At 44.1% G+C, this 72,089-nt stretch overlaps 2 protein-coding genes across 2 annotated transcripts in view; both read left to right on the top strand.

Moving 5' to 3' along the window:
- LOC124118175 (centrosome-associated protein CEP250-like) overlaps positions 1 to 25,532 on the top strand; it is a 33,492-nt gene extending 7,960 nt beyond the window's left edge. Inside the window, exons 4-17 of the mRNA XM_046480285.2 lie at positions 3,539 to 3,637; positions 5,848 to 6,023; positions 6,815 to 6,979; positions 8,062 to 8,143; positions 8,983 to 9,060; positions 10,872 to 11,005; positions 12,186 to 12,255; positions 13,438 to 13,531; positions 14,669 to 14,755; positions 14,996 to 15,073; positions 15,830 to 16,016; positions 16,740 to 16,873; positions 22,471 to 22,579; positions 24,175 to 25,532. Of these exons, the coding sequence (XP_046336241.2) occupies positions 3,539 to 3,637; positions 5,848 to 6,023; positions 6,815 to 6,979; positions 8,062 to 8,143; positions 8,983 to 9,060; positions 10,872 to 11,005; positions 12,186 to 12,255; positions 13,438 to 13,531; positions 14,669 to 14,755; positions 14,996 to 15,073; positions 15,830 to 16,016; positions 16,740 to 16,873; positions 22,471 to 22,579; positions 24,175 to 24,434 (1,753 nt within the window). The 3' untranslated portion in view covers positions 24,435 to 25,532. The remainder of the gene's footprint in view (positions 1 to 3,538; positions 3,638 to 5,847; positions 6,024 to 6,814; positions 6,980 to 8,061; positions 8,144 to 8,982; positions 9,061 to 10,871; positions 11,006 to 12,185; positions 12,256 to 13,437; positions 13,532 to 14,668; positions 14,756 to 14,995; positions 15,074 to 15,829; positions 16,017 to 16,739; positions 16,874 to 22,470; positions 22,580 to 24,174) is intronic.
- Positions 25,533 to 29,394: 3,862 nt separating this feature from the next.
- LOC124118172 (serine-rich adhesin for platelets-like) lies at positions 29,395 to 55,466 on the top strand. The gene is made up of 14 exons (XM_046480282.2): positions 29,395 to 29,641; positions 36,348 to 36,544; positions 38,155 to 38,231; positions 38,706 to 38,762; positions 39,388 to 39,533; positions 40,342 to 40,445; positions 41,220 to 41,355; positions 42,968 to 43,062; positions 46,272 to 46,424; positions 47,317 to 47,449; positions 50,083 to 50,139; positions 52,212 to 52,448; positions 53,757 to 53,932; positions 54,848 to 55,466. The coding sequence occupies exons 1-14, from the start codon at positions 29,572 to 29,574 to the stop codon at positions 55,112 to 55,114; spliced, it is 1,905 nt and encodes a 634-aa protein (XP_046336238.2). The 5' UTR covers positions 29,395 to 29,571; the 3' UTR covers positions 55,115 to 55,466.
- The last annotated feature ends 16,623 nt before the right edge of the window (positions 55,467 to 72,089 follow it).

Here is a 72,089-nt window from a genome sequence, read left to right as displayed (position 1 = left end):
AAGCCTTTACAATGAACCTACTTAATTGCTACAAACAGGACATCATGTCAGCAGCCTTGAACGTCCACACAGTTTTCTGTAAAGACGGCAAGTCCCAGCTAGCCTCGACAGCCTCGACCGTCTACCTTCCTATCACTCGCGGACCATCAGCTGCCAGTCGCTTATCATTCTCTTCTCCTCCATGCGATGTTGCCGGACAAGGTTGCTTCCAAGTCAACGGATGTAAGACCACTTCTTTCAAAGTATATTTATATCTTCCACTTTTTAATCGTAGCATATATGTTCTTTTAATGTTTGGCTAAATTATGTCAGTCGTCGCTAACAACTGGAGGGATGATGTAAATCCGACTGAGGTCCATGCAGGTAGCAAAAGTACTGTAAGTCCCCATGGTCCCCAGCGCGGTGATCAACCTTCAGTTGGTGGCGATCTATAGCCCGTTTTTATAATGAGTTGTCAAATGATTCTGTTAGTTATCTCTTTTAACATATTCAAACTAGTTTTACGACAATCTGTGATATGCTAGTTTTTATACTGCCCCTCGTCGGCAGAATTTTGTACTACTTAATATATATTGTTAATGTCAATTTTGTTTCGTCACGATATGGCTGAAATATTGCCGATGTGACGTCAAGCTTTAACTCACTCACTCCAAGTCAACGGCGCAGTTTTCGACATCCCCCAACTTCTTCCTCTTATTCTACTAATAATGGACCAAGCTGGATTTGATCTCACGACAAGGATTGCTTCATCGCAGACTCACCGTTCAAGGGATCGACAATCAAGGGATCACCGCTCTGAGAATCGGAGGATCAATTTCCAGATCTAAGGATCACTATCCAGATCACTATCGTGATCGACGCCTGGGGGATCGACCTTCTTTAGATCGATGCTCTACAGATTGACATTGCAATGGAGCTACAGTGTTGTCACGGACTACTCCTGTCCGACAGGATGCGTCTGCAAGAGACTCTTCCTCCCCATTTCGCTGGCCACCCAGAAGTCTCCTGTACTACAGTCTCCTTTTGGCTTTGTTCGACTATCCTCCAGACCTACACCTTTGCTGGATTGTCTCTGCCTTTGCCATCCAAATCACATGAGACTAGAGCCTCTACCATGGCCTTACTCAGCAATTGCACCCTGTCCGGCAGTTTGGGGAAGTCTGATACTGTCTTCGCCTCCCACTATCTCGGTGACATCTCCATCACCGATGTTCAGGGCCATCACCAGTTTGGTCCCTTGGTCCTGGCGCAGCAATTGACATCTCCACACCGGCAACTGCTCTAAGGTGCTCCGTATCCTGTATATTCAGAATAAATATTTGAATTGTCACTCCTGTGGATATTATCTTTATAATTCGGGTTCCCAGACTGAGTACCCAGTGGAGGGTGAGCTACCTTGTCTGTAGAGACTCCGGTCTTCAATATCAAAGTCCCTGCAAGGCGCGTCTGTTTCGGTGGTGTCTCGATCCCTTACCTGCTCACCTCTGCTTTAGGCATGTGATGTCTTAATGGTATTAGTTCAATGATCCTATTGTAGATGTTGTCTATTGTTACTCTTCTCGTTTTTGCATGTTTCAATCCAATTGATGGGGTAGCAACCATCCTGATGCTGGTATGTGTTCGGGCAAAATGTTTTTAGAAGCTGGAAACTTTGTTCAAGCATGTTTCCACATAAGGATCGAAAGAAGAAGGAACAAATGCATAGTGTGAGATAGGATAAGTATATTTATCATTTAACTAAAGCATTTATCCATGACATAAGCTTATGACATAAAAACATGTATGTTATACCCCAATGACATAAGTATGCAAATTAGCCAAGGAATATGCCATAAAGGAGTTAAGAGGTTGTATATTTTGGTTTACACGGCTATGGAAAACATGTATCACTACGCACGATCTATACGTAAGATTTCGACAAGTTGCTGATGAAAATGTAAATGCAATTATTCCTTAAAAGGGAAGCAAAAATGTGAAAATGATAAATAGAATTCATCACTCGTGTTTTTTAATATGGGAAATATCAACCTCGTCCCGTTAATCGGTATTTGCCGAGCCTTTGGCAAGGCAAATACCGATTAGCTAAGACTCAGTTGATATTTCCCATATCAAAAAACACTCGTGATGAATCCTCTATATAAATATACAATTTTATATATAACATACAAGACTAAGTTTACATATAATAATTAGATACACAGCAAGTGATCATAAAAGTTATCATGGTGTAACATTTGTACAAATTTTCAAACAATTATAGATCCAAAGCAAGTGATATATTGGGATTCAGGGAAAATGCAGATATAAAATACTAGTTTCAGGAACAGCTTATAGACCAATACTTGCCCAAAGTTAACATTAGCCTGAAATAACTTGAACCCATCTCCCAAACAAACTATTCAATCAGACAAGAGTTATGTCCCCATTGTTTAATATATTGCCTTATGACTTGAACTATTTTATATAAATATACCTGTCATCACCTATATTAGAATAACAGTCTGGCAATACTTCCATTTAGGGTTTAGCCCTCATACAAGCTCATCTAATGTGATGTTGTATTCTTTGTCCAAGCATCCAGTAAATATGTCAACAAGATTTGCGCAAGTCCAAATAACAAGATTTATATTCCCCTCAGTCTAGCCATTTATTAAATGTAGGGCACACCACATTATATATCAATAGCGAATCATATTCTTTGTGACCTGTGAAGATCCAGAGTAGAATAGGTCTTCAGCAACCCTTGCTTGCAGTAAAAGGCGACTATGCTTGTCGTAAAAGGCGACTAACGGGATCGGGTGGTCAGGCTTGCTGACTTGGTTGATGCATGTCATTGATCCCAATAACGTGGATCGATGCTCATGATGTCAATCACTGGATTTTCTGGTCCAGACTCGATTATTTACAGACCGCCGTCATATAGCTGGAATATTGCTGAGTGCCGCGTTAAACAACAAACGAACAAACAAAAACATATTCTTTGTATTGTTTACACTTTAGATAAATAGACAGAGAATGAAGATGTGAGACAGTAGGGGTTTGACTCACTAAACAAAGATGTAGCTCTCACCCACAGCCCAGAGGATTGTACTGACTCTCTGTTGCACCCTCAGCTACATTTAAGATATTGTTCATTCTGTTCTTGTGAATACAATTGGCTCTTTGCTAGCTAATTCCTCAAGAAATCCAGCACATCAGTTAGAAGGTTCTAAGGTTTTGAATATAAGAACAACACAGCGTAATGGCTGAAAGATACGGAAGCCTTTTAGGGCCATTTTTTTTTTTTTTTTTTTTTTGATACTATCTTGAAATTTCAAGATACAGAAGTTGAAATTTCAAGATACAGAAAGTGAAATTTCAAGATACAGAAAGTGAAATTTCAAGATATTACGTTGAAGTTTCAAGTTACAGAAGTTTAAATTTCAAGATACAGAAGTTGAAATTGATAGCATCTTGAAATTTCAACTTATTATCTTGAAATCACTCACTCACTCATGTGATATAATGGTGTTAAACACACTCAGTGTCTGTCTTGTAGCATCTCAGGTCTACAGAACGTGATTCAGTCGAGTGAGGAGAAGCTCAATGCCATCCAGCAGGGTCAGAATGACATCAGTCAGACTGCGGAGAAACTCAGGTATGTTGTGTCACTCGGTATGTACACTACTATAAGGGTAACGCTACTTTTCAGGGCATTTTCATCAATCATTTGCAGAAGCCTGAGGTCTTCCATTGACTGCCTGATGAAAGAGGGCAGTTGAAAAGAACATGGGCTTCTGCGGGGCAGATGGGTAGCCTAGTGGTTAAAGCATTCGCTCGTCATGCCGAAGACCCGGGTTCGATTCCCCACATGGGTACAATGTGTGAAGCCCATTTCTGGTGTCCCCAGCCATGATATGGCCAGAATATTGCTAAAAGCGGCGTAAAATCAAACTCACTCACTCACTCACTCGGGCTTCTGCAGTGCGGATGGGTAGCCTAGTGGTTAAAGCATTCGCTCGCCATGCAGAAGACCTGGGTTCGATTCCCAACTTGAGTACAATGTGTGAAGCCCATTTCTGGTGTCTCCAGCTCTGATATTGCCGGAATATTGCTAAAAGCGGAGTAAAAACAAACTCACTCACTCACTCACTCACTCACTCGGGCTTCTGCAAATGATAATGCCCTGTAAAATAGCATTACTGTTCTTATAGCTAAAATGGATATATTTTGTTATCAAATAAAAATAAACAACAATAATGGTTTTGAAACATTTACTGCAATCAACACAAATTTCACTCACTCACTTTTACAAATATGGAAACATCATAGAACAAACCACATGACTTCACTATTGAACGTGACGTCACCTATCACTACCCTATGACGTCACCTAACAACGGGCGCGATAATGGCCCGTCGTCAAGCAATATGAGGGCATTATCAAGTTACAGTGGCCCGCTCATTTCTGATAACATGCGGGCGGTTTAATGATAATTCTATCCATTTTAGCTATAATGAACATTGCATCACTACTGAGATGGTGTAGCTTCAGTATTTGCCTCACTTAGCAAATGCTTATACCTACAATACCTACAAGTAATCGGACTATTCTTATCTGTAAAACAAACATAAAAATAAAATTTATTGGGTTGTGTTTTATCCAAGATGGCGGGTGTTTCTGAGAGAAAGGTGAGGTGAGGTGAAATGGGGTTTAAAGTCGCATCCAAGGTTATTGCACTTATATAGTGACGTGCATGTACGTGTGTGTGTTTGTGTGGCTGCTTGTACTAGTCCAGACTGATGCTGATTTATAGTGCTAGCCCACTGAGATACCATGCCGCAGTTTAACATGAATACCCCACTCAGACACAGTATACTGACTCCGGGCCGACCAGTCCTTGTTTTAGCCCCTTAATGCCGAGCGCCAGACAGGGTAACAACAAGTACCATCTTTTCACGTCTTTTGGTATGACGCGGCCGGGGATTGAACCCCGGACCTTTCGCTCTCCGGGCGGACGCTCTACTACTAGATCACGGAGGGGTCTTCTGAGAGAAAACGTATATAATGAACAATGTATATTATAAACTGTTTTCTCTCGTCCCTTTTATCCATATTCTAGTGTGTACTAGTGAATCTGACTAATCAACTATTTTCACTTGCTAATCTTTAACACCTAGTACCAATGTATTCCCGTATCAGAATATTCTGTATCTACTAAACCTTTTGTAAGCTCACTTTTAAAAACACTTTTAGAAACTTGCCACTGAAATCAACAGAAAAAGAACCCAAAAGAATTTGGGGGCTCTGGTTGTGTGACCATGGTCTGATGGACATGGTAGAGATGGAAAGTGACATGTTAAAACCCAGGAGAAGAGAAACCCAGGGATATTATTTTGTATTTCATACGAAGTGGCTGTGACAAGTAAATTTAGAAAAACCATGTTTTGCTACGACGAGCACCCAACATCTTCTTCTGATATGACTCTCTTCCATCTGTACCAAACACGAACAAAGCTCTAGCTTGAACCCATTTCAACTCGGAACAATGAAGTCATATCAGCTGTGGAGAACTTTTGGGACAGCCAAGAGAAGGACTTCTACAAAAGTGGTTAAAATCCCTCCAATGCCATTGGCAAAAGTGTATCAATGTTGAAGTGGATTATGTTAAGAAATAAATCCTTGAAGTGTCTCTGGGTCATGTATTGCTATGTGAGGCTCAGAACTCATCGATGAAACCTCACAACAATGTCACTGAATGTTTATTGGGTCAGAATTATTATGTTATCATCTACTTTTGAACATGTTAAGTTTTTGGTAAACAACACAATGATGAGCTAAATGTCACCTTTGGTAATTATCTTCAGGAAGCATAATGTAGATCTGTGTGATCAGCTGCGGAGAACGTCCTCATCTCTAAAACAGCATCGAACAGAGATAACATCTCTCAAGGAACAGATGAACCAACAGAAGACTGACAGCAGCGAACTCATCAAGACAATATCCACACAGATCCTGCAGGCATGGCAAGCCTATGCTAAAAGTAGGTCCCGAAAGCCAGGTGTCAGCGAGTCCTGTCATTGTCTATATAGCTGCCGGGCACAGGTGGCCCAGTCGTCTGAGGGGCCGCAATTTGTTGCGCCCCTTGGGCACGCCAGAAACCTATCATTGTGGGTTCGAATCCTGGTTCGCCTGGATTATGTTTCTAGGTTTGTCAGCACCATACTTGTGCTTGTGGGTTTCATCGAAGTGGTAAACGTCTGAGACCTGCATCACATCGGGCTTTCCTCCCTTTAAGCTCCCTTTAACATTAAGCTGACACGCCGCGATATAACTGGAATACTGTTAAAAGCGGTGTTAAACCCAACTCACTCACTCACTATATAGCTGCCACATTTTGTTTCAAATATATTTCTTCTGAGGCCATTATAAGTTGATTATTGATTCCTCCCACACCACTACCAACACCCCTCCCCCATCACATGATGTTTTTGTCACCCCCAAGTTCCTGAATGATGAAGAAGATCTCTGTGTGTTTCTTCCTGTATTTGATGAGATGCTACATGTACATGGTCCAACCACCACACATTCACATAGTCGGATCCAGAGGGGTGGTCCAAGGGGTCTGGACCCCGCTTTTGAAAACCTAATGTAGTATGTTGTAGATTTCTCCAACGACCACCCACTCCCCTCCCCTAACGTGACATTTTGAGACATCTGCTGAGACCTACAGTGGGTACTCGGGTAGGTTAGGGTAATAGGGGGGCGGGTACCCGGGTAGTTAATTTGGACTCGTCCCAGCCCTAATGTATAATGTTGAATGTGTGTGAGCAGGTGGGGAGGAGATGGAGTCTCGGATGGGCGTCCTGCAGATGGAGAACAATGTGCTCACCCAATCCTCCAAGACACTGAAGACGGAGCTGGCCGAACACAAGGTCAAGGTCGACAGACTGAACACAGTCCAGGCACAGTGTGACAAGCTGACAGATTCGGTGTCAAGTACGTAGTCCTCATGGAATCACTAGGAACAGCTTGTCTGATTCATCATCAATCCGTCCGGGGTAGAATAGGTCTTCAGCAACCCATGCTTGCCTTAAGGCAACTATGCTTGTCGTAAGTCGTGACTAATGGGATCGGGTGGTCAGGCTCACTGATTTGGTTGATGCATGTCATTGAATCCCAATTGCGTGGATCGATGCTCATGATATCAATCACTGGATTGTCTGGCCCAGATTCAATTATTTACAGACCGCCGTCATATAGCTGGAATATTGCTAAGTGCGGCGTAAAACAACCAACCAACCAATACACTGACTCATCTACACCGTTATACATAGCAATGTGGGGCCTGCTCATTCATCTCACGAGCCTGACCTGACCAAGGGTTCATTCGTCAATTACTCTGACCTGCTCCACTTCAGTATTTCCCCTTACATTTACCATACAATAAGTGGTATCACTGAAAAGCCTTTGATAGTGGTGTTAACCTTCTCACTTATTGTAAGACAAAATGCTGAAACATTATGTTGTGCAGGTCAGATATTTTCTGTTTCTCCTTGGGCACTAGTGGCCCTGTCATCTAAGGCGCCGCAATTCGCTATGCAGAGTTGCGTCCCTTGGGCGCACCAGAAACCTATGATCGAGGGTTCGAATCCCGGTTCGCCCTGATTATGCTTCTAGATTTGTCAGCGCCATACCTGTGCTCGTGGGTTTCACCGAAGTGGTAAACGTTTGAGACCTGCATCACTTCAGGCCTCCCTCCAACATTAACCTGACACGCCGTGATATAACTTGAATACTGTTAAAAGCGGCGCTTGGCCCAACTCACTACTGTTTCTCCTTTTCTTGACTCGAATGTTTGAGGACATTTTGACAGGGCAAAAAGCTGCTGTACTCATCAGGCCCCCGTTCCACAAAGCCATATTAGCGCTAAGACGGTCATAACTCCCATACTTTAACATGAACTTACGACAGTCGTAGCTGTATCATCGCTTTGTGGAATACTGTTAAAAATGGCGTTAAACCCAACTCACTCACTCACTCTGGTCTGCGTGTCATGTAGTACCTGTGTCCACCTGCAGAGTTGACCAGTGAGGTGTCCAGTCTGACGTCCACCAACAGGCAGCTCAGTATGGAGGCTCAGCAGTTCCAGGAGCAGCTCAGGTGAGTCGCTCAGAACCCCAGAACTGACACCCAAATCAAGGGATGCATCACTTAGGCTAAAACACCATAATTGTCTTGGTTCTCAGGCACCGCCTGCATCATCATAAAGTTCATCCCACGTTTTGTTTTTATTTCCATTTTGATAAAAAATATTAAAAATACCTTTAAAAATACCTTTAATATTCCAAGTCCAACGGTAGTCAAATACTGTATTCCAGCATTTTACTCATCAAGGAACACATTTATGTAAAGAGGCCCTTTCCCAGGTCGATTGTACACATTGTTTATTTGGTTGCATACCAGTATGGATTTTTGTGGAGAAACTGTTCTGTCCTGTCTGTCAATGTTTTACTCTCAACATCTGCTTGTATAAGGGAGGTAACTCTGGCATTGTTGCTCAGTGGAACTAAATATTTTGAGTGTGGTTTAACTTAAGTGAAAACTAATCTAAATTTGAATGACTTACCTTTTATTGTGTGGATCGATGCTCATGATATCAATCACTGGATTGTCTGGTCCAGACCTGATTATTTACAGACTGCCGTCATATAGCTGGAATATTGCTGAGTGCGGCATTAAAAAACAAACAACAGTATACCATGAACTTATACAAGCCACTTTAACATGGTTATTTCACTTAATGATCTCAGTATTTAAGTCATGCATGTCATCGATCCCAGTTGCGTGGGTCGATGCTCATGCTATCAATCACTGGATTGTCTGGTCCAGACTCGATTACTTACAGACCTCCGTCATATAGCTGAAATATTGCTGAGTGCGGCATTAAAACAACAAACAAAACAAAACACATTATTTGAGTCTGCATTGCCGTGTTTTAGACTGAAGACGAAGGAGTCAGAAGACCATCTGACTCAGAGTCGGAGGCGGGACCAGCATCTGGAGACAGCTCTCAGTCAGTGAGTCCAACACGCCAAGTATGGCACGGTCACCCATATCACTTGTTTATACAGTGTTTCCCACGAGACAGCTGTCACACGTCACACGTAACACGTCTATCACATATCTAGTATTTTAATGAATCATTCAGAAATATTGACTCATTCCTTCCAGACACATATTTTTCAGATTGTCACATATCTGTCACATGTTTTAGACTTTCTGTCACATATGCCTGTTTATTTTGTACTTTCACAATTGAGATTTACTTATCTGTCAGACATATGTCATGACTTCCCATCTGTCACACACTGAGTTCTGCCTGTCACATGTCTGTCTCACACACAGACACATTTAAGTTTTCGGTCCCACTCACAGATGTTTCATATCCAAATCCCATGTGTTTCATATCTTTACCCCCCCCCCCCTTGTTTCATGACCCAGCCTCCATCTATCAAAGGGCTGGTTGGGTAGCCTTGTGGTTAAATCGTTCACCCGTCACGCCGAAGACCCGTGTTCGATTTCCGCCAGGGAAATGTGTGAAGCCCATTTCTGGTGTCCCAGGTCATGATATTGCAGGAATATTGCTAAAAGCGGCGTAAATCCGTACTCTCATCTTGTTCCTCCATGTTTCACAGCTTGTTCCTCCATGTTTCACATCTTGTTCCTCCATGTTTCACATCTTGTTCCTCCATGTTTCCCATCTTGTTCCCATGTTTCACATCATGTTCGCCATGTTTCACATCATGTTCCTCCATGTTTCCCATCTTGTTCCTCCATGTTTCCCATCTTGTTCCCATGTTTCACATCATGTTCGCCATGTTTCACATCATGTTCCTCCATGTTTCACATCTTGTTCCTCCATGTTTCCCATCTTGTTCCTCCATGTTTCCCATCTTGTTCCCATGTTTCACATCTTGTTCGCCATGTTTCACATCATGTTCCTCCATGTTTCCCATCTTGTTCCTCCATGTTTCCCATCTTGTTCCTCCATGTTTCCCATCTTGTTCTCCCATGTTTCACATCTTATTCGCCATGTTTCACATCATGTTCCTCCATGTTTCACATCTTGTTCCTCCATGTTTCCCATCTTGTTCCTCCATGTTTCCCATCTTGTTCCCATGTTTCACATCATGTTCCTCCATGTTTCCCTACTTGTTCCCCATGTTTCACATCATGTTCCTCCATGTTTCCCATCTTGTTCCTTCATGTTTCATATCTTGTTCTCCCATGTTTCACATCTTGTTCCCATGTTTCACATCTGGTTCTCATGTTTCCCATCTTGTTCCTCCATGTTTCACATCTTGTTCTCCCATGTTTCACATCTTGTTCCCCCATGTTTCACATCATGTTCCTCCTCCATGTTTCACATCTTGTTCTCCTATGTTTCACATCTTGTTCCCCCATGTTTCACATCTTGTTCCTCCATGTCTCCCATCTTGTTCCTCCATGTTTCACATCATGTTCCTCCTCCATGTTTCACATCTTGTTCTCCTATGTTTCACATCTTGTTCCCCCATGTTTCACATCTTGTTCCTCCATGTCTCCCATCTTGTTCCTCCATGTTTCCCATCTTGTTCCCCCATGTTTCACATCTTGTTCTCCTATGTTTCACAATCCAGCCCCCATGTTTCACATCTTGTTCTCCTATGTTTCACATCTTGTTCCCCCATGTTTCACATCTTGTTCCTCCATGTCTCCCATCTTGTTCCTCCATGTTTCCCATCTTGTTCCCCCATGTTTCACATCTTGTTCTCCTATGTTTCACAATCCAGCCCCCATGTTTCACTACCCAGTCCCCATGTTCTAGACCGTGTTCCCCATGTTTCAGAGTGACCCAGGAGCTGCAGGAGAAGATCGCGGACCTGGCGGCCTGCAAGAAGAAGCTGAAGGACATGGAGAACAGATTTGTGGAGCATCATCGCAAGGAGGAAGAGTTCAACTCCCGGACCGCTGCAACCATCAGTATGTCCTGTTCATTGTGTGTCACTCTCCCCACACAGGAGCCACTGAAGATCCGGGATAGAATACGTCTTCAACAAACCATGCTTGTTGTAAAAAGCGACTATGCTTGTCGTAAGAGGCGACTATGCTTGTCGTAAGAGTCGACTAACGGGATCGGGTGTTTCTGCTCGCTGACTGTGTTGATGCATGTCATTGTATTCCAATTGCCTTGATGCTCACAGGATGTCGGTCATCACTCGTTAATCAAGATCTATATTGTATTAAAATGGGCCTTATCTTGTGAAGTGCATCAAATCACTTGAGCACCTTCATTAAAAACATGAAAATATTTACAAAATATGTCAATGCCCAGTTTACAGTACACATGCTATGCAAATCCTTCAGTCGACTGAAATCTGCACGTTGAAATCCATGTTGTTAACAAAACAGGTGTCTAGTTTGTTATGAGATTTTGATTGGGCTATCTGCAATTTGACACCGGAATTCCAGCCGAGTTCGGCAAGAGTGGAAACTGGACTTTTAGAGTCAGTTAACTCCCTTGCCTCGGGAAGATGCATCAATTACTGTTTCCATGACTAGGCTGCATTGTATTCATTAAGAGATAAACATTAGCTATTTTCAGATCTGCGGTAGTTGAGTATTTGATAGATGGAAGTTTTAACGCCATTGTTTCCAAATGTAATAGCTAGTACCAAATACATAACACCTGTAAGTCCAAGTATTTGCATGCCACCTGCCACGTGTTCGACAATGAATATACATTGTTTACTTCCCGGGTACACAACCCCCTATTACCTGAACCTACCTGGGTACCCACTGTAAGTCTCAAGAGAGGTCTACAAACTGCCCGATTAGGAGAAGTTTAACCGCCCTGGCAAAATGTATTTAGATACAGGTTTAAAATGATCTGGTCACTGATGTTTACTGCATGTAGTTTTATCTTTTTTTCAAACATATAAATGTCAGAAGGAATGCGAACATTAGTGACTTGTTGTGTGGCCATAGATTTTTTTATACGTTTTGTCATTAAAAATTATGTCACGTGAATAACCACGGGTCGGGGTTGTCCTGGGTGAACCTGGGTCCTTCTTAGTACACATCCGACCCATGTACCCTGTTACCCATCCTAGCCCTAATAGATTGAGTCCAGAAATACATCTCATGTGTTTATCTATGTCAGATGAGAGTAAAGAACTGAAGGAGGCATTGACTCGACTACGTGGGGACATGGAGGCGCTTAAAGACGAGAGGTCAGTAACTTCACACACTAAACAGGCTCATTTGTTATGATATTGAAGTAAAACATAGTCTTGTGACCTATTTTATTTATGAATGTATTTACAATGAGATGCTGCTTTAAAACCTGAACACTCTGTTAAACAAGAAAACAGCGTTATCATTATCCCCCGCCATGGGGCACATCAGAATTTTGTTTGTTCGTATAGTAGTGAATATAAACTATTAAAAGAGACCTATAAGGCTAAAAAAAATACTAGTCTTGTGAGTTGGGTTTAACGCAGCTTTTAACAGTATTCTAGTTATATTGCGGCATGTCAGCTTTATATGGGAGGAAAGCCCAAAGTGATGCAGGTCTCAGACGTTTACCACTTCGGTGAAACCTACGAGCACGGGTATGGTGCTGACAAACCTTAAAACGTAATCGGGGCGAACCGAGATTCGAACACACACTCATAGGTTTCTGGCATGCCCAAAGGAGGCAATTCTGCACAGCCAATCGCGGCGCCTTACACGACTGGGCCACCCATTCCCCCCCCCCCCAGTGTGTTGGAAGACCAATACAGGTCTGATGGCCGGTGTGTACTGTGTACAGACAGCATCATGTTTAGTGTGATGTCACTTGCAGGATGTAGACTCACTGTGTGAAAGACTTTCAGCTGGTATAATCCCATACACCCCACGACTGACACGTGTAACACATCAAGCTGAAGGGGAGGTGGGGTAGCCTAGCGGTTTAGCGTTCCCTCGTCATGCCTCAGACCCGGGTTCGATTCCCCACATGGTTACAAAGTGTGAAGCCCATGTCTGGTGTCCCCCGCCGTGGAATATTGATAAAAACTGTGTAAAAACATCATTTTTCATTCTCTGTATGTACACTGCATATAAAACTGAACATGTTGATGTCTGTTGCCTTGCTTGTCGTAAAAGGCGACAAACGGGATCGGGTGGTCAGGCTCGCTGACTTGGTTGATACATGTCATTGATCCCAATTGCGTGGATCGATGCTGATGATGTCAATCACTGGATTGTCCGGTTCAGACTCGATTATTTTACAGACCGCCGTCATATAGCTAGAATATTGCTGAGTGCCTCGTTAAACAACAAACAAACAAAACCTTACATTTGACACTAGCGTAAAATGCAACATTTTGTGGTAAGAAGCTGATGTTGTTGTTGTTGTTTTCGCTGTACAGGGAGTTGATGATCACAGCCCATCACAACCGTATTGAACAACTAAGGGAGAGCTTCAAGAACAAGCTGGCAGAAACAGAACACTGGCCAGAGAGAGTGAGACTTTTCATCATTTGGCAAAATATGGATGACACATTTGGGTGTAATTTTACTCAAGTGATCCTGGGTTATTAAAAGTTAAAATGCTGAATGATCAGAAAATAAGGCTGGTATCAACTATGCAGAGCAAAACAAGTTAGGGGTTATGAATCTTTTTTTTGATATATGTTTGCAGTGAAGACGTAACACACACTTTGATACTAATAGCCCTAAAAAGATTCCTGATGCTGAACATGTTTTGTTAAGTATGTAAAGTATATCCCTCATCCATTCATTCCATTCATGGACTTGCGACAACAGTTTGAGGGGATGAACATGAATTGTTGATATCATGTAGACAGTTTGTGTTTTAATCACTACCTATAAGGCGTATTGTCTTGTTCTATTTCAGCTTTTGGAAAAAATAATTGTCCTCCTTCTGTTTAGGTTTGTTTGTCTGTAATAGAAATATAATAACTCCTCCCTCCAGCAGCATTTTGGAACTTTGAAAATAATATTCCTTAAAAGAATTTAATAATGTTGATGGATATATTATAGCCATTACCTGGAGCAGTGATTATGTACAAGGTGGTGTGTGCTTTGTCGTGGCTGTGTGTTCTGACCCTTGTCATGGGGTCAGTGTTCTTGTGTGTGTCTGAGATTTGTCGTGGTTGTGTGTTCTGATCCTTGTTGTGGGGTCAGTGTTCTTGTGTGTGTCTGAGATTTGTCGTGGTTGTGTGTTCGGACCCTTGTCATGGGGTCAGTGTTCTTGTGTGTGTCTGAGATTTGTCGTGGTTGTGTGTTCTGATCCTTGTTGTGGGGTCAGTGTGCTTGTGTGTGTCTGAGATTTGTCGTGGCTGTGTGTTCGGACCCTTGTCATGGGGTCAGTGTTCTTGTGTGTGTCTGAGATTTATCGTGGTTGTGTTCTGACCCTTGTGAGTTTCAGACACTCATGTGTGTCTTAGATTTGTCGTGGCTGTGTGTTCTGACCCTTGTCATTGGTGTCTGATGCTTGTGTGTGTCTGAGATTTGTCGTGGCTGCGTGTTTGGACCCTTGTCATGAGTTTCAGACACTCATGTGTGTCTGAGATTTGTCGTGGCTGCGTGTTTGGACCCTTGTCATGGGTGTCTGATGCTTGCTGCGTGTGTTGACAGCTGGAACAAGCCCTGAAGTCGGAGCGTGAGAAGCACCAGGTGGAGATGACCGTCTTCTCACAGAACCTCAAGGATGACTTCGTGTTGGTAAGACCACTGCAGATGTAAGTCAGTGTGACTGACTGACGAGTAAATACCGAGACATACCTCTCCCAGCATCCAGTGCCCCGTGGAGCTGCCACTGTCATAACTCATACTTCAAGCATAGACTTGCAACTGTCTTAGCCCAAAGATTGTTTTGTGAAATAATCATAAACATTAAAGTTAAACCCTGATTCATCTTGCCTTCAGTTTGATTTTGGTTTTTAATATCTTATATATTTTCAGGAACTTCAAGTAGAGAAAGACAAGTATGATAAGCTGGTGGAGAAATACCAATCTGAGCATCGAGGCAAGAACTCGGAGGTGAGCTGACGTGTCATACAGACAGGCATTGGGTTTGATTGTTAAGCAAATATGAGACTGATGAAGTGAGTGAGTGAGTATTCTCTAACGCCGCTTTTAGCAATATTTCAGCAATATCAGGGCGGGGGACACCAGAAATGGGCTTCACACATTGTACCCATATCGGGAATTAAACCTGGGTCTTCAGTGTGCTCGTCACGCCAAAGAGCTGGGTTGGATTCCCAACATGGGTACAATGTGTGAAGCCTGGTGTCCCTGGCTGTGATATTGCTGGAATGTTCCTAAAAGCAGTGTAAAACCTCACCCACTATGTTGATTAGGCTTTGTGTCATCAAGGAGTGAAATAAGCACTTGCTATTTCTTTATTTTCTGCGTGTTCTGGTTAGTTAAAATGTAAAATAGGTAGCCAGACTGGCTCGTTTAGTTTTCTACATATAATTCTTCCTGTCCTATCTCAAAATGAAATATGTTCCCTGGAAAATGATGAATGGTCTGTGAGGTTGGTGCAGTGTTGATGAATGGTCTGTGAGGTTGATGCAATGTTGATGAAGGGTCTGTGAGGTTGATGCAGTGTTGATGAATGGTCTGTGAGGTTGATGCAGTGTTGATGAATGGTCTGTGAGGTTGGTGCAGTGTTGATGAATGGTCTGTGAGGTTGATGCAGTGTTGATGAATGGTCTGTGAGGTTGATGCAGTGTTGATGAATCGTCTGTGAGGTTGGTGCAATGTGATAAATGGTGATGCATCGTCTGCCAGGTTGAGCAGCGTCTGGTGGAGCAGCAGAACCAGCATGAGCGAGACATCACCAACATGAGGATCAAGATGGACTCGGAGCTGAAAGTTCTCCGGGAGGAGCTGGCCCGTGCCGTGGAGACAGAGCAGGATCTGAGGAAGGAGGTGGCCAGTCTCAAGGCCATCATAGCCAACCTTGAGAACAGACTCGGTGAGGGACATAGGATTTCATGCTGCGTCAGCAATATTGCAACTATGTCGTGATTGGACACACCAAATATTGCCTTGACATATATGGTATTTGAACCAGCTTCAGGTCTAACAGACACACATTCTAATCACCTTGCTGCCTATCAGACCTAATCACAGGAACTGAAGTTCAGACGAAAACAATGATACTGTATGCCTTTAATTCATCAAACATCCACCTCTCGATGTGCAGGCAACAATTAACAACAACGTCTTACACATGTTTTAATCAGAACTTCACGTTCTAATCCAGATATGGATACGAAAATGCAGTATTAGTTCTTTTTCTTTTGCAAATGACCCCTAAAGGGATTCCAGGCTACGACTAAATGTGTCGGGTGGTGATGCTCGGTGACTTGGTTAATTACAAGGATCTATGCTCATGGTGTCAATCACTGGATTTCTTGTCCAGACTACATTATTTACTGACACAAACATTGCAGCCAAATTACGTTCATGGAAAAGCAGCTTAATTTTCGGTCTCATGTTATAGCATGTTCAGTGTTCACTCTTGTCACTGTATGGCTGTAACATTGTTGATACGATTTTGAATTTTAAGTCGCACAGTTGATTGTTTAAACCTTATGAAAGAAGTGACAGAAATGACCACAAGATTTTGAAGGCCAAGCGTTATCTGTTCATGTAACTGGACATTGACTGATGGAGGTTGTGGATGTTGTGCCAGGCTTGCTGAGTGAGGGCAGTGTGGAGGAGATGCAGACGCTGAAGGAGATGCTGTCACAGATGCGTCTGAACCTGGACCAGCAGAAGGACCAAGTCCGGGGCACAGAAGCCAGACTGGCCGAGGCCATGGAGGAGGTAGAACACTCGGGGTGGGGTGTGAGGGATGAGGTAGAACACTCGGGGTGGGGTGTGAGGGAGGAGGTAGAACACTCGGGGTGGGGTGTGAGGGAGGAGGTAGAACACTCGGGATGGGGTGTGAGGGAGGAGGTAGAACACTCGGGGTGGGGTGTGAGGGAGGAGGTAGAACACTCGGGGTGGGGTGTGAGGGAGGAGGTAGAACACTCGGGGTGGGGTGTGAGGGAGGAGGTAGAACACTCGGGATGGGGTGTGAGGGAGGAGGTAGAACACTCGGGGTGGGGTGTGAGGGAGGAGGTAGAACACTCGGGGTGGGGTGTGAGGGAGGAGGTAGAACACTCGGGGTGGGGTGTGAGGGATGAGGTAGAACACTCGGGATGGGGTGTGAGGGAGGAGGTAGAACACTCGGGGTGGGGTGTGAGGGAGGAGGTAGAACACTCGGGGTGGGGTGTGAGGGAGGAGGTAGAACACTCGGGATGGGGTGTGAGGGAGGAGGTAGAACACTCGGGGTGGGGTGTGAGGGAGGAGGTAGAACACTCGGGGTGGGGTGTGAGGGAGGAGGTAGAACACTCGGGGTGGGGTGTGAGGGAGGAGGTAGAACACTCGGGATGGGGTGTGAGGGAGGAGGTAGAACACTCGGGGTGGGGTGTGAGGGAGGAGGTAGAACACTCGGGGTGGGGTGTGAGGGAGGAGGTAGAACACTCGGGGTGGGGTGTGAGGGATGAGGTAGAACACTCGGGATGGGGTGTGAGGGAGGAGGTAGAACACTCGGGGTGGGGTGTGAGGGAGGAGGTAGAACACTCGGGGTGGGGTGTGAGGGAGGAGGTAGAACACTCAGGGTGGGGTGTGAGGGAGGAGGTAGAACACTCGGGGTGGGGTGTGAGGGATGAGGTAGAACACTCTGGGTGGGGTGTGAGGGATGAGGTAGAACACTCGGGGTGGGGTGTGAGGGATGAGGTAGAACACTCGGGGTGGGGTGTGAGGGAGGAGGTAGAACACTAGGGGCGGGGTGTGAGGGAGGAGGTAGAACACTAGGGGCGGGGTGTGAGGGAGGAGTTAGAACACTCGGGGTGGGGTGTGAGGGATGAGGTAGAACACTCGGGGTGGGGTGTGAGGGATGAGGTAGAACACTCGGGGTGGGGTGTGAGGGAGGAGGTAGAACACTCGGGGTGGGGTGTGAGGGATGAGGTAGAACACTCGGGATGGGGTGTGAGGGAGGAGGTAGAACACTCGGGGTGGGGTGTGAGGGGGGAGGTAGAACACTCGGGGTGGGGTGTGAGGGAGGAGGTAGAACACTCGGGGTGGGGTGTGAGGGAGGAGGTAGAACACTCGGGGTGGGGTGTGAGGGAGGAGGTAGAACACTCGGGGTGGGGTGTGAGGGAGGAGGTAGGACGCTCAGGGTGGGGTGTGAGGGAGGAGGTAGAACACTCGGGGTGGGGTGTGAGGGAGGAGGTAGAACACTCGGGGTGGGGTGTGAGGGAGGAGGTAGAACACTCGGGGTGGGGTGTGAGGGAGGAGGTAGAACACTCGGGGTGGGGTGTGAGGGAGGAGGTAGAACACTCGGGGTGGGGTGTGAGGGAGGAGGTAGAACACTCTGGGTGGGGTGTGAGGGAGGAGGTAGAACACTCGGGGTGGGGTGTGAGGGAGGAGGTAGAACACTCGGGGTGGGGTGTGAGGGAGGAGGTAGAACACTCGGGGTGGGGTGTGATGGAGGAGGTAGAACACTAGGGGTGGGGTGTGAGGGAGGAGGTAGAACACTCTGGGTGGGGTGTGAGGGAGGAGGTAGAACACTCGGGGTGGGGTGTGAGGGAGGAGGTAGAACACTCGGGGTGGGGGTGTGAGGGAGTAGGTAGAACACTAGGAGTGGGGGTGTGAGGGAGGAGGTAGAACACTCGGGGTGGGGTGTGAGGGAGGAGGTAGAACACTCGGGGTGGGGTGTGAGGGAGAAGGTAGAACACTCGGGGTAGGGTGTGAGGGAGGAGGTAGAACACTCGGGGTGGGGTGTGAGGGAGGAGGTAGAACACTCGGGGTGGGGTGTGAGGGAGGAGGTAGAACACTCGGGGTGGGATGTGAGGGATGAGGTAGAACACTCGGGGTGGGGTGTGAGGGAGGAGGTAGAACACTCGGGGTGGGGTGTGAGGGAGGAGGTAGAACACTCGGGGTGGGGTGTGAGGGAGGAGGTAGAACACTCTGGGTGGGATGTGAGGGAGGAGGTAGAACACTTTGGAAGGGGGGGGGTGTGAGGGAGGAGGTAGAACACTTGGGGTGGGGTGTGAGGGAGGAGGTAGAACACTCTGGGTGGGGTGTGAGGGAGGAGGTAGAACACTCGGGGTGGGGTGTGAGGGAGGAGGTAGAACACTCGGGGTGGGGTGTGAGGGAGGAGGTAGAACACTCGGGGTGGGGTGTGAGGGGGGAGGTAGAACACTCGGGGTGGGGTGTGAGGGAGGAGGTAGAACACTCGGGGTGGGGTGTGAGGGATGAGGTAGAACACTCTGGGTGGGGTGTGAGGGAGGAGGTAGAACACTTGAGGTGGGGTGTGAGGGAGGAGGTAGAACACTCTGGGTGGGGTGTGAGGGAGGTGGTAGAACACTCTGGGTGGGGTGTGAGGGAGGAGGTAAAACACTTGAGGTGGGGTGTGAGGGATGAGGTAGAACACTCTGGGTGGGGTGTGAGGGAGGAGGTAGAACACTCAGGGTGGGGTGTGAGGGATGAGGTAGAACACTCTGGGTGGGGTGTGAGGGATGAGGTAGGACGCTCGGGGTGGGGTGTGAGGGATGAGGTAGAACACTCGGGATGGGGTGTGAGGGAGGAGGTAGAACACTAGGGGTGGGGTATGAGGGAGGAGGTAGAACACTAGGGGTGGGGTGTGAGGGAGGAGGTAGAACACTCGGGGTAGGGTGTGAGGGAGGAGGTAGAACACTAGGGGTGGGGTGTGAGGGATGAGGTAGGACGCTCGGGGTGGGGTGTGAGGGATGAGGTAGAACACTCGGGGTGGGGTGTGAGGGAGGAGGTAGAACACTAGGGGTGGGGTGTGAGGGAGGAGGTAGAACACTAGGGGTGGGGTGTGAGGGAGGAGGTAGAACACTCGGGGTAGGGTGTGAGGGAGGAGGTAGAACACTCTGGGTGGGGTGTGAGGGATGAGGTAGAACACTCTGGGTGGGGTGTGAGGGAGGAGGTAGAACACTCTGGGTGGGGTGTGAGGGAGGAGGTAGAATACTAGGGGTGGGGTGTGAGGGAGGAGGTAGAACACTCTGGGTGGGGTGTGAGGGAGGAGGTAGAACACTTGAGGTGGGGTGTGAGGGAGGAGGTAGAACACTCGGGGTGGGGTGTGAGGGAGGAGGTAGAACACACTGGGTGGGGTGTGAGGGAGGAGGTAGAACACTCTGGGTGGGGTGTGAGGGAGGAGGTAGAACACTAGGGGTGGGGGTGTGAGTGAGTAGGTAGAACACTAGGGGTGGGGGTGTGAGGGAGGAGGTAGAACACTCGGGGTGGGGTGTGAGGGAGGAGGTAGAACACTCGGGGTGGGGTGTGAGGGAGGAGGTAGAACACTCTGGGTGGGGTGTGAGGGAGGAGGTAGAACACTTGAGGTGGGGTGTGAGGGAGGAGGTAGAACACTCTGGGTGGGGTGTGAGGGAGGTGGTAGAACACTCTGGGTGGGGTGTGAGGGAGGAGGTAAAACACTTGAGGTGGGGTGTGAGGGATGAGGTAGAACACTCTGGGTGGGGTGTGAGGGAGGAGGTAGAACACTCAGGGTGGGGTGTGAGGGATGAGGTAGAACACTCTGGGTGGGGTGTGAGGGATGAGGTAGGACGCTCGGGGTGGGGTGTGAGGGATGAGGTAGAACACTCGGGATGGGGTGTGAGGGAGGAGGTAGAACACTAGGGGTGGGGTATGAGGGAGGAGGTAGAACACTAGGGGTGGGGTGTGAGGGAGGAGGTAGAACACTCTGGGTGGGGTGTGAGGGAGGAGGTAGAACACTAGGGGTGGGGTGTGAGGGATGAGGTAGGACGCTCGGGGTGGGGTGTGAGGGATGAGGTAGAACACTCGGGGTGGGGTGTGAGGGAGGAGGTAGAACACTAGGGGTGGGGTGTGAGGGAGGAGGTAGAACACTAGGGGTGGGGTGTGAGGGAGGAGGTAGAACACTCGGGGTAGGGTGTGAGGGAGGAGGTAGAACACTCTGGGTGGGGTGTGAGGGATGAGGTAGAACACTCTGGGTGGGGTGTGAGGGAGGAGGTAGAACACTCTGGGTGGGGTGTGAGGGAGGAGGTAGAATACTAGGGGTGGGGTGTGAGGGAGGAGGTAGAACACTCTGGGTGGGGTGTGAGGGAGGAGGTAGAACACTTGAGGTGGGGTGTGAGGGAGGAGGTAGAACACTCGGGGTGGGGTGTGAGGGAGGAGGTAGAACACTTGAGGTGGGGTGTGAGGGAGGAGGTGGAACACTCTGGGTGGGGTGTGAGGGAGGTGGTAGAACACTCTGGGTGGGGTGTGAGGGAGGAGGTAGAACACTTGAGGTGGGGTGTGAGGGATGAGGTAGAACACTCTGGGTGGGGTGTGAGGGAGGAGGTAGAACACTCAGGGTGGGGTGTGAGGGATGAGGTAGAACACTCTGGGTGGGGTGTGAGGGAGGAGGTAGAACACTCTGGGTGGGGTGTGAGGGAGGAGGTAGAACACTTGAGCTGGGGTGTGAGGGAGGAGGTAGAACACTCGGGGTGGGGTGTGAGGGAGGAGGTAGAACACTCTGGGTGGGGTGTGAGGGATGAGGTAGAACACTCTGGGTGGGGTGTGAGGGATGAGGTAGAACACTCTGGGTGGGGTGTGAGGGATGAGGTAGAACACTGGGTGGGGTGTGAGGGAGGAGGTAGAACACTAGGGGTGGGGTGTGAGGGAGGAGGTAGAACACTCTGGGTGGGGTAGAACACTCGGGGTGGGGTGTGAGGGATGAGGGAGAACACTCAGGTAGGGGTGTGAGGGATGAGGTAGAACACTCTGGGTGGGGTGTGAGGGAGGAGGTAGAACACTCGTGGTGGGGTGTGAGGGATGAGGTAGAACACTCTGGGTGGGGTGTGAGGGAGCAGGTAGAACACTAGGGGTGTGAGTGGTGGTGGATGACTGTGACCTACAGTAGACTCTGTGACCTACATTAGACTCTGTGACCTACAGTAGTCTCTGTGACCTACATAGTCTCTGTGACCTACATAGTCTCTGTGACCTACAGTAGTCTCTGTGACCTACATAGTCTCTGTGACCTACATAGTCTCTGTGACCTACAGTAGTCTCTGTGACGTACAGTAGTCTCTGTGACCTGCAGTAGACTGTGACCTACAGTATACTATGTGATCTACAGTAGACTCTGTGACCCACAGTAGACCCTGTGACCTACAGTAGCCTCTGTGACCTACAGTAGTCCCTGTGACCTACAGTAGACCCTGTGACCTACAGTAGTCTCTGTGACCTACAGTAGACCCTGTGACCTTCAGTAGCCTCTGTGACCTACAGCAGTCTCTGTGACCTACACCCATCTCTGTGACCTTCACCGGTCTCTGTGACCTCCCTGATGTGTCTATGACTAAACCTGTACCTTGTGTTGCCTGCTTCAGAACCTGTTCCTGCAGGAGACAGTGAGGAAGGAGTGTGAGGAGAGGTTTGAGCTGACGGAGGCTCTCAGTGACGCCAAGCGCGAGCTGCTGGAACTGAAAAGGCCGGCAGGTAGCATGAGGTCATAATTCTCTAGGGACTCCAACAGTCTGTCATTGATCCATGAACAAGAAATTAGAGTAAACATCCACATCATTTTAGTTCCTTATGAACATAGACCTAGCGTTGATATAGTCTATGGAAAATATTCCCCTTTACATAATGTATATGTGTAATTAATAAATGCACCTAATTTCATAAGACAGAAACAGTTTAAGATAAATTTATGCCATAACATTCGTCATAATCATATACCACTCAACATCAGCTAAGGAGCACACATTGGATGAAAGATGACTATTTTGGTCTTCAACAAATGTTGAGTAGTATTGACTGAAAAGAAACACATTTTCTTCGGAACATTTGCAAATGGATGAGATCATGTTGTTCATCGCAGTTGTAGTCAGCTTACGTACATATCATTACTATAGGCCGCCCCCACATCCAAACCCCACCAAAAAAAATTTAAAGCCCATAAACATACTAAACATGATTTTGAATGTTAAGAAAAAAGTTGTAACAGCCTTTGAAAGTATGGTACCCTATGTCGCGGTCTTGTGTGGTTGTGCCGTATATCACTTGGGGGTTTGATTACGTTTTGGGTTGTCATCTCACTAGTGATCCACTGATCTTCAAGTGTGATATACCACTGGAAGCCATATATAAGTACCTCTCTAATGAGGTATCAATAACTGGTAATGGGTGAACCTATGGCAAATCAAACGTCATATTTCCCTACAAAACAAAATTGTTCTTGCAGAAACCTTTAATCCGGTATATGTTCTAGGTACGTGTGCCTGATTCCACTATAATCTCGGCTTAGCTACATCGGAACAACGTTTGGATGTATGCTCAGGATTTGGCTTGTCATCTTGTGTGTTATTCACCGACCTCGATGTGTTACATACCATAGGAAACCATATATAAACACCTTAATTTGATGTAGGCTGATTATTGATCTACTTGTGGCCAATCATGCAGAATACTTCTTGAAAAGTCAAGTAATGCTTTAGAGGATGCTCTATGCCAATGCCTATTTAGAATGCACAGATCTTGGGGAAAGAAGGCTCTGCTTTTTCATGTCAACGTGGTTTGCAAACTTAACTTTTAATTTCTTTTCCCCACAGCTCGTTACATAGATGCTTGAGGCCCGTGAAGATCCGGGGTAGAATAGATCTTCAGCAACCCATGCTTGCCCTAAAAGGCGACGATGCTTGTCGTAAGAAGCTACTAACAGGATCGGGTGGTCAGGCTCGCTGACTTGGTTGATGCATGTCATCGATCCCAATTGCGTGAATCGATGCTCATGATGTCAATCACTGGATTGTCTTGTCCAGCCTCGATTATTGACAGACCGCCGTCATATAGGTGGAATATTGATGAGTGCGGCGTTAAACAACAAACCAACCAACTTAGATGCTTGAAAGTATTGACTTTGTGTAATGTAACTAACAGACTGTCTGTTTGAATATTGTGGAAAAGTAACTGTTTATCCTGAGAAGTGGCTGTTTGGGGCTGATCAGTTGATATACATCCAGAATTACAGTACATTTGCAGTAATTGTCGTTCTAGGGTTGTGATATCAGACAAAGCTTTCTGTTCTCAAGGTGGATACCCCTCATCAGCAGGATCGCAACGCAGTGGTTACCATGGCAACATCCCTCGAAAGACTGGCAGTGTCATCAGTCTCGCATCCGTCCCCAGTCAGCCGGTGTCTGCCCGCACCAACACAACGCCACCTAGTGACCAACCAGCTTCAAACAACATTGGTTACCATGGCGAGTCTGCTAAGCCCCCCGGTAAGATACGGGGCGGGAGTGTTGCTGAGAACAGGAGGAGAATTGCTACTATTCTTGGGAAGAGATGATGCAGGCCAGAGAGGGAGGAAGACAGCACTGTGGTTGCGGAAGCAGGTTTATATGAACTGCCATGGTCTTCCATGTGTTGTATAGGCTGCCATGCTCCAGGAATGAATCTCCTAGCTCTTTGAGATGGATCCCATTTTCCAGTATTCTGAATTATCGGTTCAGATATTTTGCTCAATTTGAAGATCTGCAAAGTTGGTATCCATATTTAGGAGTGACAATATGACTGTGATAATGTCCCTTCGTTGAAATAACATTAATAGAAGTGGTTTGCAATTCAAAATTGTCTTTGAGGCTTCAGATGTTCCTGCTTTAGAGAAGTCAGTGATATGGCATCATATATTTGCCCATAGAATTGTGATGGTTCACAAGTTGGGACATCACAGATTTACCATTCAGACGGACAAAGAGACAAAATGCAATGTTGCTTCAAACAGTATCTGTCATATATCTGTGTCTAAACAGATACTGTTTGAAGTAACGTTTCTCACTAACTCACTCTCTGATTGTCATTCCACACTGAACTGGACTTGGAGTCCACACTAAGCCAGACTTTGTTTGAGTCCACACTAAGCCGGACTTTGTTTGAGTCCACACTAAGCTGGACTTTGTTGGAGTCCACACTAAGCTGGACTTTCAGTCTAAACTAAACACATAATATTTCTTGTGCAAGACTTGTTTCATACCAAGATAGATAAGAGTGTTGCACTATAAGTGAAGTATTTAGCTGTCCACTTTCTGGTTGAGGGAATTCAGAATCACCTCTATCAAGATATCGAAACCAACAGGTGAGAAGTCAAACTTAAACATTTTGCATTATATTTCATTGTTTAAATCAGACCTCATCTCATATTCATCTTGTCTTTATTAGACAAATGTGTAATTTTCATCACATATGTTTAATTGATGTATACCCACTCATGTCATACACCGTCCAATTGATGGATCACTTGGTGATGTATCAAACCAATGACAAATGTTTCATTGTTATATTTTTATACCTGTTAGCGTCTTACATTCTTCCATCTACAACCCCTCCTGGTGTCGATGTTCCTCACTCACTCACTCACTCACTCACTCACCCACCAACCAACCCTCTCACTCACTCACACTCACTCACTCACTCACTCACTCACTCACTCACTCACCCACCAACCATCTCACTCACATTCACTCACTCACCCTCTAACTCACCCTCTCACTCACCCTCTCACTCACTCACTCACCCTCACTCACTCTACACTCACTCACTCACCCTCTCACTCACTCTACACTCACTCACTCTACACTCACTCACTCTACACTCACTCACTCACTCACCCTCTCACTCACCCTCTCACTCACTCTACACTCACTCACTCACTCACCCTCTCACTCACGCTACACTCACTCACTCACCCTCTCACTCACCCTCTCACTCACTCTACACTCACTCACTCACCCTCTCACTCACTCTACACTCACTCACTCACTCACCCTCTCACTCACCCTCTCACTCACTCACTCACTCACCCTCTCACTCACTCTACACTCACTCACTCACCCTCTCACTCACCCTCTCACTCACCCTCTCACTCACTCTACACTCACTCACGCACCCTCTCACTCACTCACTCACTCACCCTCTCACTCACTCTACACTCACTCACTCACCCTCTCACTCACTCTACACTCACTCACTCACCCTCTCACTCACTCTACACTCACTCACTCACTCACTCACTCACCCTCTCACTCACCCCCTCACTCACTCACTCACTCACCCTCTCACTCACTCACTCACTCACCCTCTCACTCACTCTACACTCACTCACTCACTCACCCTCTCACTCACTCTACACTTACTCACTCACCCTCTCACTCACTCACTCAGTCAACCTCTCACTCACTCTACACTCACTCACTCACCCTTTCACACTCACCCTCTCACTCCAGTTATGGGATGTTATGTCTCACTCATTCACACACTCTCTCGCTCGCTCACTCACTCACTACAGTAGTTGATTAGCAAATCATGATTATAGAGTAATGTCTTTTTTGTGTATGTACGATATATAGATATAGCCATTCCAGACATTAGTTGCCCAGAAGGCAGGTTTGTGTATTAAAGGGGTTCACAGTACATGCTGTGGTAATGGTTCATGCCCATGTTGTTGTATTGATAGTGACAAGAACATTATCCAGTATTTGTCTTTTTCCGATCAAGACAAGCATTTTACACCCAAATGTTTGGCATTTGTTAAATATCAGAGAGCTTGTGATGTTTTATATTTATTATGAATTATTTGTTAGGGAAATAGTAGGGATGTCATGATTCGACTATCTCCCAATACGATACTTTGTTCACGATGTGATACATATCGCAATACTTAATTCACTGCAATTTTGCATGAATTTGAAAATTTCATGGGGCATAAACACTATTAAAAAGGCTTGAATCTCCCTGAATATCTGGTGTCATATTTGAAAATTGAAATATCGCATTCAATCAATACATTATTTCAGATAAAACTGGAGTGTCATCATAAATAATTTCTATTATTAAAAAAAGAGAGGAAAGTTCTTGTTTGCCCCCGAAAATAAATACATGAAATATGAACGAATGAAACGATGTGTGAAATGATACAGAATTAAATAAAATATGAATCATTACTGGATCAAAATTTGAATCAATACTGCTAAATGTGTTTCATATATCGTATAGTCTGAGAATGTTATCAATGTATTGTTGAATCATGACATCACTAGGAATTAAGCATCTGCATAGCGTTAATTCCAAGTGTTTGTGAAAGAAGTCAAACTGTTCACATATCCCACATCAAGTCACAAACCTATCATGACATTGACTTTCGCTTCAGCTCAAAGTTATGTTCAATCAGTAAGGTACCATCCCCAAAGTGGCAAAACTAAAAACTTGATGAGCATTTCTGTTATTGCCAGGGGGCATGGGTGGCCAAGTCGTCTAAGGCGCAGCGATTCGCTGTGCAGAGTTGCGTCCCTTTGGCACGCCAGAAACCTATGATTATGGGTTCGAATCCCGCTTCACCCCAATTATGTTTCTAGGTTTGTCAGCACCATACCCATGCTTGTGGGTTTCACCAAAGTGGTAAATGTCTGAGACCTGCAACACTTGGGGCTTTCCTCCCACATTAAGCTGACACACGGAGATATAACTGGAATACTGTTAAAAGCGGCGTTAAACACTAATCACTCACTCACTGTTATTGCCAAAATGTATCCTACCCTAAACTAGGGGTTGCTAGTGCGATGTTGAGGTCTTCCCTACATGATGTTGTTTACAGAATTCATTTCCTTCCAGCATTCCCTTACCATAAATCATGAATATTTATTTTGTTGGATATAGATTCTATATGTTTGACATGTGAAGTCATGTATGATTCCCGGCAAACCAAATTTTTTAGATTGTTATTCTTCTACCTGTTGTCTGTTCAGTGTTTAATCATTTATATGGGAAAAAACTGGTACAAAAATAAAACCTAAAATAGTCAATCAATACAGAATGCTTTTGTGATTCTTTTGAAAATTCAAGTTCGGTTTCGTACTTTATTGTATATAAACAGGTAAGTGTGGAGTGAAGAGAATCAGGTACCTACAACCCCAAAATATGGGGAAGTCAAGGGGGCAAAAATATGTGAAAGCCCAGGGAGGGGAAGGGGGTGGGAGGGAAGAGCATGAAAAAATGTTTCATGTTGGCCAAATATAAGAGACGACTAACGGGATTGAGTGGTCAGGCTCGCTGACTTGGTTGATGCATGTCATTGTATCCAAATTGCGACTGGATTATTCACAGACCGCCATCATGTACCTGGAATATTGCTGGGTGCGCGTTAAACAGATGACAAACAAAAGCCTGCCTGATAGATAAGTTGTTTAATACAACAGATGGACACTCCAGCTGTATCACAACATGAAAATAAGCAATATTTCCCAATGCAAACCAGCGACTGTATCAAGAGCAACACCGATATCAAATGCATTTAATCAGCTTCCAGAACCTGAGCTCTCCATCCAACAAGTCGCCTCTTTTCACAAACATAATATTGGATGGAGTGTCTGCCCGGTTTGTGGAAGGTTGGTGTTTCTATCACAGGCCACGTCACACAAAGTGACATCAAAAGATGGTACATGTTGTTACCCTTCCTATAGGCCGCCATTAAGGGGATAAAGATAGGACCGGTCGGCACAAAGTCAGTACACCCTGTGTCTGGGGTATTCATGTTGAACTGCAGCGTGGTATTTAGGGTGGAGGTCTTTTTTCAACCCAATTGAGCACCACAACACATTTTTAACGAAAAAGAGTGGAGTTTAAAATTACGCCGTGTGTGTTCGTTGCGAGAGCATACTTGTCGACTGGGTTGGTCAAAGCTGATAGCCCGTTGGCAATAATCCTTTCGCTGTAAAAAAATATTTCTTCAATACCAATTTTATCTCCATAATAATGCTAACGTTTAATTTATTGAAACAGGTAGATATGTAGGTGTTGCAAGAGAACAGAGGCTTTGTAGGATTTGTAAAACTGATTGTATTGAAGACGAATATAACTTTTTATGTGTATGTCCAGTGTATTATGATTAAAGAGCAAAACATCTAAATAACTATTTCTACCACAAACCAAATGGTTACAAATTTTGTAACTTAATGACATGCGATTGTACAGAAACTGTGAGAAATTAATCTATGTTTATTTATCATGCTGTGAAACTAAGAAAATGTATGAATTTGTAACACGCCCCAGACAATGTACCATAGGCCTTTGGCCTCATCGGTACCATGAATAAAGATTGACTGATTGATATTTGGTGACGGTTGGGTGTCGCACTCTGTAATCTGTGATCTGCACTAAGACACGCCAGTACAATGATAAGCAATTGTTTCTATAAAGAATGAATTGTAAACCATGAACGCAGGACAACATTAAGATTCACATTAGCTCCTCACCCTCACAATATATTAACCTTTGAAATGAAACACTATCCCTTAAATTAAATATTCATCCTTGCCTTCATCCTACAAACTTTCTGGATTGGGGCCGCCATTTTGCGATCGGCCATGTCTGCGCAAGTTACCATGGCTTCATCTGGGTAGCTGGGAGAGCTAGTTCGCTGTTTCCTCATCACCATGGAGATCCACTCAAAGGTGGACTTGGTCAGTTGTATCTGTGTTCTCCTTGTATGGACGACCTCTAATGGTAAGTGTGTTTCATTGTCCTTGAGAACCGGTAAGATAATTATATTTCTCAAGTCAAATATCATTCACCACAATAGAAAATTAATTTCCAATAATATGCTTCTCCTTGATATGATGAAAGTTTACTGCTGCAACAAATTTCATCTTGATAGATGAAATCGCAATAAAAGAATAATATATGTTCCATATTTAAGATGTGAGGTGAAATGGGGTTTAACGTTGCGTCCTAGATTATTGCACTTACAAAGCGACCTGCATGCACGTGTGTGTGTGTGTGTGTGTGGCTGCTTGTACTAGTCCGGACTGATGCCGATTTATAGTGCTAGCTCACTGAGATACCATGCAGCAGTTTAACATGAATACCCCACTCAGACACAGCATACTGACTCCGAGCCGACCAGTCCTTGTTTTGCGCCTTAATGCCGAGCGGAAGACAGGGTAACAACAAGTACCATCTTTTAACGTCTTTTGGTATGATGCGGCCGGGGATCGAACCCCGGACCTTGATGGATTGTCTGGTCCAGCCTCGATTATTTACAGACCGCCGTCATATAGCAGGACTATTGCTGAGTACGGCGTTAAACAACAAACAAAGAAACCAAATCCTTTTCTTGTCCATCTCTTACCATCACTCGATACCTCTTTGTATAAATTTCTGTAATCATTTGTTATTTTGGATCATCCCATACGTTTTGGAAAATATAGTATAATATAACTTCTTATCGAATATATGTTTGGTGACATGTGGCATCAACGGATCGGGTTATTGTTTATGTCATCAATCACAGGTTTATTGTTGTTATACAAAATTGTAATATTGCTGACTGCGCCTTACTAAACATTCACCCACTCACTTACTCATTTACCCCCTGCCCATCGACTCACTCAATTGCCCCCATACATTGTGACCATCTTGCGTCCATATTTGCCACCACTGAACAAGCAAGTACTTGGTATCCGAGGACATACTCACACAGCTTCCAGTCAGAGGACCCGTGGACATCCGGGTCACATTAGGTCTTCAGCAACCATGCTTGCCGTAAGAGGCGACTAACGGGAGCGGGTAGCCAGACTTGCTGACTTGGTTGATGCATGTCATCGATTCCCAATTGCGTGGCTCGATGCTCATGATATTAATCACTGGATTGTCTGGTCCAGACCGCCGTCATATAGCTGGAATATTGCTGAGTGCGGCGCTAAACAACAAACAAACCAATCAGGGGCGGTGGGGTAGCCCAGTGGGTTACACCGAAATCCCGGGTTTGATTCCCCACTTGAATTCAATTTCATCCCGTATGGCGTCTGCGTTCACAACAATCACTCGCCAGGACAGAGCAGGATAGATTCATGCCATTTTTATGCGTATTGCGGTCAAAATGTTGCGCTTTGCAATGGATAACAATACTGGAACCTGAAAGTTTTAGCTTCAGCCCATAAAACACCCCCCCCCCCCCCCCCCCCCCCCAACCCAACCCAACCCAACCACCCCCCCACCCCCCTCCGCGTTGTCTTACATACTAATGCTTATTCTGTGTGTAACCATGACAACACAGTGTCTATTTTGTAATAATTGTTTTTACTTCAATGCTTACATATCCGATGCCCATCTTCAGCTCACGCGTCGACCCAGGCATTCTAACGGCGAACGTATGTACGGAAACTGATATCGCACCAAGACGTTAAAACTCACTGTATTCAAATTATTGATGTGTTGCTATGGAAACGGAGAATTTATATCCTGGCCTGTTGATAATTTTTTCATAAGCAACTCTAGCATGAAGAATCAATAGTCTACTGGCGTGGAGTACAGGTGTACTTCCTACCTGTGTTACTGCTCGCGTGTCTTGGCACATTTTCTCTCCTGTTGTAAACTCGGTCTTGGAATGCTTTGATGAGTTCCGTGATTTTCTGCAATGCAGTCGGTGTGAGCGCGCGCTTGTGTGTGTGTGTGTGTGTGTGTGTGTGTGTGTGTGTGTGTGTGTGTGTGTGAGCGATATTTACAAAAAAACAGTGTATCATGGAAGAAATAACATTAAACAATTACAAATAAAATTATAAAATACCATAATAATATATGTTCTGAAATAAATGTTTTTAAACAGAATTGAAATTTAAATAGATTACAGTCATCAACAAACTCGACGACTTCATCAAAGAGGTTGAATCGTATCATCTTACACACCTGTGGGAGAGAACATGTGGTAACAAACATGTGTGAAATCGACATCAAGGCCTGTGATTGGCTACTCCATGTCTGATGACCAAAGGTCGGATTATGACGGACTACTTCCTGGTCGTAATTTATTGATACGCTTCTCGTCAATCAGTCGAATTCACCCTCGCCTCTGTCGAAATTTGATCTTATCGAGTTGATATTATCAATATTTCCTTGATAGTCCAAAGATATGGCACAAACGATTTCATGGAGGGTCACACTAGGTATGAGTAGTAAGCATTTAGACGGATGAGGTTAGTCAAGACTGTCCTGTCATGTATTAATGCGCCTCTGCAATCACGAGCATAGACAGAATATGTATCGATTCGAAGCTAAGTTTGGGCGATTTTAGTGAGTGAGTATGGCTTTACGCCCCTTTTAGAAATATTCCAGCAATATCACGGCGGGGGACACCAGAAATGGGCTTCACACATTGTACCCATGTCGGAAATCGAACCCGGGTCTTCGGCGTGACGAGCGAACGCTTTAACCACTAGGCTACCCGACCGCCCCTTGGGCGATTTTAAGGTGTGTAAGAAACAAATTACTGCATACGTGTCTGTCATAGACCATTTATAAAAATCGTTGTTTCAAAACGCATATGTTTCGGTTCATCTCGTTAGATAAGTTTAGAAACAACTCGTTGTTAGATATATGGTATCTGAGTGACTCTCGTGTAGCGATATCTATATACTAATATTTACAACATCAGTCCTACAATGGATGTAAACCTTTGAATCCCAACTTTGTGCACAGGAATCAGTTTCCTTAGAGTGAGTGAGTGTTGTTTTACGCTGCTTTTAGCAATATTCCAGCAATATCACAATAACAGAAATGGGCTTCACACATTGTACCCATGAGGGGAATCGAACCCGGGCCTTCAGGGTGACGAGCGAACGCTTCAACCACTAGGCTACCCCATCGCCTCTTGTTTCCTTAGAAGGGGACCTTAATTATGATGATGATTATGCTGCATTAAAACAAATAAAAAATTATATAACTATCGCGAGAATACAGATAAATTATCTTGGAATGATTTCCCTAATTCATCCCACGTGGTGTGCCGCCCTTAAAAATTCATTATATTGCCAATAGACGTCAATGGCGTACACAACGTCGAAACTGGGGTAATCGTCTCTGGTCACGATGATTCGCGATTAAAATTTGCACTGCCTTGATAGGCGTGGTCGTCGGAATGGAGGCTAATGTCAACCTGTGACCTCATGACAGATTTTGCGGTGGATCGGTTATAGTGGGAGGTGGCATCACTGGGACTGACAGAATACCACCCCGTATTGTGCAAGGAAAGGTCACTAAGCAGTACTATGGGGACATCAAACTGACACCCTTTATTGTCCCGTTTGCAATGCGTGTGGGTCGACGTTTTGTCCTTCGGCACGACGGCGCCCGTGCACGACTCGTCAATGCTCACCTCCAGTAGCACAACATCCATACAATCATGGCCAGCAATGAGCACAGTCCTTTCTCCAACTGAACCATTCGTGACCAACTCGTGTTATTCCGGGACAAGCCGAATACGTCACCACTCGTCCCTTTCCGTAACCTGCAAGAAGATTCGTCCCCCTATCGATGAATGTTATGTGCGAAAATACGACAAACCAATTAGAATGCGCCTATTATTTCAAGTTCTTCGTCAAAGAATCCCTCAGATATAATTGTTTATTTTACATATGTCTTGCATCTAAAAATATACCCAAGACACAGTTAAATGTGTTCAATCATACTGTATAATACTTTAAGTCCCGATGTGTCTTAAATAGCATCTGGAATATATATGACATATGGGAAATTTGCGTGAATCATTACGCAACGAGTTGACAATTTTTTTAGTTATGCCCGTTTGCGCTTAGACGGAACCCAGTCGCAAAAATGGCCACGAGTGGGACACGAGTCGCTATTCGGCTTGTCCCGGAATAACACGAGTTGGTCACGAATGTTCTTGCAGGTTACGGAAAGGGGCGAGTGGTGACGAATGCAAATGAACACGTCTGGGACAGGATAGGGAGACGCTTGCGTCAACGTCATAGGCCGTCGACCATGTCAGTTGAACTTGGCCAGGCGCTGCAAGAGGGGTTAGGCAGACCCCCTCAAGTCGCCATTTGAAGACTACGCTGTATGCCTCGTCGTGTGAATAATGTTTGACGAATCGTGGCGGTATTACGCACAACTGATACAAATACATCAACTTTGAAATTTCCCATCTTACTACTATCGTCCTGCAAGATCGTTGGCCGTCATAACATCTTCTGTCATACTTCACTGACGATTGAATGCGTTCATTATTATCATACAGGTATTTCTTATAACTAATACTTCTTTCAAGTTTGGAAATATATTTTCCGAGTGTCCCCTACTTGTTTAAAGAGTATACTACATGTATGTGAACATTGTGCAAAGTGGAGAGTGTCTGTAAATACTATCAAAACTAAAGTGTTTGTTTTCAAGAAAGGTGGAGTGGTATCTAAACATGAGAAATGGTTCTTCGGTCCAGATTGACTTGAAATATTCTCATACTACAAATATCTTGGCTCAACAGTTTCGTATCGAAACCTATTTACAAAAGCATGTGATGTATTTGCAAGGCAAGCAGATAAAGCAGTGTACAATGCTGATCAGTTTATGAGTGAATTTAGAAATATACCTGTTGAATCACTGTTTAAGATATTTGATGGTAAAATACAGGCACGACTGATATACGTCTTGGAATTTTGGGGAGCCTTATATTGCCACAGTATTGAGAAAATACATACAGAATTCGACAAATTTGTTCTTGGCGTCCGCTGCCGGTCACCAAAATAAGGCAATTTAAGCAGAAAGCACCCGATATATGTAAGCCATGAATGCCGAGTTATCTCATGCTGGATACGTCTGCTCAGACAACCAGATACACGATACTCTAGACGATGCTATTATAGGCTTAATCCCCTTGATGACTCTGGCGATATAAACTTGGCCTCAGCTGTTTGGGAATTATTTTGCCTCATGCCTTTTGGTGACCTCACGCAATTGGGATCGATGACATGCATCAACCAAGTCAGCGAGCCTGACCACCCGATCCCGTTAGTCGCCTGTTACGACAAGCATGTCCCAGACGTGCTCTACAGGGGACAGGTCAGGACTCGTGGCTGGCCATTACATTGTGGAGGTGCTTTGCTGCTGGAGGTTTTGTTTGTTTGTTGTTTTACGCCGCACTCAGCAATATTCCAGCTATATGACGGTGGTCTGTAAATAATCGAGTCTGAGACCTGCATCACTTCGGGCTTTCCTCTCCAGAAGCTGACACGCCGCGATATAACTGGAATACTGTTAAAAGCGGCGTTAAACCCAACTCACTCACTCACTAACTGTTCCGGCAGATAATCGAGACTGGTTATTCTCTGGCGTTGACGTTTTGTGAATTCAATAACTTGTACCGTGCACTTGTTCTGAGCCAATGCCGATTTGTCAGGCAGTGTCAGGCCAGGGTACCCGTGAAGATCCGGGTTAGAATTGGTCTTCAGCAACCCATGCTTGTCGTAAGAGGCGACTTATAGGCTCGGGTGGTTAGGCTTGCTAACTTGGTTGATGCATGTCATCGTATCCCAATTGCGTGGATCGATGTTCATGATGTCAATCACTGGATTGTCTTGTCCAAACTCGATTATTTACAGACCGCCGCCATACAGGTGGAATATTGCTGGTTGCGGCGTTAAACAACAAACAAACAAACAAACAAACATCCGACCAGGGCGGTAACTTGTCTTGATCGGAAATCACTAAGAACAGAAAACACAGTAAAAAATAGGAGGAAATCGATTTTGTCGATTCTTTGTATTGGATAAAATTCCAATCTGCCGTATCTACAGATATTGTATTGAACTAAATTCTGATTTGCCATACCGGCAGCTATTGAACTGATTACAATTCCGATCTTTCATATCGATAGCTGTTGCCATGAGCACAATTCAGATATGTCATCTGGACAGCTGTTGTATTGAATACAATTCCTACCCGTCATATCATGAGCTATTTTATTGAACACCAATCCTATCTATAATAACAAAAACTCTGTATATTGAACACTAGGTGAGGTGAGGTGAGGTGAAATGGGGTTTAACGTTGCGTCCAAGATTATTGCACTTATATAGCGACCTGCATGCACGTGTACGTGTGTGTGGCTGCTTGTACTAGTCCGGACTGATGCCGATTTATAGTGCTAGCTCACTGAGATACCATGCCGCAGTTTAACATGAATACCTCACTCAGACACAGTATACTGACTCCGAGCCGACCAGTCCTTGTTTTAGCCCCTTAATGCCGAGCGCCAGACAGGGTAACAACAAGTACCATCTTTAAACGTCATTAGGTATGACACGGCTGGGGATCGAACCCCGGACCTTCCGCTTTCCTGGCGGACGCTCTACCATTAGACCACGGAGGCGGTCATATTGAACACTAGCCCGTGTTGAGGACTAAATATGTTTGGTTTCAGCCGACGAGGGGCTGCTGCTGCTGGCGAGGGCAGGGGGACGCTACGACCCGCTCCAGCTCTGGTTCAGCTCCCCCCGGAAACTGTGGGCGGTCAACCAGTGCGCTAAAGACGAGACAGACAGTTTCAGGAACCACAGCATCAAAGGCAACTTCCGTAGTCCTACCATAGACAACCTGACATCGTACAACACAGTGGAGGTGAGGACACGTGTGTGTGCATGTTGTTTTAGGCCGCTGTCAGAAATAGTCCGGACAAACCAGTGGTTGATGTCATGAGCAGCGCCCTTGGGGTACAATGACATGCAGTCAACTCATCCCGAGCACCCGAATCTTGGCCACGGGGAGCTAAATCTCAAGAATGCATAATGTTCTATTTAAGATTTAAAGTAGATACAATTATTGGTAACAACTTCGTTATGTTAGTGTAATGGCGACGTTTCAGTATAGATCCTTAAAACTTTACCGAACTGGGGCGGTGGGGTAGCCTAGTGCTTAAAGCGTTCGCTCGTCACGCTGAAGACCCGGGTTCGATTCCCCACATGGGTACAATGGATGATATGACTGTACTATTGCTAAAAGCGGCATAAAACCATACTCACTCACTCACTCACTATAACTAACTTATACCATAAAAGCTTAAAGTGAGTGAGTGAGTATGGTTTTACGCCGCTTTTAGCAATATTCCAGCAATATAACGGCGGGGGACACCAGAATTGGACTTCATCAGAAATGGGCTTCACACATTGTACCCATGTCGGGAATCGAACCCGGGTCTTCGGCGTGACGAGCGAACGCTTTAACCACTAGGCTACCCGACCGCCCCTAAAAGCTTAAAAGGGGTCTATACCGGAACATCGGTATTACAGTAAAATGAAGAAGTTGTTATCCATTAATTGTGTCTACTTTATTCAAGATTGTTTTTAAAAAGTATCTTTTTGATCAATCGAGTAGGCTCTGAATATATATGAAAAGTTTAACAAAAATGGCACCAGTTTTCAAATGTAGTCCATAAGCGCATGTGATCAGAGCGGACAAACGCGGGTGTCACGACCGTTTTGTATTTAAGCCAGAAATATAAAAAAAATCTAAATCAGTGTAAGTATTCCGAATTATACTTTAACAAAATCAAAACTTTGTGTTACGAATACATTGATGTATTGATAAGATGTTTGATGCAATTTGTTCCTCGTGAATTTATGTTGAAATTTCCCTGCCAAGAATCGGAACTGTATTCACAATTCCAAGCGCACGTAGCTTATAGGTTATTATCTAAATCATGACCTCTTCTGTCCGTAGTGGCAAACACGTGTGTAGATCCGGGATAGAATAGGTCTTGAGCAATCCATGCTTGCCGTAAAAGATGGCAATGCTTGTCGTAAGAGGCGGCTAACGGGATCGGTGGGTCAAGGCTTGCTGACTTGGTTGATGCATGTCATCGATCTCAATTACGTGGATCGATGCTCATAATGTCAATCACTGGATTTTCTGGTCCAGACTTGATTATGTTACAGACCGCCGTCATATAGCTGGAATATTGCTGGTTGCCGCGTTAAACAGCAAACGAAAACAAACAAAAAAGCCATGACAAATGTAATTAAATTACAAATATCTTTATCGGAGATTTTCAGAGTGACAGATCTGAGGTCAAATGTTACCGTCCTTGCACTTCAAGATATACATCCTTGGAGCTAGCGTAATAAATCTATTGGCGTTAATAGACTTACAAAATACAAGTAAGACAATAAACAGCCGAGTTAGGTTGAAATAATTTTGTCTTGTTCATGCCTCCCTGATGTGCCCATGCCTAGCTGGAACTGGTGGTGTACAGTGGATTCGGAGATGAGCTGCTGAACGTAAAGGGATGTAAGATGATGGACGAGAATAGGTAGGTGTGATGCAGCTCACCTCTCAGGTGATGGAGTGAGTGTGAGGTGAGGTGAAATGGGGTTTATCTTCGCGTCCAAGATTATTGCACTTATATAGCGACCTGCATGTACGTGTGTGTGTTTGTATGGCTGCTTGTACTAGTCCGGACTGATGCCGATTTATAGTGCTAGCTCACTGAGATACCATGCCGCAGTTTAACATGAATACCTCACTCAGACACAGTATTCTGACTACGAGCCGACCAGTCCTTGTTTTAGCCCCTTTAATGCCGAGCGGAAGACAGGGTAACAACAAGTACCATCTTTTACCGTCTTTTGGTATGACGCGCCCGGGGATCGAACCCCGGACCTTCCGCTCTCTGGGCGGACGCTCTACCACAAGACCAACTATTTCCATTCCATAGTTCTATTTCTGTCATTGTTTTTGTGTGTAAATAATCGCAAATTAACCTTGGACATTACTTTGTTTACAGGACACTGCAATGTGATGACAAAACATTTGGCAAGGTGATTGGTGCCCAATTAGACAGGTGCGCTACTCTGTAGGTGGTGAATTAGACTGGATTAGCCAAAATCAGCACTTTGTCTGAACACTCATTGAGGAGGGCATGAATTCGTAATCGATGATTTAGCCAAAATTTTATGATTGTAATGCACTATGTCAACAGCCTCTGGATATGTAAATGTATTTGTTATCCATGATTGGCCCATGGTTGTATGATTGATCATGCACTAGTCCACAGCCTCTGGATATGTAAATGTATTTGTTATCGATGATTGGCCCATGGTTGTATGATTGATCATGCACTAGTCCACAGCCTGTGGATATGTAAATGTATTTGTTATCGATAATTGACCCAGGATTGTATGATTGGTAATGCACTAGTCCACAGCCTATGAATATGTAAATGTATTTGTTATCGAATATTGACCCATGGTTTTATGATTGATAGTGCACTAGTCCACATCCTCTGGATATGTAAATGTATTTGTTATCGATGATTGACCCATGGTTGTATGATTGATAATGCACTAGTCCACAGCCTCTTGAGATGTAAATGTGTTTCTCATCGATGATTGACCCGTGGTTGTACGATTGGTAATGCACTTTGGTCATAACTTTTGAAGAAATAAATTCTGCATTTTTTTCATCAGATTGGGAGGGTTTGTATTGAAGACAGAGACTGGGGACAAGATGTTGACGATGATGTACGACAGCACGTACTACTTCGACAACGCCACCACCAGAGAGCGTCTACTGCTACCTTTCCTGAATCGCATAGCTAAACCACCAAACACAGGTACATTTTGAACAAACATGCGGCTTCATTGCTTTCCAGCTCATCCACTGGTCCACTGACATAGTCGATAGGTTAAATATTCACACGTAGGGTGTGGGGTGAAATGGGGTTTAACGTCGCGTTCACGATTGTTGCACTAATTATGCATGAGTGTGTGGCTGCTTGTACTAGCCCCGCTGAATTTATAATCCCAGCCCACTGAGATACCATGCCGCGGTTTAACATCAATACCCCACTCAGACACAGTATACTGACTTCAAGCAGACCAGTCCTTGTTTTAGACCCTTAAGGTAACAAGTACGATCTTTTAGCGTCTTTTGGTATGACGCGTCCGGGGATCGAACCCCTTCTGCTCTCCAGGCAGACGTTCTACCACTAGACCACGGAGGCGGTCACATGATTATGATAGAGACCACCAAATTGTTGTAAATTCCCAAACTAAAAGGTCTTTGGTTAGAGAGAATTTGACAGGTGAAACACGTATGGATCTATAATGTAATGGATTAAACTAGGAACATTATTACTTTTGAAAATCATAGCAACAATTCGTTTAACTTTGTGTTTAATGACCACATCCGATTTCTGACACGTTTCTGGTGGAAATATTGTTCCGTAGTTTTTTTTGTCGTATCTAAATAGTTGAAACGATCCCATTTTTAGCGAGATGCAAACCTTATTGTCCAGCCATGTGATACTTGTACTTGATAAATTCTAGAAAGGTGGAGGCGATGGCAGCGACAAAGGAGGCGACGTTTACAACAACGATTGTTGATAGTTGCGATGCTGACGGTGATACTGTTTTACACAGGTTACGAGGGTTGTCATGACGTGGTACAGGACAAAGTGTTCCGTATGGATCGTATGTCACTGGAGACATGTTTCAAGAATTGCACCAAATTTGCCACGATTAAGGTAATATGACTAATCTTCTGTATCATTGAAAGCGAGTGAGTGAGTATGATTTTACGCCGCTTTAGGCAATATTGTAGCAATATCAAGGCAGGGTACACCAGAAATGGGCTTAACCAACCCGGGCCTTCGGTTGGTACAGGTTGGATAACGTGGTATCACAGGGACGGTTATTGCAGTGGCATGTGGTCCTAGGCACAGCGTGCAGGTCACACATCAGGCGAAGGCGGAGAGTAGGTGCATGGGTGGCTGTGTTCGGCAGCTTGTCTCTAGAGATTGTCTAGGACTGAAGCCGATGTAGCACATGTGGTCTCTTCTTTGATCTAAAATGGCCGTAGTGCGAGGTTGGTACAAGTTGGTACAAGATGGTACAAGTTGGTACAAGATGGTACAAAATGGTACAAGTTGGTACAAGATGGTACAAAATGGTACGAGTTGGTACAAGTTGGTACACATGGTGGCACATAGAATAGTAGGGAAACAGATCGAAACGCCTGTCGCCTGTAATATTTTCCAAGAAATATTTATAAATACAATAATCTAGAATTAACCTATGACTAAAGTATTTCAGGCCGATTTTGTTTATTTATATTTATCAACTCTATACACTTATTCAGCATTCACCAGATGAAGGAGCATGGAGTGGCTCTGAAACGTCGGGACAAAGAATAAAGCAAGATGCTATCAATATAAAGTGTCATGTATTCATGTTCTCCCAACTTCCAAATGCCTATCAAAGACAATATTTAATCCCTTTGGCATTTGTATTACATTCAGAACCCATTGTGCGGGTGTCTGGAGACATTTGAAGGGAAGCATCAACTCGATGACCGGAAGTGCAGTTTTCTATGCTTAGGCAACAACAACCAGACGTGTGGCGGGGACAATGCCACAAGCGTGTATGACGTCACAAGTAAGTGACGTCATGTTTCCGTGATGTAAATATCATGTGAGGAATAAATATATGATGCTGGTCGTTTACGACGCGGAAACATACATGAATAATGATCTCTCTATATATAATGTCATTAAAAAATCAGTTTTGTGACGTAAATGTACTTATTTATTTAACCTTAGAAATCCGACGGGAGGTGAGGTGAGGTGAAATTGGGTTTAACGTCGCGTCCAAGATTATTGCACTTATATAGCGACGTGCATGCACGTGTATGTGTGTGTGTGGCTGCTTGTACTAGTCCGGACTGATGCCGATTTATAGTGCTAGCTCACTGAGATACCATGCCGCAGTTTAACATGAATACCCCACTCAGACACAGTATACTGACTCCGAGCCGACCAGTCCTTGTTTTAGCCCCTTTAATGCCGAGCGCCAGGCAGGGTAACAACAAGTACAATCTTTTAACGTCTTTTTGTATGACGCGGCCCGGGATCGAACCCTGGACCTTCCGCTCTCCGGGCGGACGCTCTACCATTAGACCACGGAGGCGGTCAAATCCGACTGGAATACAATACATGAGTTGATTATCCAACGTATAATATCTCCATTCCACTATGATCAAAGCCCGGGACCCATCCGCCACCAACGCTTGGTTTTGAGTCGATTTCGACACAGCACTAAATTAAAGAGCTATCGAAACGACACGGTATCGGTTAGGGTATTAAACGATGTCACTCGAACCCGACTGTTGTTATTACATACCGTTTAAATACATATGAGATCTTCTGGGTTCGCTCGAACGATACCGCTATTGTGAATGTAGATCTATGGCGATGGCTTGTGAAGAAGGGTAAGTTTGATTGGTTGCTGAGTTCAAGATGGAGATCGTGATGTCACTTCCGCAACAAAGGTTTGATAGCGCATGGGTCAAGGGTGTGTATATCATAATGGAATGTTATATAATAATACTCTGGATAGTTGAGGATACGAGAAACAGCTATTTGAACTTAGTTTATTGCTTTCGTAACCAACTCGTGTTATTCCGGGACAGGCCGAATAGCGACTCGTGCCCCTCTCATGGCCATTTTTGCGACCGGGTTCCGTCTTAGCGCAAACGGGCATACCTAAAACAATTGTCAAATGGTTGCGTAATGGTTCACATATTATTTCCCCATGTATTATATATACTGCAGATGCAATTTGAAGCACATTGGGACGTGCGGAATTATACAGTATGATTGAACACATTTAACTGTTTCTTGGGTATATGTTTAGATGCAAGACATATGTAGAATCAAAATTATTTCTGAGGGATTCTTTGACGAAGAACTTAAAATCATACGCGCATTCTGATTGGTTTGTCGTATTTTCGCACATAACATTCATCGATAGGGGGACGAGTTTTCTTGCAGGTTACGGAAAGGGGCGAGTGGTGACGAATGACTTTATTGAGCACGTCGACATGCACCGAGGCGTGAAGCTTGTTTAAAGTAGTTCCTGATCGATTACCTCATTTGCATATTTATCGGGTCCGCCTTATATGAGATATCCGTAGCATTGCACGACGATAAGATCCATCTGGTCCAGGTGTGTATGCTACCTTACTTATGACCTTCTGATCCGTGCCAAGGTTACATGGAGTTCAAGAAATTCACGGAGAGTGTGGATACCGGGGCGACGGAACTTGCCTCAGCACAAGTCACAGACAGCAACAGCACCATCGTGGTAAGTGAGTTGTGTGTACCACGGTCCTATACATACATGCATTGTTCATGAACTATATGTATCCCTTCATGAGTAACACGTGTTCATTTTCATGAACTTTATGTATATCTTAATGAGTTATACACACATTCAGTGTTCATGAACTATCTGTATCTCTTTATGAGTAATACACACATTCAGTGTCCATGGACTATATCTATATCTTAATGAGTAATACAGACATTCAGTGTTCATGAACTATATGTATCCCTTAATGCGTTATACACACATTCAGAGTTCATGGACTATATCTATATCTTAATGAGTAATACAGACATTCAGTGTTCCTAAACTATATGTATCCCTTAATGCGTTATACACACATTCAGTGTTCATGAACTATATCTATATCTCAATGAGTAATAGACATATTCCTGTTAATGAACTATACGTATATCTTAATGAGTAATACACTCATGCAGTGTTCATGAACTATACGTATATCTTAATGAGTAATACACACATTCCTGTTCATGAACTATACGTATATCTTAATGAGTAATACACACATTCCTGTTCATGATCTATATGTATATCGTAATGAGTAATACACACATTCAGTGTTCATGAACTATATCTATATCTTAATGAGTAATAGACATATTCCTGTTAATGAACTGTACGTATATCTTAATGAGTAATACACTCATGCAGTGTTCATGAACTATATGTATATCTTAATGAGTAATACACACATTCCTGTTCATGATCTATACGTATATCTTAATGAGTAATACACACATTCCTGTTCATGAACTATATGTATATCGTAATGAGTAATACACACATTCAGTGTTCATGAACTATATCTATATCTTAATGAGTAATAGACATATTCCTGTTAATGAACTGTACGTATATCTTAATGAGTAATACACTCATGCAGTGTTCATGAACTATACGTATATCTTAATGAGTAATACACACATTCCTGTTCATGAACTATACGTCTATCTTAATGAGTAATACACACATTCAGTGTTCATGAACTATATGTATATCGTAATGAGTAATACACACATTCAGTGTTCATGAACTATATCTATATCTTAATGAGTAATAGACATATTCCTGTTAATGAATTGTTCGTATATCTTAATGAGTAATACACTCATGCAGTGTTCATGAACTATACGTATATCTTAATGAGTAATACACACATTCCTGTTCATGAACTATACGTATATGTTAATGAGTAATACACACATTCCTGTTCATGAACTATATGTATATCGTAATGAGTAATACATACATTCAGTGTTCATGAACTATATCTATATCTTAATGAGTAATAGACACATTCCTGTTCATGATCTATACGTATATCGTAATGAGTAATACACACATTCAGTGTTCATGAACTATATCTATATCTTAATGAGTAATAGACATATTCCTGTTAATGAACTGTACGTATATCTTAATGAGTAATACACTCATGCAGTGTTCATGAACTATACGTATATCTTAATGAGTAATGCACACATTCCTGTTCATGAACTATACGTCTATCTTAATGAGTAATACACACATTCAGTGTTCATGAACTATATGTATATCGTAATGAGTAATACACACATTCAGTGTTCATGAACTATATCTATATCTTAATGAGTAATAGACATATTCCTGTTAATGAATTGTTCGTATATCTTAATGAGTAATACACTCATGCAGTGTTCATGAACTATACGTATATCTTAATGAGTAATACACACATTCCTGTTCATGAACTATACGTATATGTTAATGAGTAATACACACATTCCTGTTCATGAACTATATGTATATCGTAATGAGTAATACATACATTCAGTGTTCATGAACTATATCTATATCTTAATGAGTAATAGACATTTTCCTGTTAATGAACTGTACGTATATCTTAATGAGTAATACACTCATGCAGTGTTCATGAACTATACGTATATCTTAATGAGTAATACACACATTCCTGTTCATGAACTATACGTACATCTTAAGGAGTAATACACACATTCGTGTTCATGAACTATATGTATATCGTAATGAGTAATACACACATTCAGTGTTCATGAACTATATCTATATCTTAATGAGTAATAGACATCTTCCTGTTAATGAACTGTACGTATATCTTAATGAGTAATACACACATTCCTGTTCATGAACTATACGTATATGTTAATGAGTAATACATACATTCAGTGTTCATGAACTATATGTATATCTTAATGAGTAATACACACATTCCTGTTCATGAACGATATTTATCCCTTCATGAGTAATACACACTTTCATATTAATGAACTATATCTATATCTTAATGAGTAATAAACACATTCTGTTTTCACGAACTATACTGCATCTCTTAAAGAGTAACACACTTATTCTGTTTTAAATGCCACTGTAGAATATGTTTTTGTCAGCTTATTGATTTTTATTAATTCACATATCACATTTAGTCAACTTTCTTTTCTGTTACTTGCTTTAAACTTGAAGTTTCCTCGGACTGCAAATACCGTATAACAGATAGATAGATAATAATGGGGTGTGAGGGTGTTCGCGTATGTGTACGTGCTCGTGTGTGTGTGTGTGTGTGTGTGTGTGTGTGCATGGGTGCATGTCTGTGTCTGAATGTATCTGTTTGTGTGCTTGTTTGTGTCTGTGTTTGTGGCTACGTGTGTCTGTGTATATGTGTGTGTATCTCTGCGTATATGTATGTGTGTGTCTGTATGTGACTATGTGTGTCTGTGGTGGTGTGGGTTAGCCTCGTGGTTCAAGCGAAGACCCGGGTTCGATTCCCCACATGGGTACAAAGTGTGAAGCCCATTTCTGGTATCCACCGCCGTGATATTGCTGGAATATTGCTGACTGCGCGTAAAACTATACTCACCCACTCACTCTGTGTGTGTATGTGTGTTTGTGTATGTGTATATGTTTGTGTGTCTGTGTGTGTCTGTGTAAGTATTACGTGTTTGTGTATGTACGTGTGCATGTGTCAGTGTGTGTGTGTGTGTGTCTGTGTGTATGTGTGTGCCTGTGTGAGTGTGTGTGCTCAAGGGACCGGGGATGCTAGGGAGCTAACCACCGTTTAGGATTTAAAGCGACTGCTGTAATCCTTTTCAATACTGTAAACACACCAGCAGTTCTCAGAGACACAATTAAACCATGGTTTTTTTCTATTCAAGGTTCCACCATTTCCGTCTAAAACGTACGTCACACGCATCAAGATTGAGGAAGACACGGAATGCAGTCTCACCAACATCTACTTCAACGTCTCCGGCCCCAAGTACAACGTCATCTTCGATGAGGATTGTAAAGGCTTGCGCAACACATCGCGGGTACGTAATACAGCAACAGGTTGCAGGTAGGTGAAACGGAAACATCATCAGATGGAGCGCTGCGCGAGGGGGAGTAACCACAGGAAGCTGCAGCTGGAAGCGAATCGCCTGAGGGACGGAAGCAGTGTGAGGGAGTGAATGTTGTTTTAAACCGCAATCTTCCAACCATGTAACGGAGGCTTGTAAATAATCGTGTCTAGACCAGACTGATGTCTGTGAGCGTGAACAGCGATCCACGGCTTTTGGGTCAATTGAACGCCCCAAACTAATAAACTGGGCGTGACCACCCTATGCCCCCTGAGCCGGCTCACGCGAAAAGCATGAGGATATCGAACCAGACCCCATACAAGGGACAGGGGGGCGAGTGAGAGGCTTAATGAGTGACCTATCGCTGAGTGAATGCTGTGTTTATTTGTGAGTTGGTTTACGCCGAACCCATCAATATACTAGCTAAATAAAGGCGGTAAGAGTGGATGAGTGAGTGGGTTGATGTTGGGTGGCCTACATTATGATCGCACCGGTCAGATCAAGCAATGCAACTACATGGGTGTCTTTAAGTCCAGCGGCGGTGGGGTAGCCTAGTGGTTAAAGCGTTCGCTCGTCACGCCGAAGACCCGGGTTCAATGGCCCACATGGGTACAATTGGTGAAGCCCATTTCTGGTGTCCCCTGCCGTGATGTTGCTGGAATATTGCTAAAAGCGGCGTTAAACCATACTCGTTCACTCGCTGACGTTAAGTCCACAATTATGTCAAGATGGACATTGCACCCATTCTACTCTTGAAACAAAACCAGGAGTGAAACACTATATCCCTCGTAATATGCCTACAGAACCAACAACTAGTGTTTCCAGATGCCACCACGACACCAACTATGATCTATGTTCTATTTAGACCGTACACGGAAGAGAGGAGATGTGGCAGGCCGGTCCCGTCCTGGCTTGCCGTGTGATGATCGAGCCAATCCCTCACAACTGCACTTTCCATAAGTCTGCGTTCACCTTCTACGGCACTTCAGCCACTTCAGGTAAGGCCGGCATCAATAGCATCTCGACATTTCAGTGCTGTCAAGTGAGTTAACATTTCTCACAACGTCGGAAGGATGCACCAGAAGAATGTATCAGAAGAATGTACCAGGAGAAGGCACCAGAAGAATGTACCAGAAGAATTTGTCAGGAGAATGTACCAGTAGAATGTACCAGGAGAATGTACCAGGAGAATGTACCAGAAGGATGTACCAGAAGAATGCACCAGGACAATGTACCAGAAGGATGTACCAGAAGGATGTACCAGGAGAATGTACCAGAAGAATGTACTAGGAGAATGTACCAGAAGAAGGCACCAGAAGAATGTACCAGGAGAATGTACCAGAAGAATGTACCAGAAGAAGGCACCAGAAGAATGTACCAGGAGAATGTACCAGAAGAATGTACCAGAAGAATGTAACAGGAGAATGTACCAGGAGAATGTACCAGAAGGATGCACCAGAAGAATGTACCAGGAAAATGTACCAGAAGAATGTACCAGAAGAATGTACCAGGAAAATGTACCAGAAGAATCTACCAGAAGAAGGCACCAGAAAAATGCACCAGAAGGATGTACCAGAAGAATGCACCAGGACAATGTACCAGAAGGATGTACCAGAAGGATGTACCAGGAGAATGTACCAGAAGAATGTACCAGGAGAATGTACCAGAAGAAGGCACCAGAAGAATGTACCAGGAGAATGTACCAGAAGAATGTACCAGAAGAAGGCACCAGAAGAATGTACAAGGAGAATGTACCAGAAGAATGTACCAGAAGAATGTAACAGGAGAATGTACCAGGAGAATGTACCAGAAGGATGCACCAGAAGAATGTACCAGGAAAATGTACCAGAAGAATGTACCAGAAGAATGTACCAGGAAAATGTACCAGAAGAATCTACCAGAAGAAGGCACCAGAAAAATGCACCAGGAGAATGTACCAGGAGAAGGCACCAGAAGAATGTAACAGGAGAATGTACCAGGAGAATGTACCAGAAGGATGCACCAGAAGAATGCACCAGGAGAAGGCACCAGAAGAATGTACCAGAAGAATGTACCAGGAGAATGTACCAGAAGAATGGAGTAGAAGAATGTACCAGAATACTGCGGGACGAGTAGTAATTACGGGATGAGTACAACATACGTAATGGCCGTGTTAAACACTGAATGGAGGGGGAAACCCACTGAAGATCAGCGCCCAGTGACAACAGCCATTAATGTGTGAATGTTTCAGGGACGGCTTGTGATACTGAAACCCGCGTGTCGATACCATCGAACTGATTCCAGCTATTCCATTGGACATGCACTTAATTCTCCAGAGGTTTCACCTCGTGAAGTATTCTGCAGTGGAACACACGCAAAACATACGTATCCTTTTGAAGTAACGAATACCTTAGTGTATCACGTGGCCTGATACTATATATTATATATATAGTAATATATGAATGTATCTTACTTCTACAGCCACATATTCAGGTGTAATAAATAGAGGATATTCAGAACAGTTCAGAAATTAATCTACGTCCATATGGACATCTTGCAACAGTAAGCGATGATAAGGTTACTGATACTTTAAAAGATATACACAATTTTAAACATGTAAATACTTCAAGAAAACAAAACTTGTTTTGTCTCTCGCTGGAGTAAAATATATTACTTATATACATTTATAAAAGTAATTGTGCCTTCAATGAGCATCCCAAATCAAACCCTTAGAGTGGGATGTCAAGAGTTCGGTGTCTCAACATCAGATCGTCAGTGGTGAAAGTTAAGTTATCATACAAAACTGGCCTTCACATGAGATATCGCTACAACACAATTACATCACAATGCTTTGCAGACCATTGCGACATCAGCCGTTGCCATGACATCAAAATCAAATGACATCACAATTCTCTCAGCTACTGAAGCCACTGCTCTTTTCTGTTTTATAGCTTAAAAGGTTGGAACACTGATGTTGGATGATAAATAGAATGTCACCCTCGTGTCTTTTCATATCAAACACATGAACACTCCTTGCTAAAGTTTAAAACACATAGGCACTCATTTATGAAGGTTTAAACACTTCGAGCCAAGCCTCGATATTTCAAACGTTTAGCAACGAGTATTGATATATTTGATATCAAAAGACACAAGAGTGAGATCTAGATTCTCTATTTGTTTTGATTGCAACGACTTTGTTCTGTTTGCATGAAGGACATAAATGTAGAAAATAAAAGCATTTTCACTGGCAACATATACACTACCATGGTAACTATGTGACCGCCTCCGTGGTCTAGTGGGTTGAATGTTTGCACGAAGAGCGGAAGGTCGGTTGTTCGAAACTGTTGCCGTGTCATACCAAAAGACATTACAAGATGGCATTTGTTATCCCCTGCACGTTCAGCGTTAATGGAATAAAACAAACACTGGTATACCGTGTCAGAGTGAGATATTCAAGTTTAACTGCTGCGTGGTATCTCAGTGGGTTAGCACTTTAAAGCCGGCATTAGTTCGGACCAGCCCCACGCACGCACCCACACACGCACACATACACACAGAGGTGTATGTACATAGCTGTATAAGTGCAATCATCTTGAAAGCGACGTTAAACCCAATTTCACCTCACCTCACCGCCTGAAATTCTATTTCACAGATGTGTTTGACGTCGGTCGAGGCTACATCGGAATCAGAGGGAGATGGTCCAATGAAAGTGAGTTAGTTTCCCGTTTTCTAGTATCTCGTCATTCAGTGGTAATGTCCCAAGATTACAAAACGATCGTGTCTTATGCAGTGAAACAAGCATATACCTACGGTACTGTTGTCAATGACCAAGTTTTTCTGACAAATCAATGGTTAGTGGGGCATAGAACATTCCTTTAAATTACACCCTATTGCAGACTTTTAGTCATTTCCTCCTTATTGCTGAATGTTTCGCGATTTTGTTTTGCGAAAAAAGCTTAACCGGTAGGGCTGGGACGGGTCACTCGGGTACCCAGGTCGGGTGGATGATCAGGGTGAATACATCAGTGCTCAAAGCATTAACCCGCAATATCTTGTGTCGTATGTTGTCTTGGATTACGAGGTTCTTCAGTCAAGACAACGGTACACAGTGAAACAGTGACGCTTGATATGAGCGACATGCAGGTGTTTTAACATGGATATGTTTAATTTGACAAACGGTATTTCTTTTGCCCTGAAACGTGAACAGTAATTCACCAAGGATGCCGTTTATCAAGTGTGATGTCCTGACATGTCGATTGTTTACAGACCGCCGTCATATAGCTGGAATTTTGCTGAATGCGGCGTTAAAGAACAAACAAACAAACAAACAAACAAAACGTTAAGGCCAGAGAATATTCAGTCTACGGAAACAGATTCCATTAGGCGTAAATGACAGAATAGTAATGAAAAATATATCAGTGGATCACTGAAAGTCATTGATGACACCAGGTGTTCGCGAAAAGGGTAAGCATGTCCTGCCCTACCGGCGCCGCGATTCACTGTGCAGAGTTGCGTCCCTTGGGCAAACCAGGCCTATGATTGTTGGTTCGAATACCGGCTCGCCCCGATTATGTTTCTAGGTCAATCTCATTAAAATCAGATCTTAGTTCTCGCTACCGCTAAACCAAGATCTGAGGACATCCCATTACGGTTCACGTGAGACCGACCTTGCGCGAACTTTGACCGACCAGTGGAATGACCAATCAGAAGGCAGCTTTCTCGTGCTTTATGGCGCTAATTTCAAATTGGCGACTACTCTTCGAAACATATTTTGGCAAATTCTCGATTACAAGTTTGAAACCTGAACAAAAGAACATTCTGGAATGGCTATTAGATGGTCTAGATTGTATGGATTCAGTCGTTTAACCCGTAACTATCGTTCGGGGTTAAAGTTTTCGGGGTTGCATGATTAGAAATCACATTCCGACTGTCACTTTCATAGTCTAGTGAGCGATGCTCTGATTGGTCGGATGAAAGATCGTTCTAAGGTGACCCCTAATGAGATGTCCTCAGATCTTTGTTAAGCGGTAGCGAGAACTGACGTCTGATATTAATGAGATTGGTTTCTAGGTCTGTCAGCACCATACCCGTGCTCGTGGGTTTCACCGAAGTGGTAAATGTCTGAGACCTGCATAACTTCGGGCTTTCCTCCAACATTAAGCTGATACGCTGTGATATATCTGGAATACTGTTAAAAGCGGCGTTAAACCCAACTCACACACACACTCACTCACTCAAAAGCTAAAACTACACCACCACAAACTTAATCACGTTCTCACAAATTGTAAACTGACCACAATATGCAAACGGTGTAAATTTTAAAACAGTTTGTTGAAAAATAATTCTCGCAACGCTGGTTAAGCATAATGACAGTCCAAATACGGACAAACGGCGGGTCAAACATAGAATATAAACAGACAAACATACAATAACGTCATGCGAAGCTTACAGTAACATCGAGACAACTTATATAATAGAGTAAACTACGATTATAACGAACTCAAAGGGACCGCTAATTTTAGTTCGATATAACCGTAGTTCGTTATCAGTATATATACAGCATACAAAGAGCAAATGCTAGGGGGCAAAGAAAACAGTTTGTTATATCCGCCAGTTCGTTATAAGCGTGTTCGTTATATAACGAAGTTTACTGTATAGGGAAAGGTAAAACAGGCAAAACTTAAAATGTCTCCGGGCGAAAGGTAGAAAAAACATGTACCTCATACCATGTACAGCGAGCCGAAGAGCGAGCAACGTAGGTAATACGGTAATCTGTTTCAGCACAAACAACGACAACCACCTCAACTACTCCTGAAACATCTACAAGCGTCACTACGATCGACACCACAACATCGGAGACGTCGACCACACAAACAACAGGGGGACATGATAAAACTCCAGCTCCGAGTAGCACTAGCTCGCCACAAAATGTCACCAATACATCTGTAACAGGCATGTTGACAACGACACAACACATCAGCTTCACGTCGAGCCATCAAGGGGAGACAACCCAGGAAGGTACTGTAGCCAAGCTCCTCACAGCGATAGCCCGTTCCCGGAGGTCTCTATACTATCGCTGCAACCAGTCAGAACTCCCCACTGTGAATAGGTGGCCACAACCATGCTTGGAGTTGAACTCGCAACCGAATAACCGTAATGTTTACAAACAAGTGACGACTCTTTCGTGACGCCGAATACACTTATAGCTGCTAAATTACTTTCTTCGTTTGTCAGTTTGAATTTCTGTTTCATTAAAACTATCGTGTTATTGTTATAGTAAGAATGTAAGGGAGAAGTTGGTTGATTTTCCGTTAGTCTGCAATCTCGAACCAATCTGATTATTAAAACAACAAAGTAAATTCATCTGGAAAACATGGTCAGTCGTAAACCTTTTCAAAATAAAATATCATGGCATTCCCAAAGACATAAACAAAAGTATCAACGTTACTACATTTGGGGTTAGAGGGCAAATTTCAAGATTCTTGTAATGGCCGCGCCCACACTGGTGGCAGCGATGTTACCAAGAGTGTAACGAAGGTGTCACGCGCTGGGAAGGAGCTTGGTACTGTAGCATGACCTGTATGCAGCATTCGTCACCAGTCGCCTCTTTCCGTAACCTGCAAGAAGACTCGTCCCCCTATCGATGAATGTTATGTGCGAAAATACGACAAACCAATCAGAATGCGCGTATGATTTCAAGTTCTTCGCCAAAGAATCCCTCAGAAATAATTTTTGATTTTACATGTCTTGCATCTAAAAATATACCCAAGACACAGTTAAATGTGCTCAATCATACTGTATAATTCCGCACGTCCCAATGTGTTTTAAATTGCATCTGAAATATATATAATATATGGGGGAAATATATGTGAACCATTACGCAACTAGTTGACAATTGTTTTAGGTATGCCCGTTTGCGCTAAGACGGAACCCGGTCGCAAAAATGGCCATGAGAGGGGCACGAGTCGCTATTCGGCTTGTTCCGGAATAACACGAGTTGGTCACGAATGCTGTATGCAGTTTCGTTTCTCGAAGGAACGTAAAGCTCTACGACTGTCGTAATTCCCACCTCTGACATAGCTTTGCAGTTGTGGAACGCGTGCGTTGAGAACTTGAATTTTAAAGGTTTTACGACGCTAAAGTTTCCACTTTGAACACGTATACCCCCCCCCCCCCCCCCCGCCTCTGTCTTTCTCTCAGCATCTCTGTGTGTCTCTGTCTCTGCCCCTCTCTCTGTCTGCCTGTCTCTCTCTCTCTCCCTTCCCCTCTTTCTCTCAACCGTTAGAACCCATAAGACTCTTGAACATTTAATTGAACATTTTGCAGATTCTTCTACCAAATCAACAGATGCATCCTCCTCCACGAGTCGGACGACTACACAGGCGTCCTCTGCTGCAACGTCTACTGATCTCAACCCCAACGTGACCAGCCCGGCTCCTGCCATGACGAAAGCCTGCACGTGCCTCTGTAAATCCAAACCCCTCAAGAAGAACCAAACCAAGGTACTATATACTCTCATCGACTTTCTACTGTTGGTTTTGTGTGTGTGTGTGTGTGTGTGTGTGTGTGTGTGTGTGTGAGGCACCCCAGTATATCACGTGGTCAGGATTTAATTTGCCATGGTTATTTTCATGGTCTTACGTTTGCATACTCGTGAAGATCCGAGTTAGAATTGGTCTTCGTCAATCCATGCTTGTCGTAAGAGGCGATTAACGGGATCGGCTGGTCAGTCTCGCTGAATTGGCTCATGCATGTCATTATATCCCAATTGCTATCAATCGATGCTCATGATGTCAATCACTGGATTGTGTGGACCAGACGCTATCATGTACAGGCCGTCGTCATATAGCTGCAATTTTGCTGAGTGCGGCGTTGAACAACAAACAAATAAACAAACAAACATGTTTACAAACACGATACAACTGCCATGGCGCCGAATACTCTTACCCAGCTTATTTATTTTGTCTGGTTGATAATTATGAATTTCATTTCAACTATCATGCGATTAGTTCAGTCGGAATGTTAGAGAAAAGGTGGATTCTTTTCCGTTTGTTTGCAAGGTCGAACCAATCTGCTTAAACCAACCAACGTACATTCACCTGGCAAATAGTCGGTCAGTCTTGAACCTTCTCCACACTGACCAGAATGGCTTACCCAGATATAAATATCACTACATTTGGGGTTTATAGGGAAACTTTTCACGAATCTTTTAATGGCCGTTTGTCACTAGTGGCAGTCATGACACCGGGAAAGCTGACCAAGGTGTCACGTGATCGGAAGGCGCTTCTGCCAACATCAAGCTCCTTCCCAGCGCGTGACACCTTCGTTACACTATCGGTAGCACCGCGAACGGACTTTCGCTATGAGGAGCTTGCTGCCAACATTAACAAAGGGAGAGAACTCATTCCCTGTTCCAGGTGATGGCCGCTAAGGAGAAGGCGATCAAGATACAGAAGGAGCTGAAAGTCGACACCATGAACCTCTCTTCATCTGTGAGAAAGAAGGTCAGCGCTCCTGACTCCAGAACGACCGCAGCCGTCGGGGGCTACCTCGGCATCTGCCTCCTCACCATCGCCCTTGGCTCCCTCATCCTCGCCGACATCACCTCCATCACCAGACATATACAACTACTGCGGAGGAACATCAGCGGCCCGTCGCCGCCTGTCAAGAAAATAAAAAAGTAATAGATGTCGATTAGAACAGAGTTGTGTTAGGATGGAGGCTACGGTGGCTTGCATGACAATACTTCGGGGGCTTGTTGCATGCGATACGTTTCTCCATCACCCTAAATACTTATGGCCGATATGATTCTCGTGTCGCGTGTCTATTTTTAATCAGGTAAGATATTGAAGCCGTGTAATATAAATAAAGAGAGTAATTCAATTCAGTTTATTCATATATAACTGTTGGGCCACGGGCCAACAAAAGAGAATACTCATCGATCCCGATTGCGTGGATCGATGCTCATGATATCAATCACTGGATTGTCTGGTCCAGACTCGATTATTTACAGACCGCCGTCATATAGCTTGAATATTGTTGAGTGCGGCGTAAAACAACCAACCAACCAACCAATAGAGAATACATGACAATGTGGAAGCGGTTAAAAATATTTCAAGGATTCATTTCTTAATAACCTGATTAATAAATAGAGATAGATTTCGTATAGCCGTTTTGGATGTACATAGTATTTTTGTTCAATATATTTAGTCCTTACATTGTCATATTTACAACGGCTGTCGGGTAGCCTAGTGGTTAATGCGTTCGCTCGTCACGCCGAAGACCCGGGTTCGATTCCCGACATGGGTACAATGTATGAGGCCTATTTCTGGTGTCCCCCACCGTGATATTTCTGGAATATTGCTAAAAGCGGCGTAAAACCATACTCGCCCACTCACTCATATTTCCAAGATACAAGTAAAAAGTGAAATTCAACTTCGACGTCATTTGAACATTTCCTACATAATCTTAAACATTTTGGAATTTTGTAGTTGCCTGCCAACTTCAACCATTAACCTGTGTGAGCTGCATCTAAATTGTGCTAAAGATATTCTGCATTCTCTTATATTCACATCAGTTAAATACTTTTTTTGCACATATTTGCATTTTAAAAATACAGAAGATCTCCATGTTTGAAAGTACATGTCAAAAAGCGTCAGCCTTATTTATATATGAACATGGCATGGTTCTCTACTCCCGGACAAAGCCGTCGTATGTATTCACGGACAATGTAGGAACGTAGTGTTTGCAAACCCGACCCTTGAAGTATTGAAGATGTAATGTAGAGTGATAATGGCGAATTGATTTGAAGGCGTAGGGGAAATAACGTCGATCATATTTACTTTAGAAATAGAAAACAATCAGCAACAAATATTAAGAAATATATTGTACATCAAGAACTTGTATTTTCTGGAGTCTGAAAATCAATATTAACGTATGAAAAGAACTACAAAAACAAACTTTGACATAAGAAATCTTTGAAAGCCTGCACAGAACACGGAATTGATTCCAGATCTTCTGAGGATTTATCCATGATTATTTTGGATTTTATCGATTTTCACTTGATTTTTTATGGATTGCTTTTGATTGCTTCGTATTTTTTTTATTGTTGTTTAATGTGTGTATACTGCTCGTTTAAGTATTAAACGTCAACGCCAGAGAGGAATCGGTCTCGATCATACCCCGAAACAGATTCCACGACGTGTAAAAGATAAATAGTGGTGACAATTATATGAAGCAGCATTTGGATGGGTAGTATTTCCTTTCGAAAATAACGTATTTCTAAGTTTTGATATTGAATGTATTGTATGGAAAACATATTAGTTTGTGATTTAAATATATTGCATCGTTGTATTTTGAAAGTTCGTGTCCAAACTGTGTGCACACCTGTATGAGTCGTATTTCTATGTGTTTTGTCGCATCAATTAAGTGTGGAAGACACCTGTGCGTGTTTCTGTGTCTTAAAGACACAAGTTACCAAAGACACACCCTGGGGTATAGAAGCAACGTTGTCACGTGGTTTCATAATCTAAAGTGCGCGTACTTGACATGGATTATTTGGAGAATCACTAAAGCGTTATATATGGTCAACACTATCACTGAAGGTAAGATTTAGGGTAAACAGTAGCACATATGTGATTAAGCTAACTGATCTTATCATAAAAGGTCAATTGCATCCGAGTCACTACGAGTGGTGGACACAGTATCGAACCCAAACCAACATATCTTTTAACAATAGTTGGTTTATAATTAGGATGTGGATAGTAGATATTAGCATCGTTACTTTGACTTTCCTAATGCCGCGAGGTGATGGGGTAATACATGGTATTGTTATGTTGGTATTGGGTCACAGGAAGTTCTAGCTATCAATATGAGGGGCAGTGGGGTAGCCTAGTGGTAAAAGCGTTCTCTCGTCTCGCCGAAGACCCGGGTTCGATTCCCCACATGGGTACAATGTGTGAAGCCCATTTCTGGTGTCGCCCGCCGTGATATTGCTGGAATATTGCTAAAAGCGGCGTAAATCCACACACTATCAATTTTAAATCCCATATCCAACTAGACTTTCGTTGATTAGGAAATAATTTGGGTAGTGTCACGTAAGATGACACAAATCTACAACAGACCCTACAGGACAACGTAGCTGGTCTGACTGGTCGTAGTATGTGCATGCTTAGTAGTCATTACTTGGGCAGAGCTTCTGATATTCGCTGTATCGTGACATGGTTATGTTGCCAATTACTGTAAACTTGCACACTTCGAAATTCTGGATGCAATTTTCCCGAAGTGTCTTGAGCAAGTTGGCACTCTGGGACAGTCTCCAGGCTGAAACACTGCGTGCCAGAACCATATCATCGGTTGGAATCCATGATTCGCCCTGACAATGATCCAAGGCCTTTTTAGCACCATGCTAGTGGGTTTCACCAAAGTGATAAACATCTAGGACTTTCATCACTTCAGGGGGTCGTCGGGTAGCCTAGTGGTTAAAGCGTTCCCTCGTCACGCCGAAGACGCGGGTTCGATTCCCCACATGGGTACAATGTGTGAAGCCGTGATATTGCTGTAATATTGCTTAAAGCGGCGTAAAACCATGCCCTCTCACTTCATCACTTCAGTTTTTATTCTAGCGGCCCATAAACATAGCTTATGATTTTATCGGAATGGTAAAATCGACACTTTTTTATGATTGTTTTGTTTTATGATTATGGAGACGGTTTGCGCATTTATTTATTAAGTCTCTTTGCATGACGGTATGCAAAGTTATGTTCAAGTTAGGTCAAACATTAAACAATATGTACTTTACAAGATAGGTATGGTATATAATGTTATTGTATTATATTCTTTGGGGGCGTGGCCCAGGTTTCATGTTTGTCTCAGTGTGTAAATATTAGTTTTTGTGCTTTTCATTATTATTATTATCGATTTCTAATTTGTTGTGCAACCCGAAACACTGATTATTATGTAGATTCGTTTTGAGGAAAAATTGGAAACAAGACATTAATTACTTATGGAGACAACGACATAAAATTTTGCATTGCATCTGTTTTGGATGGATATATTAACAAGTTGCACTGAAACGTCGTTACAGAGAATAAAAGAAGTTGTCCATAAACGTACTATGCGGGGCGGTAGGATAGCCTAGTGGTTAAAGCGTTTGCACGTCACGCTGAAGACCCGGTTCAATTCCCCACATGGGAACATTGTGTGAAGCCCAAATCTGGTCCCCCCGCCGTGATGTTGCTGGAATATTGCTGAAAGCGGCGTAAAACCAAACTCACTCACTCACTCATGTTATTCCACCTTCTATATGCCTGTTAAAGACTTTATGTTATCATCGTATTTCAATGATTGTGTTTGACGATTTGTTTGTTCTTTCTCAGCGACATCTCCTAAGCACCACTTTGTAACCACAATCTCAAAATAAAATACACATCTCGTACTTGTGTGATGTCCCATTTATGTATGTTTCCTCCCTATATTTATTAACCGACCATGCACTACAAACAATAGTCAATACCGGACCTCAAAACATCAATTGCTGAAATACATAAATGGTTTCACTACCTCTGAGGAATTTACGAAAATCAAATAATCGACGCACGCACTCTGAATAGTTATCGATCGTGCCGGGCGCGTCATCGCTAGGGAATAATCAGTCTCCATTATCGACCGAAGGGGAGTCAGAATGGCTGTGTAAAATAAGTGATGACACAGGTGTTCTCGAAAGGTGTAAGCATGTCATCTATCGGTAGCAGGGTGTCAGTCGTCTAAGGCGCCGCGATTCGCTGTGCAGAGTTGCGTCCCGTGGACACGCCAGAAACCTATGATTGTGGGTTCGCCCCGATTATGTTTCTAGGTTTGTCAGCACCATACCCGTGCTCGTGGGTTTCACCAAAGTGGTAAACGTCTGAGACCTGCATCACTTCGGGCTTTCCTCCCACATTAAGCTGACACGCCGCGATATAACTGGAATACCGTTCGCGTCCAGCTATCCGACTGCATTTCCGTGTAAACAATAAAGGCTGTGAATATAGCGCTCCTCATACACGTTCTGATGAAGTGGACCGCCTCCGTGGTCTAGTGGTAGACCGTCCGCCTGGAGAGCGGAGTCAGTATACCGTGTCTGAGTGGGGTATTCATGTTAAACTGCGGCATGGTATCTCAGTGAGCTGGCACTATATATCGGCATCAGTCCGGGCTAGTACAAACAGGCACATACACACACACACGGAAATGCACGTCGCTATATAAGTGCAATAATCTTGGACGCGACGTTAAATCCCATTTCACCTCACCTCACCTCTGATGCAGCGAAGGTTCAGCTTAACGTTCCCGGGTCGACGTTCCCAAATTAACGTCGTGGGTTATACTCAATACAGAAGTTACATACAAAACCTGCTGTTGCATATTTGCAATATATTTTAATCTCACATGACATCAAGGATGAGAATGCTTGCCCTTTTCTAAAACACCTGGTGTCAACACTTGTTTTCAGTGATCCATTCATGTGGTTTTCACCCTTGTTTTACCTTTGGCGCCAGGTGGCGTCTGTTTCGGTGGACGGCCGGGACAGGTTGTTTTCTGCTGGTGGTTTATATTTGTAAAAGGACTATATGAACACATGAAACAGTCCATGCCAACATCAGAGTGTGCAAGTGAAGAGGTCCATGTGGGAATGTATGTCATGGTGTGCCCCCTATTTTTTAAATCTACATATGATTGGTAATTATGCTATATATAATGGCATATTTGAAAACGAAAAAAAGGTCAAGAACATTACTGCAAATATTTATAGGATTGTAATTGTCGGACACATTGGCGCGCATTCTGATTGGTCAATCATGTTATCTGACAGGTGGCGAGTGATACATTCTGCTCTGACTTCACTTTGCTTTGAGAGAGACAGTTAAACATATTTAGTTTTTTTGGTGTATGAGGACATTGACACCAGGGACAATGGATAATATTACCAAGTGCAGTGCCTCCATCGCTCGAGATTTAAAAGTACTCGTCTTCCACTGACATCCTGCAGAAGAGGGGGCACTGGTGGCCCAGTTGTCTAAGGTGCCGCGATTCGCTGTGCAGAGTTGCATCCCCTGGACACGCCAGAAACCTATAGCTATGATTGTGGGTTCGAATACCGGTTCGCCCCGATTATGTTTCTAGGTTTGTCAGCACCATACCCGTGCTCGTGGGTTTCACCAAAGTGAAACGTCTGAGACCTGCATCACTTCGGGCTTTCCTCCCACATTAAGCTGACACGCCGTGATATAACTGGAATACTGTTAAAAGCGGCGTTAAACCCAACTCACTCACTCACTCATCCAGAAGACATTGTCGTCTCCAAAAGCAAGTCCGGTCTGTTTCAAGATCTGAAGAGAACTCCCTAGAAGATCGCATCAGTTGCACCCGAGTGATCTTTGACCTCACAGGGAGGGAAGGATGCGGGTTTCTTCAGCTAATCATGACCAGAGGTACATGTAAGCTTTCTGAATCATTTCATATATTTATATCGATTCGGAAATGTCTATCTAGCAAACAGAAACACATACACAATACAAATATCACCTCGACAGTACACACTGTTGAGTGTTGATGAAAACGCATAGAAACGATAAAATATCAACAACGAAAAACAAAATAGGGACGCGTGATAGTCATAATAGACAACGTAAATATTAAATCTACTTTACTGTATTCTAACGTCTTATGTGTTTTCTTCCTCAATCCTTGTTTGCCAAGAAAATGTTGTTTATATTCCCATCGGAATAGCCATGGGTTTTTCGCGTGCTTTGTTAGTTCAGTGTTCGAGCAAACATCATTTCAAGATTTCAAGCATTTATTATAGATAAGATAGTGTGTGTTTAGATGTCTTTTGGGATGGTGTCCATTTATTGAATAAATACTCCGGATAAATGTCCGTCTTTTATGTCATTTGTCAGCCATCCATATCAGTATGTTTATCACAACGACACGACATCGACCAATAAGACATCCTGGCTCTGGAGCTCACCTGCAGGTTACAGTTTCAAAGACCCGTGAAGATCCGGGTGGAGGATAGGTCTTCATCAACCCATGCTTGCCGTAATTGGCAACTATGCTTATCGTAAGACGCGACTAACGGGATCGGGTTGTCAGGCTCACTGGCTTGGTTGATGCATGTCATCGTATCCCAATTACGTAGATCGATGCTCATGATGTAAAACACTGGATTGTCTGGTCCAGACTCAATTATTTACAGATCGCCGTCATATAGCTGGAATATTGCTGAGTGCAGCGTTGAACAACAAGAAAACAAACACTCACTCACACATCCACTCATCCACTTAATGTGTGAAGAAAGCCCGAAGCGATGCATGTCTCACGCGTTTACCGCAGGAAAATGTTCAGACACATAATTGTGGGTTATCAAGGCGCTGTTTGCAAGGACCATCTATTAAACACTCTGTGTAGATGTACATGAATCAGCTTCTCGCTATTCTACAGCAACCCATGCTTGCCGTAAAAGGCGACTATGCTTGTCGTAAGGGGCGACTAAACGGATCGAGTGGTCAGGCTCGCTGACTTGGTTGATGCATGTCATCGCATCCCAATTGCGTGGATCGATGCTCATGATGTAAAACACTGGATTGTCTGGTCCAGACTCAATTATTTACAGATCGCCGTCATATAGCTGGAATATTGCTGAGTGCAGCGTTGAACAACAAGAAAACAAACACTCACTCACACATCCACTCATCCACTTAATGTGTGAAGAAAGCCCGAAGCGATGCATGTCTCACGCGTTTACCGCAGGAAAATGTTCAGACACATAATTGTGGGTTATCAAGGCGCTGTTTGCAAGGACCATCTATTAAACACTCTGTGTAGATGTACATGAATCAGCTTCTCGCTATTCTACAGCAACCCATGCTTGCCGTAAAAGGCGACTATGCTTGTCGTAAGGGGCGACTAAACGGATCGAGTGGTCAGGCTCGCTGACTTGGTTGATGCATGTCATCGCATCCCAATTGCGTGGATCGATGCTCATGATGTCAATCACTGGATTGTCTGGTTCAGACTCGATTATTTACAGATCGCCGTCATATAGCTGGAATATTGCTGAGTGCAGCGTTGAACAACAAGAAAACAAACACTCACTCACACATCCACTCATCCACTTAATGTGTGAAGAAAGCCCGAAGCGATGCATGTCTCACGCGTTTACCGCAGGAAAATGTTCAGACACATAATTGTGGGTTATCAAGGCGCTGTTTGCAAGGACCATCTATTAAACACTCTGTGTAGATGTACATGAATCAGCTTCTCGCTATTCTACAGCAACCCATGCTTGCCGTAAAAGGCGACTATGCTTGTCGTAAGGGGCGACTAACGGGATCGAGTGGTCAGGCTCGCTGACTTGGTTGATGCATGTCATCGCATCCCAATTGCGTGGATCGATGCTCATGATGTCAATCACTGGATTGTCTGGTTCAGACTCGATTATTTACCGCCGTCATTTAGCTGGAGTATTGCCGAGTGAGGCGTTAAACAACAAACAAACAAACAAACAAACTTTTCACTTGGGGGTTCTGTACTTGTGTAAGTGTTTATACTACATGTCGATTTTTCGATAATTGATCAGGAATGCACTGTAGAGCTTTGACTTCAGATATCTGTCCAAACTTGACAACATGCCTCGAACTGTAGATAGTTCGTAAAATCTACCATAAACCGTCTTGATATTAATAAGGAATGTACATAAAAGTTATACAGGTCGGAAGAATTCGGTAGAACGTGTGTCGCCATTTGCACTCTTGAACTCCCTAAAAGGTTTCATGTTATGCGTTGTTTAACGTAGTGTGTTTTGGTTCTGTTTGTCGTGAATGAATTTGTCAATATCATGATAATATAGTTGTTCAGGGCTGTGGATGGATCCTTATCTTTCGAATTAGCATGTTCACATGGCGGTTGGGTGGCCTAGTGGTTAAAGCGTTCGCTCGTCACGCCGAAGACCCGGGTTCGAGTCCCCACATGGGTATTGTGTGAAGGCCATTTCAGGTGTCCCCCGCCGTGAAATTGCTGGAATATTGCCAAAAGCGGCGTTAAACCATACTCACTCACTCACGTTCGTCCGTGAAAAGGTAACTTCATCCCTCCATCAATCAAATCACTTGGCCGGCTGATCCCCCCATCGAAAGGCACTCCTGCTTCCGTATCCCGTATTGTGACGAGACAATACCTTGAACATTTTGCCGCATCTGCTCGGTATTAGAATCAATGCGACAAAACCCTTTCCATATTCATAAGAAATTTGGAAGATTTATTATAGGCCAAAATTCACAAAGGAAATTTAATTATGGGTCAGAAGTGACAAAAGGTAATTTTATTGTTGGTCACAATTCATATATAAAAGCAACAACCCGTTTCATATTCATAAGAAATCTCGATTGTACGATTCTGACTGTACATGAGCATGTGTTTATGAATCACTATCAAATAGTGGCGATACCAGTTGTTCGCGAAATGGTGTGAGTGTACTGCCCTACCGGTAGCACCCGTCACAAACACATGCAAAGGCAATTCAATTGTTCACCAGAACACGGAAACATGGTGAATGTCCAAATGGGGAATTGCATCGGACATTATTTTTGTCACTAAAATGTCCTCCACATGTCTACCATGAAACGTTTTAAAAGCTTTACTGAGGCCTTGAATGCTGTAACCTTGATCAAACAATTTCTGAGCAAGAGTCGTATGACGCTCTTTGAAATCTTGGAAAAGATTGTATCTCAAAGGTTGTGAAATGTAAACACTAAAGGCTGGAGCTGTTTGAATATTAATTGCTCGATATGAAGGGAAGGTTGAAGTCTTCCCTCTTGTCATACAGTCTTGTGGAGAGTGTTCTGCCACTCTAAATCTTTATCTAAATATGAAACAGATGAGACGGTCTCTCTCATCTCCTCAAATTTTAGTTCAGGTGACTAAATCAGGTTATTGAACGATATCAGATCATCGATAGACCTGAAGCTTAAGTAAACTTCTTGGCCAAATTACCTTGTGGTGACATTGCCAATCCGAGCAGATATTCCGATTCACATGCATAAAGAAACAGATCCGCAAGAAGGGGGGGGGGGGGGGGGGGGGCACAATTGGTGCCCATGGGGATGCCTACTCCTTTTACATAGACGTTATCAATGAGGAAGTCCAGCATTTCACATTAGCAAGAATACATTACATTTTGTATGTTCCAAGATTAGTCACAATTGTTACAACTCTTCCTGTTTTACCGCAGATCTTCACACAATCGTTGACACAGATATTACTAATTATTGAAGCCATTTGAGTGATTCAAGTTATATCACGGCGTGTCAGCTTAATGTGGGAGGAAAGCCCGAAGAGATGCAGGCCTCAGACGTTTACCACTTCGGTGAAACCCACGAGCACGGGTATGGTGCTGACAAACCTAGAAACATAATCGGGGCGAACCGGGATTCGAACCCACAATCATAGGTTTCTGGCGTGCCTAAGGGACGCAACTTTGCACAGCTAATGGCGGCGCCTTAGACGATTGGGACACCCGTGCCTGAAGCCATTTGAAGCCACAACTACAGAGGCGGACGATCCCATCGTGGAAATAACGAAAAGGCAAACAGGAAACTCAAGTGGCTTGGCTTATGAGTAACAGTTCTCAAACGACTGAAGCAAAAGGAACCGTTACGTATCAATGAACTACAACCAGGAAGGTAGTGCGTCGTGATCTGACATGTCATCCCCACTGTGCTGAAATCACGGACTTGGAATTCATTTAACTTATCTTAAATGGGTTCCTCGCCCACAGGTGTATGTGGAAATCGGGCTGGTAACCTCAGCATTTAAACTATGGCAGGTTTGCCTCCTAATCATGAAGGAAGGAAGGAACTGAATATACGGAATTTTATATCTGTCCTAAATACAACATTCAACAACTAGCTAAATAATGCCGTAGCTGTTGTCTGTCTATTACTGCTTGCCTCCAGGTTAGAATAGGTCCCTAGCAACTTATGCTTGTCTCCTCGTGGGGATTGTGGGTTAGAATAGGTCCCCAGCAACTTATGCTTGTCTCCTCGTGGGGATTGCGGGTTAGAATAGGTCTCCAGCAACCTATGCCTGTCTCACCGTGGGGATTGCGGGTTAAAATAGGTCCCCAGCAACCTATGCTTGTCTCCTCGTGGGGATTGCGGTTTAGAATAGGTCCCCAGCAACCTATGTTTGTCTCCTCGTGGGGATTGCGGTTTAGAATAGGTCCCCAGCTACCTATGCTTGTCTCCTCGTGGGGATTGCGGGTTAGAATAGGTCCCTAGCAACTTATGCTTGTCTCCTCGTTGGGATTGCGGTTTAGAATTGGTCCCTAACAACTTATGCTTGTCTCCTCGTGGGGATTGCGGTTTAGAATAGGTCCCCAGCAATCTATGCTTGTCTCCCCGTGGGGACTGCGGGTTAAAATAGGTCCCCAGCAACCTATGCTTGTCTCCCCGTGGGGATTGCGGGTTAAAATAGGTCCCTAGCAACCTATGCTTGTCTCCTCGTGGGGATTGCGGTTTAGAATAGGTCCCCAGCAACCTATGTTTGTCTCCTCGTGGGGATTGCGGTTTAGAATAGGTCCCCAGCTACCTATGCTTGTCTCCTCGTGGGGATTGCGGGTTAGAATAGGTCCCTAGCAACTTATGCTTGTCTCCTCGTTGGGATTGCGGTTTAGAATAGGTCCCTAACAACTTATGCTTGTCTCCTCTTGGGGATTGCGGTTTAGAATAGGTCCCCAGCAATCTATGCTTGTCTCCCCGTGGGGACTGCGGGTTAAAATAGGTCCCCAGCAACCTATGCTTGTCTCCTCGTTGGGATTGCGGTTTAGAATAGGTCCCTAACAACTTATGCTTGTCTCCTCTTGGGGATTGCGGTTTAGAATAGGTCCCCAGCAATCTATGCTTGTCTCCCCGTGGGGATTGCGGGTTAGAATAGGTCCCCAGCAACCTATGCTTGTCTCCCCGTTGGTATTGTGGGTTAGAATAGGTCTCGTACAATCTATGTTTGTCTCCTCGTGGGGATTGTGGGTTAGAATAGGTCCCTAGCAACTTATGCTTGTCTCCTCGTGGGGATTGTGGGTTAGAATAGGTCCCCAGCTACCTATGCTTGTCTCCTCGTGGGGATTGCGGTTTAGAATAGGTCCCCAGCTACCTATGCTTGTCTCCTCGTGGGGATTGCGGGTTAGAATAGGTCCCTAGCAACTTATGCTTGTCTCCTCGTTGGGATTGCGGTTTAGAATTGGTCCCTAACAACTTATGCTTGTCTCCTCTTGGGGATTGCGGTTTAGAATAGGTCCCCAGCAATCTATGCTTGTCTCCCCGTGGGGATTGCGGGTTAGAATAGGTCCCCAGCAACCTATGCTTGTCTCCCCGTTGGTATTGTGGGTTAGAATAGGTCTCGTACAATCTATGTTTGTCTCCTCGTGGGGATTGCGGTTTAGAATAGGTCCCTAGCAACTTATGCTTGTCTCCTCGTGGGGATTGTGGGTTAGAATAGGTCCCCAGCTACCTATGCTTGTCTCCTCGTGGGGATTGCGGTTTAGAATAGGTCCCCAGCTACCTATGCTTGTCTCCTCGTGGGGATTGCGGGTTAGAATAGGTCCCCAGCAACTTATGCTTGTCTCCTCGTTGGGATTGCGGTTTAGAATTGGTCCCTAACAACTTATGCTTGTCTCCTCTTGGGGATTGCGGTTTAGAATAGGTCCCTAGCAACTTATGCTTGTCTCCTCGTGGGGATTGTGGGTTAGAATAGGTCCCCAGCAACCTATGCTTGTCTCCTCGTGGGGATTGCGGGTTAGAATAGGTCTCCAGCAACCTATGCCTGTCTCACCGTGGGGATTGCGGGTTAAAATAGGTCCCCAGCAACCTATGCTTGTCTCCTCGTGGGGATTGCGGTTTAGAATAGGTCCCCAGCAACCTATGTTTGTCTCCTCGTGGGGATTGCGGTTAAGAATAGGTCCCCAGCTACCTATGCTTGTCTCCTCGTGGGGATTGCGGGTTAGAATAGGTCCCTAGCAACTTATGCTTGTCTCCTCGTTGGGATTGCGGTTTAGAATTGGTCCCTAACAACTTATGCTTGTCTCCTCGTGGGGATTGCGGTTTAGAATAGGTCCCCAGCAATCTATGCTTGTCTCCCCGTGGGGACTGCGGGTTAAAATAGGTCCCCAGCAACCTATGCTTGTCTCCCCGTGGGGATTGCGGGTTAAAATAGGTCCCTAGCAACCTATGCTTGTCTCCTCGTGGGGATTGCGGTTTAGAATAGGTCCCCAGCTACCTATGCTTGTCTCCTCGTGGGGATTGCGGGTTAGAATAGGTCCCTAGCAACTTATGCTTGTCTCCTCGTTGGGATTGCGGTTTAGAATAGGTCCCTAACAACTTATGCTTGTCTCCTCTTGGGGATTGCGGTTTAGAATAGGTCCCCAGCAATCTATGCTTGTCTCCCCGTGGGGACTGCGGGTTAAAATAGGTCCCCAGCAACCTATGCTTGTCTCCTCGTTGGGATTGCGGTTTAGAATAGGTCCCTAACAACTTATGCTTGTCTCCTCTTGGGGATTGCGGTTTAGAATAGGTCCCCAGCAATCTATGCTTGTCTCCCCGTGGGGATTGCGGGTTAGAATAGGTCCCCAGCAACCTATGCTTGTCTCCCCGTTGGTATTGTGGGTTAGAATAGGTCTCGTACAATCTATGTTTGTCTCCTCGTGGGGATTGCGGGTTAGAATAGGTCCCTAGCAACTTATGCTTGTCTCCTCGTGGGGATTGTGGGTTAGAATAGGTCCCCAGCTACCTATGCTTGTCTCCTCGTGGGGATTGCGGTTTAGAATAGGTCCCCAGCTACCTATGCTTGTCTCCTCGTGGGGATTGCGGGTTAGAATAGGTCCCTAGCAACTTATGCTTGTCTCCTCGTGGGGATTGCGGTTTAGAATAGGTCCCCAGCTACCTATGCTTGTCTCCTCGTGGGGATTGCGGGTTAGAATAGGTCCCTAGCAACTTATGCTTGTCTCCTCGTTGGGATTGCGGTTTAGAATTGGTCCCTAACAACTTATGCTTGTCTCCTCGTGGGGATTGCGGTTTAGAATAGGTCCCCAGCAATCTATGCTTGTCTCCCCGTGGGGACTGCGGGTTAAAATAGGTCCCCAGCAACCTATGCTTTTCTCCCCGTGGGGATTGCGGGTTAAAATAGGTCCCTAGCAACCTATGCTTGTCTCCTCGTGGGGATTGCGGTTTAGAATAGGTCCCCAGCAACCTATGTTTGTCTCCTCGTGGGGATTGCGGTTTAGAATAGGTCCCCAGCTACCTATGCTTGTCTCCTCGTGGGGATTGCGGGTTAGAATAGGTCCCTAGCAACTTATGCTTGTCTCCTCGTTGGGATTGCGGTTTAGAATAGGTCCCTAACAACTTATGCTTGTCTCCTCTTGGGGATTGCGGTTTAGAATAGGTCCCCAGCAATCTATGCTTGTCTCCCCGTGGGGACTGCGGGTTAAAATAGGTCCCCAGCAACCTATGCTTGTCTCCTCGTTGGGATTGCGGTTTAGAATAGGTCCCTAACAACTTATGCTTGTCTCCTCTTGGGGATTGCGGTTTAGAATAGGTCCCCAGCAATCTATGCTTGTCTCCCCGTGGGGATTGCGGGTTAGAATAGGTCCCCAGCAACCTATGCTTGTCTCCCCGTTGGTATTGTGGGTTAGAATAGGTCTCGTACAATCTATGTTTGTCTCCTCGTGGGGATTGCGGGTTAGAATAGGTCCCTAGCAACTTATGCTTGTCTCCTCGTGGGGATTGTGGGTTAGAATAGGTCCCCAGCTACCTATGCTTGTCTCCTCGTGGGGATTGCGGTTTAGAATAGGTCCCCAGCTACCTATGCTTGTCTCCTCGTGGGGATTGCGGGTTAGAATAGGTCCCTAGCAACTTATGCTTGTCTCCTCGTTGGGATTGCGGTTTAGAATTGGTCCCTAACAACTTATGCTTGTCTCCTCTTGGGGATTGCGGTTTAGAATAGGTCCCCAGCAATCTATGCTTGTCTCCCCGTGGGGATTGCGGGTTAGAATAGGTCCCCAGCAACCTATGCTTGTCTCCCCGTTGGTATTGTGGGTTAGAATAGGTCTCGTACAATCTATGTTTGTCTCCTCGTGGGGATTGCGGGTTAGAATAGGTCCCTAGCAACTTATGCTTGTCTCCTCGTGGGGATTGTGGGTTAGAATAGGTCCCCAGCTACCTATGCTTGTCTCCTCGTGGGGATTGCGGGTTAGAATAGGTCTCCAGCAACCTATGCTTGTCTCCCCGTGGGGATTGCGGGTTAAAATAGGTCCCTAGCAACCTATGCTTGTCTCCTCGTGGGGATTGCGGTTTAGAATTTGTCCCCAGCTATCTATGTTTGTCTTCCCGTGGAGATTGGGTGTTAGAATTGGTTCCCAGCAACCTGTGCTTGTCTTCCCGTTGGGATTGTAGGCTTGAATAGGTCCACAACAATCTATGCTTGCCTCATCGTTAGGATATCGGGTTAGAATAGGATAGGAGCTCTAGATTGTAACGAAGACAAAACCTGTCCTCAGCAACCTGTGTGTGTCTTCTCGTGAGGGTTCCATGTTAGAATACGTCTCCAGCAACCTACACGTGTCTCCCCACAATCATCCCACATCACAAGAGAAAAAGCTCTGGATTGTAACGAAAACAAAACCTGTCCGATATGATGACGTTCTTTCTCCTATCACGCAAACCGTTTCAAAAAGCTTGTTATTGCTTCCAGCAGCCGCAGTGTTCTTTGATGCTACAATAGCCCTTTCATCGTTATAAAACCTCTCTAGAAAAGCATTGTAACAGAGCAGGAGATGGATTATCGATTAATGTTATGTATTCAGTAAGTGCAAAAAATATTAATAACATCGACACAGTTTTCTTCAAACGTTGGGATTTTTCAGAAGCTCATTGTATGATGAAATATCTAAAGCGAATGAAACAGTAAGGTTCTTCGTGTAGACAACCGAGCGAGTATTACCATGAGAATGTTTGTGGTGCTAGAAGTGTTCCTTGAAAGGATCGGGTTGTGTAATTTGTAATTTACGATTCAATTCGATACTTTCATTTGTACCATATGTTCCCGTGTCCTTTCAGAACAAGTGACTTGCCTTTGCGTGTGTTTGTGACGGGGCCACCGGTGGGACAGGATACGCTCCCTTTTTTCTGATATCATCACTATTTGATAGTGACTCATAAACACATGTTTTTTAAATAGTCGTAATCGTACAATAGTTTCGCAGATATTTTTTTGATTGTGGAAATGTATTATTGGATTGTCGCCCCTTGGTCATTCCGGACTATGATTTCCCAGCTGGGTCCTGGGTTAGAATAAGTTGGTCACGAGCAACCTATGTTGGTCGTAAGATTGGGTGGTCAGGCTCGGTGGTCATACTATCAATCACTACATTCCCTGGCCCAGAGTCCTTTATTTACAGGCTATCGATCTATAGCTGTGATACTGCTGAGCGTTAAACAACAAACAAATAAACAAACACATGTTTTACGGAATGATATGTTTTATTAAATTGTCCATTATATATATGTTTTGATTTTATCTCTAATTATTCTCCAAAACTAGTGTTACAGAACTCCCTTATCGTGACAATTGTTTCATCGTCAGGTGGGGCGGTCGGGTAGCCTAGTGGATAAAGCGTTCGCTCGTCACGCCGAAGACCCGGGTTCGATTCCCGACATGGGTACAATGTGTGAAGCCCATTTCTGGTGTCCCCCGCCGTGATATTGCTGGAATATTGCTAAAAGCTGCGTTAAACCATACTCACTCACTCACTCATCGTCAGGTATCGTATTGCAACAGCATTGTCGTGATACGCATCTTATCATTATCGCCTTACAATATTAGCATAGAAATTAGATACGTACACTTTGTATAGTTTAGTGACTATAGCTATGTATAGTTTCACTCGCAAAAATGGCGAAATAATTCCGATATTAACTCAATCCGAACTGATTCTCAAGATTTAGTTACAGGTGTGGTGCGGTGAAATTGGGTTTAACGTCGCGTCTGGCTGTCTGGGTTGCGCATGCGTCAGAACAGCGAGTCGCTGAAAGGTCTGCTCCGCTAAAATCGCCTAATTTATGCGTCATTATCAGATAACGAGAACTCACTGATCACCGACACAAGTAATCGATATTTACAAATTGGTAAATATCAACATCAGAACCCACTGTTCGTTAAAGGTATATTGAATTTCAGGGGCATTACGTACAAAGATGCCCCAAAATTACATAAAATAAGACCGTGACGTCATGACCACAGTTAAATATATACCAACAAAGGACACTCCATACCTTTCGATATACTTGCGCATATTTGTTTGCACTTATAGCATAGTTCAAGTGGTATATTTATTTTATATATATATATTATATATATTTGATGACATCGACATCCGAACGTACAAAACATGGAACTCATTTCGCGCGAAACAAAAACTAAATATTCAATTTTAATAAGGTAATTTACTATGATTGTTTCCCTATAACTGTTTTTGTGATTTTGCATGTCTATCGATCAACTATTCGCTCTGTCTATGTCAGATCGATTGTTCTTGCTGTCAGTCAGTCAGTCCGATCTCTCAGCTTCTCT

Source organism: Haliotis rufescens, unplaced genomic scaffold, assembly GCF_023055435.1.
Source record: "Haliotis rufescens isolate VD_foot unplaced genomic scaffold, xgHalRufe1.0.p SCAF_13, whole genome shotgun sequence".
NCBI lineage: Eukaryota > Metazoa > Mollusca > Gastropoda > Lepetellida > Haliotidae > Haliotis > Haliotis rufescens.
Note: the sequence above shows the minus strand (reverse complement) of the source record. Positions and strands in the feature narration are given on the sequence as shown.

Coding starts and splice junctions, on each gene's coding strand:
- LOC124118172 (XM_046480282.2), top strand. CDS start 29,572: ATGGAGATCCACTCAAAGGTGGACTTGGTCAGTTGTATCTGTGTTCTC. Junction 40,446..41,219: donor CCAAATTTGCCACGATTAAG/GTAATATGACTA, acceptor TATTACATTCAG/AACCCATTGTGCGGGTGTCT. Junction 53,933..54,847: donor TCAAGAAGAACCAAACCAAG/GTACTATATACT, acceptor TCCCTGTTCCAG/GTGATGGCCGCTAAGGAGAA.